Source organism: Camelus ferus, chromosome 26 (assembly GCF_009834535.1).
Source record: "Camelus ferus isolate YT-003-E chromosome 26, BCGSAC_Cfer_1.0, whole genome shotgun sequence".
NCBI classification, from domain to species: Eukaryota; Metazoa; Chordata; class Mammalia; order Artiodactyla; family Camelidae; genus Camelus; species Camelus ferus.
This window is the reverse complement of record NC_045721.1, coordinates 16,611,122-16,683,210: the sequence shown is the minus strand read 5'-3', so window position 1 is coordinate 16,683,210 and position 72,089 is coordinate 16,611,122.

Genomic DNA, 72,089 nt, shown 5'->3' with positions numbered 1-72,089 from the left:
AATTCTAGATTTCTGTTTCAACTTAAATAAAAGTATGTGGAAATATTAATTAAAAAAACTGTTTGCAAAGCAACGCTACATAAATCTCATTCTGAGAGCAGCACTAAAAACCTGGTTATTTAAAGCTTCTGTACCTGGGAGAGTTGAGAGGAAGAGAAATTTTATTATGAACTTAGAAAAGTTCAGTGAATTAATAATACCAATCACCAAGAAGGGATTTATACGTTGAGGATAAACTTCAGTCAAAAGAGAAATGACTTGCAGTTTCAGCTGGATTTTAGTAAGGAAACAAAAGATTGAAAACAATTGTGTGAGTTCCCTTATCTTGTATGCATAGTGAAACAGAACTAATATTCTTAGAGAGTTTTCTGTTGTATCTCAGAAATAATAAAAAGTATTGAAAGGATTTCATGAAGTGAATTTGAAAAATTATGAAATAAACCATATCTTATTGGTTGAGAACCTCGACTGCAAGAAATAGCCAGGACTGGTGGTTCTGGCCACATGGTGAGTTTAGCAAAAACTCTTACCTGTCTCTGAAATTTTGGGATCAGTAAACTTACTAAATTATACTTTTTGTCTTATTTTTTAACCCAGCTATTGTTTTCTCTCTTGTGCATGACTGATAATAGCAACTTTAAATTTATAGTCTTTTGTTTTGTTTTTTTTACAGTTTCTGCAGGTATTTTTCTGATGTCTAGCGATTTTTTCCCGTTGCAGACAGGTTCTCCACGACTTAACGGTTGCACAGCAGGCGGGATATATAGATTCCAACCTTTGCTTCATAAGCAGGAAATTACTATTCTTAGGTTCAGGGATTTTTTTCCCCCCTTAAAAATAAGAACTTGTTTTGTCAGCTAGAAGAGCCCTGCTCCAAAGCACCAGGGTTCAGTGTGAATGTTCAGACCTGTGAGTGAATTCTTAAGTCTACAGTTTTGTCAAAATTTAGAGAAAGCGCCTGAAGAATAACCATTCCCCCTTTTTTTTTAACTCCGCTCAGTTCGTTGGAACTGAAGTAGTCCCAATAATATTATCACACTGGTTTCCCACTGACCATTTTTATGTGAGTTTGGTAAGCACATGAAGAAATAATTGTTTATCCAAAGAAGCTTCAAACTATGACACAAGAATAATCACCCACTTTAAGGGTAGGGGTGGCTTTTAGTTTTGAACCTAAGCATTTATGCTATTTTACGAAGGAAAATAGGGGTGACTATTGATACTGAAAATGTTCTGTAAGTTTTGTAATTAAATCCAAAGAGTATTTTAAATTGATGAAGTAAAATAATGTGAAATTCCTTATTTTGAATTTAATTTGATTTGCAGATGTTAAAATTTCATTGGGTAGTGTTTTATCCCCCACATTATAAAATCTAATTTAAGCTTTCCACCCACCTCTCCCCAAGCTTTGGGTGTAAAGCATCAAGATTCATCTGATTTATTTTCCTATTTACCCATTATATTCTCCTCATTTGTGACTTCACATTATTCACATGATTTTAGGATTTTCAGAAAATGTCAAATGTTACCCATCCTCATAGTAAATATTCTGTACAGATGATCACTCATGCATTGTTTCAGGTGTAAATGATCTTTCAGGGCTGACTGGTTGGTTTAAAAGTTTTCACAAATGAAAGCTTCTAAAAAAACCCTATAGAATCTATCCTCTTTATTGAGACGGTTTTTTCCACATTGTGAAAATCTTTTCTCTAGGGCCTGTACTTTCATCAGGAGGGTAGAGAGTCTGCAGGGACTGGTGGAAACTGTAGGTTTTGTCTGTTCAGCCTTATTTCCCATCCTCCTCTTTCTACTCCTTCCCTATTCTTAGTGATCCAGGTGGCGATGTCAGTCAGAATGGCCTGGCCCCACTTCATGGGTAAGCATGTGGCCAAGTCTAGCTATTGGAGTGCCAAGGATTGATTCAGGAATGTGTACGTGACTCAGGAAAAATAAATTAGTGCCATTTCAGAGGTTGATATTCGGCTTTGATGGGTGGAGGATGTCTAGTTCTACTGTAATTGCTAAGCAGGGCCGAAGTGCATCTGGGGCTGAGGGATGTCATCTTGTCCGACACACATACAGTAAAATCCTGTCTAGGGTACAGCAGGTGGAGATGAGCATCGCTGAAGGATGGGGAAGGAGAGAGGAGAGCTCTTCAGGAACATTACTTTTTTGACCTGTGGATTCACCTCTGCTTAAAGATACATCCTTTTCTAACTTCCCAGCCGCCAAGTCACCACATACCTCCTTTCCATAAGCCAGTTTGAGTTGGGTTACGTTCCTGTCCGACCAAAAAGTCTCTTGACTAATAATGCGGTCCCTACTGCAGCGCTTCTGTCAAGACGAGTGTAATTCTGCTTAAGCTCTTTCCCTATCCTTCTTTCTCTCTCTCTTCTATATAGTCTGCCAACAACCAGATAGGATATGTTGATGTTTTTGTGCTAATATAAACAAATTCACCAGAACACAAAGAGTGACTTCACGGCGCAGTTCAAACACAGATTCCCCACTGAGAAACCACGGAGATGTTTGTAGTTACTCGTGGCCTAGTGTAAAAACTTTGGACATAATGCTTTCATTTACAGCTACCGTTGTGTGGAGCTGAGAGCATCCTGGGGGTTAACCTGTAGGACAATGTAAAGAGGAGCATATATTCTTTCAAGGCACTTGTAGCTGTCATTTTATTTTTTGAGAGTTATGAATGGCAGTATTGTTGCAAACAGCTGTACCGTGAAGGCATTTAAGCCAGTTATTACTGCCTGTGGTGTCTGAACTCAAAACGTTGCAAACACTGAAATTATGATTTACAGAGTTGAAAAATGTAAGCTTTGAAAGATCTCGCTGTGTGCCTGGCTCCATCTTTTCATATTATCAGACAGATTCTTTTGATCAGTCTAAAGCTGAGTGCTTGTAATCTCAATTAATTCAAAGGAGATGGCCAGAATACATCATACCACGTGTAATAACATTAATTTGGAAAGCAGTATGGTAGCACGTTCATTATTTTTAATATATTTACTTATTTCTCAATATGTTAAACCCATATTATGTGGAACATGATGTAAAGGTTTAGAATATAGTAAAATAATTTCTAAATGTGTGTATCTGAGATGACAATAAATTTGGTTGAACTGAACTGAAATATATTTTGGAATTGGGAAAAATATAATTTTATGTTTCTTAGAAGAACTCTTTGATTTATTGCTAATAACTCATTTCCTTTCAGTAAAATGACTGTCTTTAATACCTTAAGATCTATTATGACACTTAGTTCAGTGGACTAATCTTTGCTAACGTTCTTCCTCTTATCTTACCCAGTCTCCTTGTCACCTACATCATACTCTCCCTTTGGTTAAGATTGATATAAGAATTCAATAATTGGTGGCTTTTAGTGCTTCATGACTTAGGATAGTAAATAATGCCCCATGTCACATCTTCTTAGGACTTGGGCCAATTAAGAGCTACTTCTAAAATATTTGCCAAAGAGTAGCCAATCAAAAATTTCCCAATCAGTTTACAGTTTAACAGAAGACAAGGTTTCTATTCAATTTGTGTGCAGAGCATTGTCTGGATATTATTGGGTCATTTAATCAATCTAATCTTTAACTTAAAAAAATTTTAAAGATCCTAGGTATTTTCTCATAGTTCATCTAGCAAAATGTTCTCATTTTACAGGTTAGGAGACTTTGAGTTGCATGTAACATAAAACTGATTCAAACAACCTTGACTGGAAATTGAAATTTGGGTGCTCACGGAACTGAATGTTCCAAGTGACAGAAGAGACTTTATCCAGGGCTCAGATTCCAAGATTAGGTGCAGAGTCCTGGCTCTCGTTCTCAGTCCTGTCTTCCTAGCTTAGGGCCCAGATCAGGGCACCTGGCCACATACTTCCTGGAACTCCCACCAAGAAACAGAGTTTGCCTCCCTTACATTTCAGACAAAATCCCCAAAGTGAGTTTTCCTGGCCCTGACTGGCCTGACTTGAGTCATGTGCTGCTCCTTTTCAGATTAATTTCTGTGATAAATGATTTAGATTTGCTAAATGGCTTAAGGCAACCAACTTCCAACCCTGGAGCTAAAGGCAGGATCAGTCCCATACCAACTGCATTGCAGGGAAATTCAGGTTGCTGTCTCAGGTAAGGGATGCTGGGGAAGCAACCAGCAAAATATAGGATGATGACATATGAGAGAATCCAAGTGTCTTGGCTCTGTAGTTGCATCTAAACCTAATTCAAAAATCCTTTTGTCTGTCCACAAAGGTCTACAAACTGCGTATGTTCATACTCTCAACACTCTGTGTTGGTGGAGGTGTTGAAACACTGTGGTTGTCTACATAGTCTTTATCAGTGTGTGGTCTGAGATACACTCTATAAAAGACACCTGAGATACCTGGGCAGAATGCAGATTCCTGGGCCCCCTCCTGGGTTTGCTGAATCAAAACCTGCAGGGGTGGGGCTCAGGAATTTGCATGTTGAATATGTCTCCTTGGCAAATGCCTTGCACTATAAGACATACAATGCATACATTGTTATGTAAGCCACAAAATGTTATGGTTAACAAACATTTCAAAACTTGTTTTTTTTTTTTTTTTTAACCATGTCTGCATCTTGGACTGCACTTGGAAATATTTTTTATATTGACCTTCCAGTTGAGATTATAGCTACTTCTGCACTATAATCTGGTCATCAGCTCCGTTAGGAGGATCATGAGGACTTGCTAAACTTAACAAGCAAGTGGGAAAATCTGCAGAAGACTGATGGGCAAAGTTGGAAAAAGATCTTTGTGCTACACTACAAAAGGAATATTGGCAGGTGTAAAAATGGTGACGTTAGTACAAGTAGGAAAGTATAAATATATTTACTATGACAAATGGCATCAAATAAACCATGCTATTACCCACTTACATTATTTGCTTTTCAGAACTCTTCTATATTGTTTTCAGAATGTGATTGATAGCTTAAGAACTTGCTCAGTCTGCAACGCTTGCATAGTAAAAGGATGTTGACAGTAGCTATTGAAAATCATATGAATACTGATTGTGACATAATAAAAAATACAACATTCACCGTGTTGCTTAGTCGGATCCTTGCTTTTGTCTGATGGCACAAATCTCAAGACAAATTTTCCACCTACTTCCTAGAAACATCCTAGAGAGGAACCCACCAGCTCCCATGGAGCTCCCACTGAAAGTCCAAGATGACTTCTGTGACCTTACTAGCAGTGTTTCTTGAAGGCTGATTGGGGTGTTGGGGGAAGATGATTGTCAGTATTGCTTTCAGACAGTAAACAGTGTTTGTGGAGGAACGGTGAAATTAAGGTTATTACCAAATCTGATTTTTTCTGTTGTACTTTTTTCAGTGCTATAGATTTGTCAGATGTGGTATTGAACCATTGTCTGTTTAGGAAGTTGATGTGATTTTTTTACATGCTGCTTGAGGAGAAAATAATATGAATAGAGCCATGAGATAAAATTCCATGAACAATAGTGATTTGAAATAAAATATCAGCAGACTGTAGTCCTTCAAGATAACAGTAGACAGTTAACTGAGTATTCACAAACACGGTGTCCTCAGTATCACTGAACATGCTAAAGTATATTCTAAGCAATTTGCATGCAGTAATTTATTTAATCTTTAGAACAACGCTAGGAGGTGGGTTTTGCTATTATACCCATTTTACAGATGAGGAAACTGAGGCATAGGGAAGTTAATCAATTTGCCTAAATTCATTCATCTAGTAATTTAGGGAATTGGAATTTGAATCCAGGCAGTCTGGATCCAGATCCTTGCTCTTAACTATCAAACTATGGAGTATGTATGTATTTTTTAATGTGTCATAATAAATTTAGAATTATATTAAAATTTCCCGATATCCTTTTATAAGGGGTTCTGTGGAGCAAAGGAGACAGCATAAATACAGTAAGCAGTATGAAGTAGTATACAGCAGTATAAAGATTTTATGACTATGGTTTCAAGCCCTGCTGATAAATATGGGATTGGGTGTAAAGAATGCTTCTGGCATGTTGCAACAAGGATGAGATCTGAAATATATGGGCCGCCATCCTCTATGATGACTTCTTAATCGACCATTAGCTTGAGAGGCCCTTAGAGTTGCTTTCCCAGCAGTGCATGGGGATTTGTTTTTCATGCAATTTTTTTGTCTGATTATTTGTGGCCATTGTTGCCAATGTGCAAAATGATACACCAGAGCTAGAAAATCATCTACGGTTGTGAAACTACACATGATCACCCTATAGATCTACGCAAGTGCCCAAAGCCTCTGCCCTGTTTTCCTAGCACTGTTTCTAGCGGAAAGGCAGATGCTGTGTGCTGACAGCAATGCAGTGTCACGTGGAGTGTTTAAAGTCTTCTTGTGTTACCTCCCAAGTGAATTTTTAATACTGATGATGAAAATAAGAAGCTCCAAATCTCATCCATTGTAGCAAACAGTTATTTGTAACTTCTATGTATTCCCTTTCAGCCTTTGTCCTTGTGTGGGTAGAATTTTCTGTTTATAATCTTGCTGTGTGTATAACTTTGGATCCTGTTTTTGACTTAACATTTCCCATACTGCTACAATTTTTATAATTGTTGTTATTTTAATGACTACATAATCAACCATTAAGTGGATTATCATATTTTATGAGGCTATGCTCTAATTGTTGAGACTGTTTAGGTTTTTACACTCATTTGCTGCTAATAAACACCACTGTGAAGCTGGGTTTGGGCCAACAGCTAAATCCTCTCCACTACTTATTTTTATAAATAAAGTTTCATTGGAACTCAGCCAAATGTACTCATTTATGTATCATTGATAGCTGTTTTTTCACAGTAAAGGCAGAGTTGAATAATCAAGACAGAAACCCCATGGCCCACAAAGCCTAAAATATTTATTATTTGGACTTTTACAGAAAAAGTTTGCCAAATCCAAATTATTACTGTACAACCCCAAATCTTTTTCTTATTTTCTATAATTTCATTAAGTTCCCAGGATTGGCATGACTTGGACCAAGTGTGTGTGACTATAACATAATCTCAAGGAGTGCTTCCAAATTGTTTTCTAAAGCTGTTGTATCGACTTACAATGCTGTCAGCAACATACATGTCCTACTTTCTTTCTTTTTTCTTTTTTTAAACATTTTCAAGGTTTCTGTCTTGTTTATTTATTTAATTTTGGGGGGGTAATTAGGTTTATTTATCTATTTATTAAATAGAGGTACTAGGGATTGAACCCATGCACTTACCACTGAGTATACCCTCCCCCTCTGTCCTGCTTCCGTTCAACTTTATAATAATTGGGTTTTATCACTTTAAGTTTTTCTTAATTGAATGATCACTAATCATACCTCATTGGTCTTTTTGTTTGCTCTTCTTCAGTATGAAAAAGGTATTTCCCTGCATATTTATTAGTTGTTTTTTTTCTCTTACGTGAAATGTCCGATCATATTTCTTATATGCTCATCTATTAGAGTGTTATTGCTTCACTTGTTAATTTGTATGAGCTTGTGGATGATTTTCTGACTTACATTAAAAGAACCAGCAATAATATGTGTTGGTTGACGGCTTACTGCACACAGATACATATAATTCATGCAAGCACTCGTTAAAGCAGATAGAGAAGCCTGCCTTATAATAATTATCAATGCCACCTTTTAAAGGTAGAGTATCTGTGTTGCTGATGTAAATAATACCGGTAGTTCCTTTATTACTCTCTAAATCTGTAAGCTGAACTCCTGTAGGGAAAATATGTCTTCTTTATGTAATGAAAATATTTGCTTATGTAGTATTAAAGTTCTTATTTGTGTATGAGTCATTAAAGTAGACACCCAACTCAGCTCTGGTTCTAAATAAAAGAGCCTTGTTACAATAATCTTTTTTCTTAAGATGCAAAATGTTGACAAGCTTGAGTCTCTCCCACTCTGGCTGCAAAAATTAATAAGAGCTATAATAAAATTATAGAAGGCAAATCTGTGACCAAATACAGGATTAGATTCCCAGACTAACAGGAAGAACAGTGTCAGGGAGAGAAGGGCAGGGAGAGTTCACTTACACTTGTTTATAATCCTAAGGAAAGTTTTTAGGCACATATCTGCTGATAATATTTTGAAGATATTAAACCAATGCACTTTAATTTCCCCTTTAATATCACGTTCCTTCCAGATTCCTACCTGTACAGTTGGGCTAGAAGGCCCGTTGCCCCACAGATTAAGAGGACAGTGACAGCTCTGCCTGGAACTGAAGATAGGATTGATCAGCGATAGTCATAAGGCTGAATTTCTTGAGTGTGCAGTGAGGTGCTAATTTTTGGTGAGAAGGGTATGCTTTTTCTAAATTTCTTTAGCTCCCATGAACATACAAATCTGACTGATTATTATATGTAAAGTGTAGCTGGAACTCAGAATTGGAGACAGAGAGAAATGAGAAATATTTCTCTTTGGACCTGAGGGCTGAAGCAGCCACATGAGAGGAAGACGCAGGGCAATGAAGGCAGGCATTATGGGGAGGGTGCAGCTAGCGGCCTTGATCAGCTCGTGTAAAAGACATAGTGCCTCGTAATTGAAGGGGGATGTGCCCAGGGCAGAGCTCCAAGTCCCCAGGCCTGTGGGGCACACATGGGACCTCAAGACGTCCTTAGATGCTGTGCAGAGGGACCAAGAGATGCTGAGAGAGCCTAAACAGAGGAAACATGGACCGCAGTGCGTGGAGATTTTCGTTTCCAAAGGCCATGACTGGAACCGAGCCGTGCTTGCCAGCTTGAGGATCAGAGGGGACCCACCGCACCTCAGCATGCACCGGTGCAGGGAGCACATCAAGCCGCTGGGTGAGCAGAGGCCGGTCAGGATCCGAGGGACTCATTTCTCAGTCCTCCACGTGCCCAGACACGCCGTGGTGTCTGTCAAGTGCGGCAGCCAGCGCAGGCTCGGGAGTCAGGCTGCACAGGCTTGAATCGTGGTTTCAGCACTTATTAGCTGCCTGACCTTGGTCAAATTAGTCATTTCCTTCATTTGTGAAGTACAAATATGGTCGTTATGACAGTTTAAATAATTTCTAAAAAAGGCTTGAAAAGGTGCCTCACACACAGTCACCCCTCAACAGTGTCGTTAATGTGGGTGCTATTGGGGAAGAACAGGGCATTTACTTAAAAGAGACTGACTCATCAGGGGACCATTTCAGCTGTAAGAGAATGACAGCATCTTTCATAATCAAGTTTATTCCACCCTATCCAGTTGAGTGCAATAAACTCAAAGTAAAGAAGGCACATTTCCTTCTGTATCTGCATGATGTACTAATTTGTGACTTGTGTACAGAAACATCGGGCCAAGAACGCTCCTTTGTCTCTTATGCACCTCGAGCCACTGTCTCCTCTTGACTCCGTAGATAAGCTTCTGGAAAGAGTTGTTCAGTCAAAATCTCCGTTTCCTCCCCTTCTCCTCTTTCTCCTTCACTTCTCAGCATTACAACCCCTCACTCCCTCTAAAGTGCTGCCCCCTGCCCCCAGCACGGCCACCGTCCTCCTGATTCAAAAGCCCAGTGAACAACGTATGAACAATTTTCTAACCTTTTCATCCTCCTGCTGTGCCCGTGTGTCTGCCCTTGGCCTCTATGACACGGCCCTTTGTTGCTTCAGCTCCTCTCTCCCTGGTGCTCTTCCTCTTCCTCTCTCGGTCTTCGAAGTGTTACCTCCACGATGCTGTGCCTGGTTCTTCGCACTCTTTGTTTTCCCTATTCTCCAACTTGTGAAGGCAAACACATCTGAGCCTTAAATCCAGACCTTGCTTTTGAGTATGGATACCATATATTAATTGCCTATGAAATGTTTCTTCTTACTGGGATGTCTCCTGGATTCCTCGAAGTCAGCATCTATCTCCAGCTGAACTCACTCTCTTCTCCATTCCTTACTCCCAGCTCTGAAGGTCTCCAACTCTATGGCAAATGATACTCAAGCCAGAACCTGGTGAGTTATCCAGAACACCTCCCTCTCTTCCATCTCCACCAATCCTGCCAGCCACCAATTCTGTGAAGTCTGCCCCCTTAGTATCTTTCTTATCAGTCCTCTTCCTCTCAGATCCTGCCTTTAAACCCTCAGGGAGTCTCACCTGGATCACTGAAAAACCCTCTAACCCTTACCCCTGTCCTGAGTCAGGCTACCCTTTCTCCCCTCAACAGAAAGATCTTTCAAAATGTAAATTAGAGCATTTCAGCTTCTTACTTAAATTCCTTTAATGGATCCCTATGCCTTGTAGTAACAGTTCTAAATTGGAGATCTCAGCTGATGAGACAAAGTTCTCTAACTTTGCCCCAGCACCACACTGATCCAGGGCTTCAGCCCTACCCTGCTGCTGGGGTTTATGCTGATTTACAACTATGACCCTTTGCATTATCTATTCCATTTTCTTAAACTGAACATTAAGTAAAGGCCCTAGCTCACCACCACATGTCTTTCAAAACTCAAATCAGTGTCACCTTACGAAGATCTTTTAAACTGCTCTCTGTTCCACACCTGCCCCCATGACCCCCATAATACATGTATTATTTAGCTGTCCAGTGTTACTCATGAAAAAATTGATCTTCATTAACTATAGTGTTTGTTTTGTTTCTCTATCTTCCCTAATACGCTATAATCTTTTTGAGGGCAGAGATTCCTAACTATTTCTTCAGTGCTTGGTAAGTGGTAGGGACAGCTGGTACTTACTGAATGGATAAACGTGTGGGTGAATGGACACGGCTTTATGCACGTGAATGGGTCTCTGAAAAAATCCAGTTATGTGATATAGAAGACTGATGATGGTCTTTACTCTTTATAACCATGGATAATCATTAGTAGTTTAAAAAGCAGTGTAGCTGAATACCAGTGCTGTTAGCACACACAAACCCTTTTCATCTAATTTACGTATACTATATATACATATATATTTATATAGTTTTTTATTTACTATATTATTATATATAGTTTTTTATTTACTATATTATTTTTTATTTACTACACATAGTTTTTATTTACTATATTATTATACATATGTAATAATTTATCATATTATAACATAATAATTTATTATATTATTATATATGATAAATATATATTACATGTATTATTTAATTAATTTTATTTCATGTTTACTATCTAGGCCTTTTTTGTAAGCTGTGTTCCTGTAAATTTAATCTTTACAGGTAAATGTTTGTGTTTTCTCTGTTATTAAGTGAATGTACAATCATCCTACATGAGTTATAGACTTTGAAAACTGTGTTTACGTGAACCCGGTATTATTGTGCAACAAATAATAACTACACAAGTTAATCTATAAATCTTAGCTAAGTAGCATAGAGCCTGGGCACATTAAGGGACATCTCTGTGTCCACTCTCTGGGACAGACATCTGGCTGCTCTGTAATTTTGTATGCCCTTTTTTGTTCTTCTCAGGCCCCAGGGATTTCATCTTTGGGAGTTGACACTTTATTATTTCCTCCTGGATTTCTTTCTGCCCTGATTGGCCATGAAATGGAACATTTTCCCCCCCTCAGTAACCCTTTCCCTGATGGCCCAATAAATAAGTCAAGAAACCTAGTTCTTTTAAAGCTGTATGGTCTTTCTTAGATCGTTTTGGAAGCTCTCTTGATTTTTGTCTGGGGAAATCATCCAGCGGGAATTTCAGTGCCCTCAAAATCTGTTTCTTACCGCTTTCTCTGCACAGAGATCTCCAGGTTGAACTTTAAAGTTCCAGGAGAAAAAAATAAATAAAACTTCCTCGTTGGGCCTTCCCTGAATTTCTTCGCGAGGCTTCAGACAGCTGCAAGCTGTGGAAGTTAACCTCCTCCACTCTTTGCAAAGACATTGCTTTTGCTCCGTGACTTGGAAGCTTAGCTGTCAAATAGGGTTCAGTTCTCTCTCTTATTCTGTTTCTGTTTTTTTTTTTAATGTATTTTCTAGGTACACTCAAATTGATTCTCAGTCAAGGGAGGCACCGCCCAGTTCCTGGGAGTACTTACAATGTACTGAGGTGTTTTTGTTGTCATGATAACTGGTAGTTGCTACTAGCATTTCGGAGGTGAAAGCCAGAAGGATAAACCTCCAGCAACACAGGCATAGTTTTACACACCAGGAAATGGTCTGGTCCCAAATGCCAGTAGTGCCTGTGTTGAGAGACGCTGAGGACACAGCTGGTTCTGCTCTTGGGTAACAAGTTGTTACTTTACTGCCTTCGGGTTAAAATCTGGTTCTAATTCCACTCAAGCTTGTATAACATTGATAAAGCTTTAGCATGTTACAAAAGTTCTCTGAAAATACTTATTTGTGTCTTGTTTTTCTCTTTATCTGTGGTATATTTTGATCAATGGCTGTTCTTAACATTAATTTAGTTGATTTTATTAATTACTTTTCTTTGATTGCTTTGTTCAAGAAACTCTTCTCTATCCTAAGATACTAGCAATATTCCCCTTTATTTTCTGCTTCAAATATTTAGAAATTAGCTTTTTGCATGTAAGTCCTTAATAAAATGAGAATTGATTTTTGTAAATGGTCTGAGGTAGAAATCTAGTTCCTTTCTTTTTTTTTCATGGAGATAACCAGTGACCCAAACGTACTTTATTTACCTTTTCCCCCGAGTAGTCTATAGTATGTCTGATATCTGTCAATATTGAGTTTCCACATGTGATATAATTCTGGCATTTGTTTTTCCTTCCATTAGTCAATGGCTTGTGTGCCAGCACCACAATTATCTCTATTACGTTAGCTTTGTAAGTCTGGATAACTAGTAAGGCAAATAATCGCCTAAGTTAGTCTTCTTTAGAAATGTCTAGTCTATTGTCAACCCTTTGTTCTTCCATATAACTTTAGAATGGGCTCGCAAAGCTTATTTAAAAAGTTTCCGATTTTGACTGGAATTGATTGTGAAAAGAATTGACATACGATATTGAGTTTTTCTCAAGACGTTGGTTAAATTACTCATTTTTCTCATTTCTGAAGTAAAAATAGGGTAGTTATGAAGTTTAAATAATTTTTGTAAAATGCTTGAAAAGATGCCTCCCACATTCACCCCTCGATGGTGTCATTAATGTGGGTGTTATAAAGGAAGAACAAGGCATTTACTTATGAGACCATTTACATAAAAAGAGACCATTTAAACTGTAAGAGAATGACAACAATTATATATATATTATACATATACACACACATACATATACACATACACACACACACTCACCTAACCACCTTCCAGATCAAGATATAGAATATTTTCAGTACCCTACCAGGCTTCTTCCTGTTTCTCGTTTAGTACTTTCCAAAAGTACAGTTTTGACACTAAGTTCATTTATATAGTTTATAAACTTCATATTAAGGGAATCTTACGGTATATGCTTTCTTTTAACATGGCCTATTTTGTTCAACATTATGTCCATGCGAGTCACTCCTGTTGTTGCATGTAGCGGTAGCTCTTTTTCACTGCTGTGCAGTAGCGTCTTGTATGCATATACCATAATTTATTTATTCATTCGATTGTTGATCAGTATTTGAGTTGTTTGCAGTTTTGGGGCTGTTATGAATAAAACTGCACAACCTTTTATATATATCTTCTAGAGGACATAAACTCTCATTTCTTTTGCATATATATTCTGGAGATGAATTGCTGATTAATAGGATGTACGTATAAACATGTGTACGTTTAGTTTTATTAGGCATTGCAAGTGCTGTTCCAAAGTTATACTGATTCACATTCACGGCAGCAATAGATGAGAGTTTAAGCTGCCTTCCCATTCTTGAATGCCAACACTTAGCATTGTGTTTATCTTTTTAATTTTAATTTTGGCCAGTCTGATATGGATGTCGTGGAAGTCCTGTATAGTTTTTAATTTGCATTCTCCTAAGAGCTGAAGATTACTGAACATCTTTTGTATTCTTATTAGTCATTTAGATACTCTCTTTTATGAATTGCCTGCTCACATCTCCTCATTTTTAAACTGGGTTGTTTGTTATTTTATTATTGATTTATAGATCTTTCTATATCACCTTTGTTCTTAAAAAGTAATTTTGTTGAGTACACAATTCTCGATTGAAATGTTTTTCTTTGCGTATTGATGATCTTAAGCCATTGTGTTCTGATGAGAAGTTAGTTATAGATCTAATTATCATTCCTATGTGGGTAATCGTATTTTTTGTTGTTGTTGTTGCTTTTAAGCTCATCTTTTTATTCTGTAGTCTCTGGATGTTGGCTTCATTTTTATTTATTTTGGTAGGCAAACAGTGTATATTGTGAGTTAGAGATTTCCCTGCTATTTATCTTAAACATTGTTCTCTTATTTTCTTTAGTCCTTCATTAAACCCATCCAGTTAGATGTATATAGACCTTCTCATTCTATTCTTTATATGTCTTAACCTCTTTTTGTATCTTTGATCTCCGTGACTCACTTATTTGCTTTCTTATTTCTAAACTCTTCTCACCCCCAGTCCACTGATCTCAATTCATCTGTCTGGTCTTCAGTCCATTTACTGAGCTTTTAATTTAACATTTTATTTATTTGTTATTTCTAAAATTCCTTTTTGAGTTTTTCCCAATATATCTGGTAATTTTGATTTTGCTTATTCTTATGATTTAAGACAGTTTAAAAAATTCTCTAATAGTCTGTTACCTGAAGACTTTAAATTTGCTATTTCTGCTGACTTCAAAATGATTTGATTGTAAACTCATGTTGTTTGATTTTAATCCAGGGTAACCTGGGAGTCTGTGCTGAGAGAGAGGATTTGTAGTTGCTTTTGCTAAGATTCAATGGGCACTACACATTTTGACTTTTTTAGAAAGCAGTCTCAAAATGTACAAGATAGATGTTTCTCTCTCTTTTTTTCAGTTAAATATTATCTAGACCCCTGTCAAATTCCATAGTTTCACCAGTCATATGTTCAGCTCTCCTACCTTGCTGCCAAGCCCAAGGCTCAGCCTCTTGGCCTCAGAGATGGAGCTGACACCTGCCCTCTGGTTACCATTGCCTTCATTTGTCCACTGCTGACTGTTCCAGTTTCCTTTCACTTTGGGAGGGGGGTTAGGTAGCCTCTTGGGGGTTTCTCACTACCAGAAGCAGAAGTTATCCTTTTTCCAGACAGATGGTGAAGAGACCATTTTCACAGTGCTCTGTGGTTCTGAGCAGTGTTCTATGGAGCCACCTTGATGGTGGCATGGTGGCAGTGGTGGTGTTGATGGTGAAGGAGATGTATGAGGTGGGAACAGAGACAAGACTCCAGGCCCGTCAGCCTTGCTTTACGGAGTATTTCAATGTGGTCTGCATATAGGATTTTATTTTATTTATTTTTATTATTTTTTTTGTCAGGGAGGCAGTTAGGTTTATTTATGTTTAGAGGGGGTGCTGGGGATTGAACCCAGGACCTGGTGCATGCTAAGCATGCACTCTACCACTTGAGCTATAACCTCCCCCCTTGCATATAGGATTTTAATGACAGAAGGGTTCCAAATCCTAAACATTTGTTCAAATCAAATGAATGACTCATTATTCCCAATTAAATGTATCCATTCTACTGAGACCTAAAAGTTCTATGTGTTGATTTAATGGCCTTTTACAAGTGTAGATTTTTAATGTCAGATAGTATAAACACACAGAAATGAGGGCAGCAAAATCCAGCAAGGGAAGAGAGAAGCAGTGCCTCACAAGAGAGACCAGACTTCAAGGGAAGATGGGACAGAGGATTGATCACTAGAGGGTAGAGGTTTTTATGTGAAAGACTGTGTTATTTTAAGAGACAATAGTAACAATAATAATATTAAAAGTGGCATAAACTGTGATGTTTCTCCATTTAACTTTGGTTCATAGGAAACTATTCATGCCTCAGATTCATTTATTCGTGATATTACTAATATGTATTAAGTGTTGCAGTTTGTTCAAACATGGTCTTGGAGCAGATCTGCCTACAGGTAAATCGTTATATTGGATTTTCATTCAGTTCACTTATATGAGTCTCTACTAAGGCAAAACACATATGCAAAAACAGTTATATCAAAGCCAATATTTATACCAAAATATCACTTTGTCTCTAAGAGCTTGCTGTAATTACAGAACAGGACTTTTGCAAGATCTGAAAACTTTGTAACATATAATGTTACACTTTTTTGGGTGTGTTTAGGAAAGCAGGGTGTTTACTATGTGCCAGATGCATTATAAAAAGTTTCTCATCCAGTTTTACTTCACCTGTACAACAATTGAGTGATTTTTATAAACTTCATTTAAAAAAATGAGGCTGAAAGAGTTTCAATAACTTGATTAAGGTCTTGTAGCTTATAAAAGATAGAATTAAGTTTGAAACGTATGTCTGTGGTTACAAAGCTTGTGCTTACGTATATATGTATGTATAGATAAATATGTATACACACGTGTATGAGTACGTACGTATACATTACTGCTTTCTGCAAAATCCACTCTTAAAATGTAGAGAGGATGTATGTTTCTTTCTTGCTTTTTCTTAGTTAAATATTGTCTCTTCCTCTATTTGGTCATAACCTCCCATGAATGTAGCTGTCATTATAGTGGTCACGATTCTGATTTCATAGGTAAATAGGACTCCTTTGCATCTTAATTTATAAAGATTTCTACTATCATTTATAATTTTTTTTTCATAGAAATCTTAAGCGATTAGTTAACATTGCTATCTAAATGAAGAAAGCAGAGAATAGTTTGTCTGAAGTTACAGTAGATACGTGGCTGAATTGACAGTCCCACGGTCCTAATCACATCACATCCTTGGGGAACTTCAAGGCCATCTTTACTTCCTACTGAGAGTATTTTCCACTAAATTGATGAAAAAAAAAATCCCAGTTTTGAAATTATTTATGTAAGGTAAACCTATCCTTTTAGATAGAACAGTGGGATTTCTAATCCTTTTTTGGTGCGGTCCTTAATAGCTCCAGAAAACCTTCTTAAGTGCATACCGTAAATACTTCTGAAATTCTTAACCTTTTTTAGGACTGTCACATATATTTTATTAATGGACTTGAGCAGCATATGGATAAACTCTGCATAATGGCCAAAGAAGCATAGTAAATTGTTTTGAAAAGCAGAATGGAACCCTGCTACTTTTGAATATCATTTTTCTTTGTCCTGTATTTTACAGTTCTCTGAACTGTATATAAAATGAGAGAAATACATTGTAATTTTGGTGAGGTCAGTACCAGGGTACATAAATATGCCTTTTGAACAAAGTTCATACTGATAGTTTTAGGTGCTCAAGGGACATGACGAAGAACTTTCTGGTCATGTCATAAAACTCAAACTGCCTCCATTTACAGCTAAAATCGTAAATTAAATACTTAAATAGTTAAATATATTGCTTAAATACAAAAGTTAAATATAAAAATTTAAATAACTAAATTAAAAAAACCCTTAAACATCATATAATTTATAAACAAATAAGAAGAATACAAGAAGTAAGGCAAGTGAAATTACTTGACCAGGAGACAAGAAGCCAATTTCTTGGTTAAACCACTTAAGCATTTGGTCCTTTTTTATCTTTTCAGAACAATGAAGAGACTGTACCCCAATAATCAGAACTTCTATGCTGATGTTTATATAGCAGGTGAAACTTTTATATAGATGTTATGGGCAGAAGTCCAATATAGCAGATCTGCTCTATTTTAAGTGGGAGTGTATGTGTGTGTGTGTCTGTAGGTTGTGTGTTTTGGGGTGGTGGTGGAGAGTCTGAGGCACTGTCCTTATAATTCCTTTTTTCCAGTGAAATCTCTGCAAAGTTTAATTTGAAAATCATTATTTAGAGAATTTCTAAAATCTGGCTGTAAGTTCCTATTATTTTATGAATTCTTGGTTAGTTAAAGAAGACACTTAAGTATTTGTACAGAGTTAACATAAGTCTAGGTAAATGTTTTTAAAATACTTTGCTTAGAAAATAGTCATTGTGATTTCTCAAGTACTGTAACATTAGGCAGTTTTTGATATTCATGTGTGTGGTATATTCAACTATAAATCAAAGAAGACTGACAAATCTTACATTTTTCTATAAGAAGTAACTTTAAAATTATAGTAGATAGGCCATGAAAATATAAATTGCTTGAGGAGTGTAAATTTAGGGTCACAATAATTATCACAATCATAGTTTATGTGACTAAGGAAAGGTATGTGGGGAAAGAGTACATTCAATTTGGAAAATAAAGATAAATGCATTTCCCAGGAAGAGACAAAGGAATAATAAGAGGAGATGGGGAAAGTTACCTGCTATGGAAATCAGGACTAATATGCCAGGAGAGTGAAACCACAAAGATTATGCTATAAAATAGTGTCAGGCAAGCTGGCTTGGCTGCTCACTGTGAAGGGTGCTGTGGTGAACATCTGCTTTCAACAAAAAGGCAAATATCATGGCACCGATAATTCTAGGCATTTTACCAACCAGTCTCTTTGCTTAAGCTAATTCCAGTTAGATGCACATTTCCAGTTTCTGCTGGAATTCTAGGTAGTTTGTTGATTTGATCAACAAGCTGATGGCATGGCAGGTCAGACTGACTTCCAGCCTCCCTGCACGTGGAGGAAGGTGGGCTACGCGGAAGGCCTGAAGGGGTCCTCTTGGATAGATTTCAAAACTACACGCAGCAGCAGGAGGCTGGCTGCAAGACTGAGCACAAATCCTGCAGGTCTGAACTTCAGTGATGTTTTAGATATTTTTAAAACATCTTAAGAGCTTTTTCAGTCTATTCAGCCAACGTTATGCAAGGATGCAATCAGACACGTGGTAGCTGATTTCAGGCTGTACTCCCACTACCCGTACAAGAAGCTCTTCTCACACAAAACAGCCTTCTCAGATGTTCCCAGCACAGTCATTCAGATGGCAGGGTGGGCCACATTTAGACAGTAGGGAAACACATCTAGGAAACTGTGCGCGGGAGAGGATGCCACGTCACAAAGCCAACACAGTACTGCCTGAGACATGAAGGTCACAATAGGGGAACCACATTTATGGTTTCTGTTGTTAATACACCTCCTGTCTCAATTCTGCTACCAAACAGTGAACTCTCGGTGTCCACTGAAAAACCGCAATAATGATATTAAGGATAACCTAACAGAACGATCAAGATTCTCTCAGACATTGAACAGCAATACAGTCAGTCATCCTGCAGCCAAGTCTACAAAACAGTCTGCAAATATCTGACCTAAAACTGACGATAAGAAGTCAAACTCACTACAAAAGAGGATCCAAAAATTCAAAGACATTTTCTTAATATGACCAACAAGCCATTCTCAAGATAAAATAGAAAGACCAGCTAACCAATAATGAGACCCTGAACTAGGGGGAGTCATCAGTATTGAGACTGGATCCCTGTGGTCTGACTCTCTTGGTCTGGAAAGTAAGAAGATAGAGGCAAGGAAATTTTCTAAGGAGCTCTGGAGCGGCGGACTGACACTTAGGCAGGAAATTGAATACATTTCCATGCAGCACGGATGAGTACAGTTTGTGAGATGCAAAGAAACAGTGGCAGATGAACCAATACGCTGTATGACAGCGAGAACCTTTGAGAAAGAATTGTCAAGTAATCCGTGAGAGAGTAAACTACGTACCAGGCTGTTTTTTCACTTATAAAATTACATAGCACTTGGCATTTGTGTAAATCAACAGAGACACTTTACTTACTATTCTAGACAGTCTAAAATATCTATGAAATTTATATTTGATGTCCTAAGGGCCCCTTCCCCTTTATTAAGTCTATATATAAACCTTTACCCCAGCTGTTCCCGGAGATACACCCTCTAAAGGATACTGCCACATCCATGGGTAGTACATTTTTCTCCTGTTAATCTCTCTACTGTCACTTAACTCAGGTCTCCCTAGGTGGACCTAATTGGTAGAGAAGTTTTTGTTTACAACAGTGAAAACCTCGCAGCTGCCACCACTGGACACAAACAATGTGGCTGGCATTGCTCATATCTCCATCACAGGACACCGCACAACACTGCTGCCTTGGAAACCAGAAGTAGCTGCAGCAACTGCTTGCCCTCTTACCATCTTACCCACTTCTGCGAGGCCCCGCTCCTTCATGTCATCACTGCTGGTCCAAAAGAAGTGGGTCTGTCTGATTGGTGGAGCCCCCATTGTGTGGATGGACCATTGTGTGCCTCCACTCCAGTTGCCAGGGCATTTTCAGTTCAGTATTAGTACTTGAGCTCTCTCTCAAAAGGTTCTGGTTACTTCTTAAAGGAAGAGATTTTTTTTTTGAATTTATTTTTACCTAAAAAAATGGAACAACCTTCCCTAACCACTATATAAGCTTTGAAATCTGCCCAAAAATTCTTCACCTGGATTCGAGAGAAGAGCAATTTTTTTTTTCTTTTGGCTGGAAATTTAGGAATGCTCATTTTGGATCATAGACCGGACACAATTTAAGGCATTCAATCTGCAACATGGCATTTAGCCCTCCACATAATTTGTGTATTAAATACCCTGCAAATTAAGTGCAAAGTTTACAAGTCACAACAAGATTGCTCTGACTGCCAAATTAGAAGCTCAGGGTGCTATGCTCAGACAATTTTTGCTTTAAACATCATTACCAATAATAATCTGTGGGATCTGAGCTCAGCTGGATGTTTGGTGGGTGATGTGTGAGGTCGCATGGAATGCAGCTGACTGCTCATCCGCTCTCAGGTAAGCAGTGCTAAGAGGTAGAAACTGGGTTTTGTGAGCTTGTCCAGTACAGGTACATGTAATTTTACTTAGCCATTTATAAGCCTGGAGACACGTAGGCTGTCTAATTAAAAATGCCCTTTTGTACCGGCTCTTTTCAGACCCAAACTGCACTTTCATACAAAGGAATGCATAAATGTACATGATAATTGACTCTAATGACAGGAAAAGAATGTGATGAAACACTTCCTGATACAATCTAGTCCCTGCTTGCAAAGAGGATCAAGACTCCTATTCAATCACTGTGATTTACAACATAAAGGGTGAAGTTCTAAAGGGTGAAGTAATTTTCTTCTAAATGTAGAATATATGTATGAAGAAGAGCAGAGGGCCTTTGTGTAATCTGGACAAGGGAAAATTATAAATGTTCTCTAGATGGAAAAGGAAAATCCCATTTGACAAGCCAACCTTCTTCACGGTCTTTTTAGTTTCTAGGTATCGAGTCAATTTTTCAGTTCCTCTTACTAGTTTGTGGTGCTGCTGATCACAGAGCAGGGAAGCTCAGTAAGCAGCACGAAAAAGACATTGTTCCTGGGCTCTCTTCCATTGTTCTTTCAGAGTATGCCTCTAGACACGCTTCCCCTGTTCTATTATGAATCCGGTACTCTTCAGAGATACGGAATGCAATTATAATGATCAAGGATCTGAGTGTTTGAAAATGAATTTTTAAAACTAAACACAGTTGTCAGGACATAATTGCAAGGCCTTCAATAAATATTCCATGCATCTTGGAGAAAGTAGAATTTACAGCGACCTCCTTGCACACAATACTGTATAATGAAAAAGCCCAGTGTGACAGATGAGTATCTGTCATCAGATGGATAGTTTATCTGATTTCTTAGAGTCATTCAACGCTGAGCATCTCACAAAAATAGCTTTAGTTCTCTTAGGAAAAGAAATTGAAAACATACACAAACAAATAAGACTCTGGAGCAATAAACAAATATTCCGTCTGATTCAAAACAAAGGATTTCTGCCATCCAAATAATCGTCAACAGAACAAATACCTTGATACTGCATTAAACAGCAAGCACCTGACAGCTTTAGTGTTTATAATGTGTATTATATAAGAAAAACAGGCAAAGTCAGGGGTTTTACACATGTTTCCTCTGTAACAATTAAAGTGGCTTTAGTAAAAGAAATGAAAATATTCTTAGCTAATTTAAAGGCTATACTTTTAAACAGTCCAAATTGTTTACTGAAACAGACTTCTGAAACCAAACTATAGGGCTAGCAGGTCATAGCTGTATCAAAATATATAATCTTTGTGACGAATGTCCATTTAAGTTAAATCTTCATTCTGTTACAAATTTAAGAATCAGATAGATAGGACTTCTAAAATGGCCATCTATGGCCTCAGAGACTCTCTGTCTTGTTCCATAACCTGCTTTTCTCACCTTTTTCACTAGAACTCTGGTGAATGAATCCTTGGCTTTAGAAGTGGGAAAGGCTGCGGGTTTTCTGGTCAACACAGCAGACTCCTGGAAGGTGGCAAACAGCGCCCACTGTGCTCAGAATGTTAGTGACATCGACAACCTACTGGGAGAGAGGTTCTCATGGCTGCGCAGAATTATGGCGGAAAGTTGGAAGGAGGGACTGTTTCTCCCCTCACGGCTACCTCCTCACCTTCCTGTCACTCCTTCTCCACTGCCCTTGTCTTTAGACTTCCACACTCCTCACCTCCTTTCCCTCTGCTGGAGGGAAGCCTCCAGTCAGGATAACTTCGCGTGAGTCAGTATCACACATCGGCCCTCACGGAGGAGAGCTTGCATTTAGATAAGGTTGTAGACGGGGAATAGCCACCAAGGAAGGCTTCACTAAGGGCGTCACTCTACCTTTCTTGACAGCTCTTACTCCCGAGCTCTTCATAACACTTTCCTTCTCCGGTTCTCATTCAGCCACTGAATTGGGCTTTTTCTGTCACCATGTAGGAGCCCCCCCTGCCCACATGTTACAGATTGGTGCCTGCTAGGGTTCTTTCACCCCCCTACTGCTCTGCTCCTTCCAACACTCTCCCTAGTGACCCCATCCATGTTCATGGTCCCAAACACCCACCTAACCTTTCTCCTGGGCTTCAGATTGACATCCGGCTCCATTCTGGAAATCTTCATACAATGGACTGAATGTTTACGTCTCCTTAAAATTCTGATGTTGAAATCCTAATCCCCGAGGCGAAGCTGTGAGGAGGTGGGGCCTTTGGGAGGTGACGAGGTCCTAAGGGCATAACCCTCACGAATGGAATTAGTGCCTCCAAGAAAGAGGTCCTCCAGAGTTCCCTCCTTTCTGCCCTGTGAGCCTACAGTGAAAAGACATTATCTTCGAACCAGGAAATCGGTTCTCACCAGACACTGAATCACAACATCTTGATTTTGGAGTTCCCAGCCTCTAGAACTGTGAGAAATAAATTTCTCTTGTTTATGAGCCACCCAGTTTATGGCATTTTGTTACAGCAGCCCAGGTGGACTAAGGCACTTCACCTAGCTGTCCTCAAATCATCTTAAACTCAACTTTCTCCAAACGGGGTTCTTCATCTTCTCTTGCACAATCCAGCTCCTTGTCTGGGAGCAACTGGTGGCTTCTGCATGGTCACATGAGAACAAACTGATTGAGAGCAGGGCTTAAATTCAAGTTTCAAATGAGAGAGGTCTTCCAGGCGAAGCCAGACGTGGCAGAGGCAAAGAGGAAGTAGGGAGAGCTCTTTGTCTTTGAGTTTGGGCTACTGGTTTCAAGTCCTGCTTGACTGCTAGGGGTGGTGGCTCTGAGTCCAGGTGGTTCTCCGGAATGACTAGAGACCTGGAGTGGTAGAGAGAAGGGGAGCCTAGCTTTTGCGGTGAGGGGAGGCACGTCAGTTAAGAGTAGCGGTTAATTGCTAGCAGTAGAAATCTGAAATAACAGTAGCTCAGACAAGAAAGAGTTTGCTTTCTCTCCAGGTGGAGCCGAATGTCTGTGGTCCAGGACTGTGATAGTGGAACCATGATGACTTCAATGCTCCAGGCTGTTCTGTTTTTAATTCCTCCATCCTCAGCTCTTAGTGCTTATCCTCAAGGTCATTCAAGGTCACCCACAGAAAAGGCTGCTGAGGCTCCATGTTTTGTTTAGAAAAGAAGGGAGAGGAACAAAGGAACTTCCCTGCAGCGACAGCTGATGCATTCTGCCAGCATCTCATTGGCTATCCCCACTGGAAAGGAAGGCTGGAAAAAAAAAATTTTTTTTTTTTTTTTGCACCTACTAATGTACAGTTTCTCTTTGTTAAGATGTCTACTGGCTATTAAGGAGGAAACTAGCAGTTTGATATACGAGGGATTCTGAAAATAAGCTTGAGCTTTTAAACACATTTAAATATTTGTGCTCTCTAGAATCATGTCACTGGGCAAAGCCCCTCCAGAGTTATCTGGAAATTTTCTTTGAGTCTAATATCTCCTCACCCACTACATCCAGTCAGTCACCAAGACCTGTACATTTTAATTCCATGAACGTAACTTGAATCCATTTCCTTCTCTTCATTCCTGCCACCAATCCCCTCGTGCAGGCCCTTCCCAGTTCCATTATTGCAACCACCTCCTAACTCTGCCTTTTTAGTCAGAGTCAGGTAATTAACAACACCAGCTATGGGGCTGGAATCCTGGCTTTCCTGGGCAGATTAAATAAGATAATATACATAAAGCACTTGCCTGGTACCTGGCTCACAGTAAGCATTCAATATATATCAGCAATTATTTCTGTCTTTCTTTTAAAAAATTAGTTTCCATGTTGAATTGGAATAATTTGTTTAAATAGCTGATTCTTTTCACTATTAAGTTTTTAAAGGTAGGATTCTGTTTTATTTATCTCTTATTTTCTAACACCTAACACAACCCCTAGCACATGGTTGCCTGTAGAATGAATGAACACAGTCCCTCTCTGAGACTTATGTACTGTGGACGCAGAGCAGACAGACTTCATGGAGCCCCACAGGTCACACATACAGGTGACTGCCTGTTATTTCTCCTTGTTGGTCCTGTTGGCAGCAGATCAAGTGTCTCTATTTCTCATATTTTTTTCTCTAATCTCAATCTTGACTCTCATTTCAGGCTCCTGATACTTCCCCTTTGAATTTTTTCCTAGTTCTTTAGGAGTCTGTATATAAATATATTAATATAAATATTAATATATTACATAAATTTTATTATGTATATTATGTAATTATATATTATAATTTACATATATATTTTATAGATGTGGCATCTTTATATAACATAAATAATATAGTATACATTTATATTTCTTTGTATATATTTAATAATATGTGTATATATTATATATCACACAGATATATCTTACTATTCAAAAAGAGGACACCTGGAAAATAGTAGTGGTAATGATGCTCATAGTTAATATTTTTAGCACTTCCATTGTGCCAGGGGCTCTTAAAAATGCTTTTTATAAATCAGTTCATTTAACTCTCACAACTCTGTGAGGCAGTCCAGTTTTTAATCCCTACTTTTCAGATGAGGAAACTGAAGCACCGAGAGGTTAGATAATCTTCCCAGGGTTCGGACTCGTAGGTGGGAGAGTCAGTGTTCACTGGGTCTTATCTGAGTTTCAGTCTCCCTGTTTTTCTTCCTCACGACTTTGATTTTTCCCCCTCGTGTTTCTAAACATTTTAAACTCTCAGTCACACAGTGTGTCCTAATTTATAAATCACTTTCACATACATGATCGTATTTGATCTTCCTAATAATTCTCTGAGGTGAGTCAGGTAGGTTTTGTTACTTCCGCTTGACAAATGAGCAAAATGACATTCATAGGCATTGTTACTTAGGGTGTTGGTTCTGGAAGTGCATTAAAGAGTATCTCGTCCAACCTGCTTATGTTGAGGAAAAGTGGAATGTCTTTCTCTTGTTCCCATGGCTAGTTGCTATGCTAACAGCCTGTCTTCACAGCCGGGGGCTGTGAGGGTTATAATTGGAACCAATTATTCAACTTCTCTGATCCACAGTTTATTCACTTATAAAATGGGGATATTATTATTTACCTCATAAGGCTGTTGTGAAAGACAAGTAAAATCAGTGTGTAACTGGCCTAACATAATTCAGATACCTCTTAAGTACTCAGCAGATGTGGGTTATTTCACTCTCTTCGGTCTTTCCTCCTTCCTTTCTAAAGTACTTGTGAGGATATAATAAGATAAACATTTTTTTCCATGTTTTGTATTATATTCCGCACCGTGGAGCTCTGAAACGGAAACCCCCCATAATCTCCTTTCTTAATCTTGTTCCTGAAGTAGGGGAAGGTCTCTTCCTTTAGTTCAAATCACCTTTTTTACTTCCCGTAATCCTGTTTGGCTCCAGGAAACCCTCCAGGCTCCATTAATCAGGTCACTTCCACTTCGCCAGGTTCCGTTTCCAGCCTAAACTCTACCGTCCATCATTTCAATCACCCTCTGGCCACTAACTTTTTTTTTAAGTCTCCTGCTCTCTTTGCTCAGCAAAACTCCAGGCTTGAATCAATCCAAGCCCTGAATTTCTCTGCCTGAGCCCTGCTGCCTCTGAGGACAGCCAGGCACTACACGTACTTGGCCTCACCTCGATGGGGCCCTCAATTTCACACGGCAATATTGTTTTCAGTTTTAGTCCCATTTCCTCAGCGGCCCTTCGCAGTTCTCACCTCATTCCTCAAACTCCTGACCTCACCACCTCACCCATCCCTCTCAGCAAAAACGGCTTTGCTTCCTACTCTGCTGGAAAAAAATCAGTCATCCTTATGAATAATCACGGACATCAGCTGAGAGCCTCTTATACGCCAGGCACCGTGCCAGGTCCTTTATTTGCATCACCTCAACTAATCTTCACCAGACCTTCCTAAGTTAGATACAGGTATTAGTGGTCCATTTCAGAGCTGAAGCAGCAGAGGTGAAGAGAGGTTGGGTAATCTGCCCACGAGGGGCCCCGCTGGGGGGTAACAGCCATGATTCAAATCCCTGTGGATTATCTCCAGAGCCCACGTTATGGCAGCAAATAAATCCTTCAGGTCTGTCTCTTCTAAACAACAAACATATCAAAATTAGGTTTAAGAAAAATTAGGTTTAATTTTTTTTCTTAGTTATTCATGCACATAATTTAAAGGTACAAACAGGTATGAAAAAAACAGTCCCTGACTTTCTTATCTTTCATTTCCTCTTTTACAGAAGCAGCTGCTTTTAGAGGACTCTTTGGGCGTTTATAGCCGTATTTCTAAACATCATGAATATGTGGCTACTTAGAGAGCTGTCCATTTTTGACCACTTTCTATTCCTGCAAGGCAGGGTGAGGATGAGCTATTTCACATGGCAAGACCTCCTCCTTCTCAACACATATACCACATTTTCTTTCTTTTCTCATTTCCTACAGGTTACATTTATTTGTATATTGTAAAATGTGAATGCCAAGCACACTAAGCAATTACTTTTTCTTTCCTGAACACTGTGGTGTAAGTCCTAACATGGAGGCCCAATGTTATGTGCTGCCTTGACATCTGCAGAAAACAGGAGGGCTTCAAATGATCAAGCACACGTTTCCCTTCCTTGCTCTGCTCCCATGGATAACATCCCTCAGCCAAGCAACCCTGCTTACCAAGGGGACCAGGTGCAACTCCTGCCTGTCTCTGAGCAATGAATTTCAGTTCCCTGCTGGCATATGACATTATTCACACAAGCCAGTCACATCCTCCCAGGAGGAACCAGGGGCCACCTCAACCTCTGGATGCTGCAAAGTCTGCCTCCCACCGCCCCTGCTGGTTCCCTCTGTTCTCGAGAGCAGCCTCTGTGTGGTCCTGCGTGGTGTGTGGCGTTCTCCTCCCCCAGGCTGTACTTGTTATTAATAAACTACTGCGATCGCATCTGCCCAGTGTCAGGTATCCTGTGTTCAGCCATCCCATAACCCTAGGCTGGGAATTCCTCCCTCACCAAAGGGACGGCTAGGAGGCAATTAAAACGCACATCTCTTGTGTTTCTTGGATTAATAATAATCTGCTTGGTTTTCCCGATCCTCTTCCCAGTTGTGTAAATGTCCTCTGAATCCCTTCAACCCTTAATGTTAATTTCCTCTTCTTGGAAAAGCCTCTTTTTGGAGCCTCCGGCCTGCTCGAGTCTGGCCTGTGGATGATTAGGCTTGCCCTGCAGCTGTCACCTTTTTGAGATCTTGCATGTCTGAAAATGTTATTCTCACACGTACTTGATCGCTTGGCCAGGTTTAGAATTCTTGGCTGGAAGTTATTTTTCCTCGGAATTTTGAAGCCATTTTCCATGTCCTTCAGTTTCCAGCATTGCTGTGGGGAAGTCCAAAACCGTTCAAACCCCTAATCCTCCATATGTGACCCGTTTTTCCTCTGGTCTATGGGAAAAATAAATCCCTCCTTCCTCCCCCAACTTCTTTTAATTTACTAATGAAATTTGCTGCTGTGGTTCTCTTTTCATTCATTGAATTTGGCACTTGCTGGGTTTTTCTGATCTGGAAACTCATGTCCTTCACTTCTGGGGAAACTTTCGTGTCTTTTTCACTGGATGATTTTCTCCATTCCATTTTCCTTTCCTATTCTCTCTTTCTGGAACTCATATTACATGGCTATTGGCTCGCTTGAATAGCTCTCTAATTTTCTTATGTTTTTCTCTTATATCCTATTTTCTGTTTGTCTAGATTTTTTCTGATCGCTAGATTTCTTCACCTTATCTTCCAGCCTTTCTATTGAGGTTTCCATTTCTATTGGTGTATTTTATATTTCAAGATTTTTTTTCCCCCAGTGGTCTTTTTTGGGTAACTGTGCTTGGATGGATTTGATAGTGGGCTTCACTAGGGGGTGGGTTGGCTGGCTATTTTGCAGACTCTCGAATGTCAGTATCTTTGGGTTTTGTTTGTTTTGTTTTGTTTTGTTTGTGTTTTTTTTTTGGTTGGTGGACCAGATTCTTCTTGGAGGGCGCATCCAAATGCATGCCTGGAGCAATAGCCCACACTGGCAGCAATCTGCAAGAGGATTCCTCCAATCCGTGAGTTTCCTGCAAATGGGGAGATGTACATTAGGCTGCTTTCTAGCTTTCCCACCGCCAGCTTTCCCAAGTCTGCTAAATCAGCTGCCACACATTCATCTGCTTTTCAGGTTTCAAAATTATATCGCTGATGCTTACATTCCTTTTGGATTTTTATACTTCTGTGTATTAATAGCGGTACTGTCATCTACGTGAGATTTGGGAAAGAGTTGAGGCTAATGCATGTGTTTACTTTTTGTCTCTTTATTTCTATTTCTACCCATCCTTTCCTGCTTTCCTCTCATTTCAGTTAACGTTTTTCCTAGTCTAAGGTTATTCCTTCACCTGACATTCAAATGCAACATCCTTCTGTCTTTTCAGAGGTATCACTCCAATCGTCATCCCTTCTCTGTTTTGTACTTTTGATCCTGTGTTGGCTCTTTCTTGTCAGCTTTAAACACACTGAGATAATTCCATCCTTAGACATTCCTTTGAACTGGTATCTTTCTCATGCTCACTCATTTCTTTTTCACGCTGCCATCCTAATTTTACTCCTTTTGCTGTCAAGCTTCTTGAAAGCATCCCATGTACTTGCTTCTCTATTTCCTTTGAGCTCATTTACAATTCTACCCATGGAAAGGGACTTGCAGTGAAATCCACAATGATTTTCATATTGTCAAACCAATCGACACTTTCCTCTCTTAAGTTTACTCTGCTGCTCTGTGGTACTCTGGACCACATTGACATTTTTTTCTTACTAGTTTTTATTTTATTATTAAAAGGAAGTTTATCCACAATAAAAGCAACACATACTCATTATATAAATTTGGAAAAATATATACATACAGGAAGGAAAAATGAAGCTCTATCTTTAAACAGACATAACTCCTGCTAAACTTAGGATGTATTCTCTTCCAAACTTTTTGCTAAGTATGCATTATTTGCTTATTGGATATATATTCACATGAAGTTGCAAATTCTGATTTTCTAATAGGCTCTACATCTGTATAGCCAATTGTCTTGAGAATCTCTTTATATGTCTTACAGAAGCCTCAAATACAACATTTTCAAAGAAATTTTTCAGAAAATTGGTTACTTTTAAATTTCCTGTCTCAGTCAATGAATGGTATCACTCCCCCAGCCAACTGGTGAAGTCCCAGCTGTGTGACATCCCTGCTTTGTCCTTCTCCCTCCTCTCTTTCCTTTAAAGAGTCACGAGGGCCTTTGAATTCTGCCTCTTTAACAATTTTCGTTTAGCTCCTTGCGGTTTCTACCTTAGCATCATCCCTTTAGGTTAGCATTTCACCTTTTTTGCTGAAATTATTGCATTACCACCTAATTAAAATTCCTGCCTCTCTTTTAAACAGTTGCTGTAAAATACTTGCCCAATCATGTCATTAACTTATTCAGAAACCCTTCAACATCTCTCTTGTTGAAGATGTTCAGAAGCACAGAGCTTTCACGTGTCTTTCAGCTGTCTTGCCTCTTTCTCTAGCTTTTGTTTGTTCCATTTCCGCATGTCTATTTCATATGGAAAAATGGGTCATGCTGTTCCTTTCCTTAAAATTACTTAATTCTCTTCTCTTTCCCCCTCTTCTTATCTAGGTAACTTCTACACATTCTTCAAAAGGATGAGCATAACTGCTTCAGAGAGGCTCGCTTTTATCTCCTAATCTAATTTAGAAGCGTCTCCTCGTGCTCTCACATTACCCTCTGAACGCACTTATCCTATCCACAATGATGATTTACTTTGCAGTTTCTTCTGCTAGAGGTCTTCAGAGTCAAGTCTATGTATTATTTAGCTTGGTATTCCTACTGTCTAATCTAGTACTTGACAAAAGATAGGCTTTCAGCGTTAAAGAACTACTTTCCCATTCAGATTTTTGTGTAGATGTTCTGTTTTCAAGGGGAGCCGTTTTTGACTTTACAATTCTTCTACGAGTGTTTGAAGAGAGAATGTTGTGTGGGTGTGAGGAAAGCGAAGGAGGAAAATAATCATCACAAAGGATTATTTCAAATTATCCTTACAGGTTTTTTATTCTCATTTTCAGGATAGGGCTAGAATTGAACCAAAGTGTGGAAGTAGAAAGAGGTGGGAAGTTCCCTTTTTCTTAAAAGTCTAATGCAACGTATTGCGAATTTTCAAAGGGAAATCATTGCGGAGTAGTATCATTGAAGTACTTTAATAGGTAATTGATTATTTGTGTTTGTATGTGCATATTCTTGCCAAATTAGATGGTATGACAATAAGAAAAACCCTATCATTTAAAATTACACGCTTTAAATACTGAATGCTGAAACTCATATCCAAGTTGTTCTACTAATAGTTGAGCAGTCATTAATTTTCCACATGAAAGTTACCTCTCTGTGTTTATGGACAAAGCTTTTTTCATTACATGATAAGCTTCATTCTTTTTTTTTTTTTTTCCTCCCTGTGGTATTTTTCTCTTAGCTCACTTAGATGATAAAGCATTTCACATTGAGACCTGTAATTTCCTCAATTGCCTTACCTCAAGATGAAGGTTATTTGGCTTCAGAAACAAGTCATCACATGTTTCTTAGTAGTTTAATGGGTCCTAATCATGATACCTCTTTACTTACTGAATTTATTTTTTAGAGCAATTTTAGGTCCACAAAAAATTAATAAGAGAAAGGTACAGAGACTTCCCATATACTCCCTGCACCCACACGTGCACAGCCTCCCACATTATCAACCTCCCTCACTGGAGTGGTACGTTTGTTACAGTTGGTGAACCTACGTTGACACATCATAATTATCCAAAGTCTGTAGTTTACATTAGGATTCACTCTTGGTGCCGCGCATCTAAACAGATATACACATGATGACATGTCTCACTCATTATAGCAGTGTACAGAGTATTTTCATTGACCTAAAACAGCCTGTGTTCCACCTGTTCATCCCTTCCTTCCCAACCCCTGGAAACCACTGATCTTTCACAGTCTCCATAGTTTTGCCTTTTCCAGGATGTGGTATATGTTGTAGTAAAACAGTATATGGCCTTTTTAGATTGGTGTCTTTTACTTAGTAATATGTACATAAGGTTCCTACAGGTCTTTTCATGACTTGGTAGCTCATTTCTTTTTAGTGCTGTCTGGATGTACCGGTTTATTTATCTACTCATCGACTGAAGGACATCTTGGGTTTCCATGTTTGGGAAATTACGAATGAGGCTGCCATAAACAACCACGTGCAGGTTTTTGTGTGAACATATGTTTTCAGTTCCTTTCGGTAGATACCAAGGAGCACTACTGCTGGAGTGTGTGGCAAGAGTATGTTTACTTTGGTAAGAAACTGCCAAACTCTCTTCTAAAGGCTGGACCATGTTGCATTCCCAGCATCAGTGAATGAGAGTTCCTGTTGCTCCACGTCTTCACCATCATTTGGTGTTGTCAGTGTTCCAGACTTTGGCCTTTCTGTAGGTGTGAATTGGTGTTTCATTGTCATCTTAATTTGCATCTCCCTAAAACATTTTTCCAGGTAGGGTCATATGATGTGAAATACAAAAGGGGTCTTAGATACCATCTAATCCAGAGATTCTCCACCAGGCAGTGGTGGGAATGAAGATGGGAATGATTTATATCAAAAGCATCTCAGAAACTTTATGGAAACATCTCTCCCTGACTTGATTTCCTCCCTCCTGAATCTGACATACATACAATGTTGGTGTGGCATGAGAACCAAATACACACACACACATGCACACACTCACACACACTTCTAGGTGATCGTATTATGCTCTACCACTCTGAAGCGAGAACTATTAATTCAGTATAGCTTTTATTCTCAAGGAAACTGAAGGTCAGTACTTCTAAGTTCCTGTGACTTGTCCTGGGTCACGGAGCTAATGAACGACGAAGCCGACCCTGGAATGTCTGTCTGCTGCTGTTGGCAGCACTTCTGCTGCTGCTGCTGCTGCTTGTGCTGCTTTCCTGATCTGCTCTCAAAACCACCTCTTCAGCTCTTAGCCTGACTTTTAGGGCCAGGGAGCTCTAAAAACTCCCCACAACATCATTCTGCTGAGAAAAGTGTCCTGCATCCCCTGCCCTCATTCTATTTCCAAAAGGCTTCCAGGACCTTAAATAGCTGGTGAAATCTTCAGAGAATTATTTCTCCAAAATAGGACCCTATCTTACAAGAGCAAGGTCTAGAGAAGGAACTGAAATAATTGTTATTTTCCATGATACCTTTGAGTTGAGGGAGGCCTTGAAAAGAAGGGGCAAATCTATCTTCAGAGGAGTATACAGTTCTGTTTGTCCAAATGCAGTTTGAGAATTAGTTGTGTGGTCCTCCCTGCCAGTTAAGTGGCCTCTAGGCTGCAAATTTTTGTTTGTCACCAGGTGCTAGAGAATATAAATTATGATTCAGAGATCTGCTGTGGCCCAGCAGGGATGTTCTGGAAGACACAGATTCTTGTGGGAGGAAGGGATTACTTTGCACTGCGAGCATAATTTTGGCATTCAGTAGTCTCCCTCCTGAAGGGAGCATCTTGAGTGTCTATTTTCTTTTTGGCAGAGAGAAGACCTAGAACTTTCCAAGTGTGCCAGCTGTACCTTTTGCTCCTTTTTTTTTCCCCCCAAACACTGTCACAAGTAAGGAAAAACACTGTCTCACACAGGTTCTGGCTACAAGAGGAAAACCAGACTAAACCAAAAACCTCACTCAAACATTTCAGAACCCCAGTGGGAGTGGTAAGTATGATCAAGGATTGCAGGCTGCGCAGCCTTCATCTGTGCACAGTAAACAAGAGGCACGTAAGTGTGGAGAAGTGCACGGGGGAGAGCACACCCTTGTAAAAGGGGAAGGCAGAAGGGAAGCAGACATGTGAAAGATGAGTGGTCAGACTACATTCAGCCTGGGACAAAAGGCACTTAGGACTGGCTTAGTCAAGTGCTGCAAATAAAAGGCAACTCTAGAGTAAACAGGGAGGGTGGGCAGGGCTAGGCTGAAAGACAACTGCATTTTCTTTGATTACTGGGGAAAGCAAAGTTTAAATCTCATACTTCGCCTGCCCCCACGCATTCACTGATACACACACCCACCATATAAATGTCTTTACTTTAGGCTAAAAATTAATAAAGCAATATGTGAGTGCATAGCAGAGAGAGTTCTAGAGTTTGCTCTAGTGATCTAGGAAAACAACAGATGGCCGAAAGTTTGCTTATCCTGCATACAAACCACAGCAAAGGCAGCAAAGCTGTCATTTGATTTTTAGGAGTTTTGGTTTGAACAACTTGGATTCAGTTCAAATGTTGTTTCAAGCTGTATGATGCATTTGAAAGTGTATTGCTAGACTTCTCCCCATTATTTTAACGTCAGGGTAGGGAGCTCTGCAGTTCTCTGGGATGATCTTGTCTGACCTTGTGAAGCGGCGAAGACTCTGAAGTGGCATCTGTTGGCCTTACCTGACGTCCTTCTCTGCCACGTCGCAGGTTTAATCAAGGCCCATCAGTTTCCTCATGGTGACTCCAGCTCATTTTCGCCTTTGCTAACAACATGCCAGAACGCTACTTTTGCATGGAAAGAAGAATGACCTGGATCTAGCCCTTTTCCGTCTAATTTAAGGTACATCCATATCATCTGAGCTTTCAAGAGAGCAAATCTTTTCTATGCTCAAAAGCCTTCAATGACTCTTCTTTATTTGTAGAATAAAATCCAAATCTGATCTGCCTCCAATCCCAGGCCCCACTGTCTGTCACCCCCTTGCCCTGTACCTTCAGAGCTTGTCTTAACACGCTCTCTTGACTGGGCCTTTGCTTCGTCTACTTCTGATTTATGAAACTCATTTTCCCGCCACATGGCTTGTTGGAAGTCTTGCCCTCTGTTTACGGCTTTCTTTGCTCGACTCTTGTCCAGAAGGACTTCCCTTACCCCTCAGCCTGTCATGAGCCTCTCGCTCCCCTGTTCTCCCACATATTAATAACTTTACTACAGCACTTTGTGTTGTACTTGTTTAAGTATCTCTCTGACCCTCCCTCTACACTGTGAGCTCCCTGAATGGGTCAGAGAGGAAAGAATATTACAGAAATGGGAGAATGACAGAATTAAGAGTGGGAATAGGCAAGATTACAATAAAGCAAAAAGATCTCTCACATACCACCACTGTGGTATCTAGCGGTGACTACAATTCATTTTAGGCATAAAATCCAACATTTGTAAGGCTTAAACAGATTTACTAAACCAAAGGTTACGCCTGCAAGCGAATGTTCCTTAACAGGTGTCAATACGCAGTGCTCAGCTATAAGCAGGGTACATCCATGAAGTATAATCAGAAGTCATCCTAAATCAAGACATTAAAAAATTACATCTGTTAAAAAGACCCCAGAAAACCCCCAAAGAATTCTATGCAGTCACTAGCTTTTAATGTCTGGAGAAAGAATGAAAGAACATAAAATCAGGTCAGGTTTAGTATAATGGACTTTAACTTCCAGATGCCCAGAATGCCTTGTCACCTGCTTAAGTTCCTTTCTTAAAACACAAGAGAAATTTGTACCCACCACTTCTCAATATTTATTTATGCAGAGGAGACATGAGTCACAAGGAGGCAGAGATGACTCCTGACTTATGAGAACATCAAGAAAATGGCTAAAAACAAGTATGTCTCAGGATGATTCAAAGTGCAATAAGGGAATTTCCAGTGATTTGGTAACAAATGTAGCAGCCCAGCTCCATTTACTTTTCCAGCAAATATTCCCTACGAACATGAAAATGACAGCTGCATAATCTGAACTGTTAATTTTTTCATGTTAGTTGATTCAACCTTTTGTGTCAAAAAAAAAGATAAAAGGAAAAGCAAGAGCTGAAGTTAAGTAATAGATCAAGTTTGTGTATAAACGACTTTGGAGACAAAATCTCCAATAGTCTGTCAATAGCCAAATATTAATATTTCTAGTCGTTAATCCTAACTGCACAGAACTGACACAATGAACAACTAGATGAGGCTATGATCTTGGTGAGATTGCTGTGTGAAAGCCAGAAGGGCAGAACCGTAGAGTTGAAAAGAATAGGAGATGTCACTCAATTCAGCGTCCAACTTTGAGCAAGAATTGCCTACAAAACTCTGATCTCAGAAACAAAATCTGTCCTGTTAAATACTTACAGCAATGAGGGGCTCACTCCCTTTGTCCTAGTTTCCTAAGGCTGCTGTGACAAATTGCCACAAATTCAGTGACTTCAAAAAACCCAGTAATTTATCATCTCATGGTTCTAGAATCTGGGAACTTGAAGGTGTTCAGAAGACCTGACTCTCTACAGAGACTCTAGGGGAGAACACATTCCTTGCCTCTTGACTTCTGGTAGTAGTTCGTTTCCTTGGCTTGTGGCCTTATCACCCCTGCCTCTGCCTCTGTGTTCACATTATCTTCTCCTCTGTGTCTCTTAAAAGAACACTTGTCACTAGATTCAGCGATCAACCAGATAATCCAGAACGAACTCCTCATTTCGAGATCTTAATGACATCTTCAAAGACCCTTTTCTAAGTAAGGTGACACACACGGGTTCTGGGCATTAGGGCATGAGCGTGTCTTTTTGGAGACTATCATTCCTCCTATCTCAGCCTCCAAGAGCAACCCATTAATGTTTGGACAGATCTTATTAGAGTGGACGTTTACTGTTTTGACTAATATCTATTTATCCTTACTATTTAGAAGTAATTCCAAGGTAGATGAGAGCTTTACCTCCTACTGCTGAGCTGAGATGGGGACGTTTCTCTAGACCCTGGACTCTGAAGCATGAGGACGTGGCATAAGCCGAGCCAGCCAGATGCCACCACTGGGCTTGGGGAACTCTTGAAGGACTGCAGCAGTGCTCAGAGTTGGAGATTATTTGTGGCTGCTGTTGTACGTTTCCAGGATGGTCCTTGTCAGAGGGTCCAATGGCAATGGTGCCCTTGGTAGAATTCTAAGAACTATGCCTTTGACAGGGCCTTTTTCCAAAAACCAACTAACAAATTTAAGTTGATTATATCTATAGATTTTTATAAAAGCTAGAGTTTTTTCATAAGTGAAATTTATGATTATTCAGGAAGTAATTTCCTCTGTTTTCTTACCCAAGCTTGCATTTTGCATCACGTTTTTGCATTTTGACCATATGCACTTGATTGCAGTCAACTTAGAACTTTACAGTAGGCTGTCTCAGTGTTTTCCCTAAATTGATTTATTTGCAAACCTTGTCTTCCCAGTAAAACTGTAAACTCCCAGAGAGTAGACATACGGTCTTAATTCTTCAATACAGTGGTTCAGAGGTGTTTAATGGGCACAACAGACTTTTAGTTTTTCCTATTAATGAGCAACCTGATAGTACATGACTTGTAAACATTTGTAATATTGCTGACGCAGAACATTTCTAATTATAAAAGTTTTATAAGCTCTTGAAAAATAAGAGTTCCCTGAACTATTCCATCTTCCAATCACACTTGACTTCAGTTTTACCAAAATTAAGGGCTTCATGTACATTCTTGGAGGAATTCTCTTTTTAAACACAAGCCTATTGTCTCTCTAAATAAATATAAACATTTATGTGCATTTGCAAGTTTTTTTTTTAATAGATATTGCCAAATTTTCCCTTGATAAGTTTGTGGGAGTTAAGAATTTGAATTTTTAAAGGCTTAAGTTTGGTGGGCAGAGGTGAGTTGCTAAACCAATGAAGAGAAGCAACTCAGCTTCCACATCTCAGTGAGGCTTGTGGTCTCCACATCTTTACAAGTGCACACCATGCAGTATGCATTTATTTAACTCTGAGTAGATTTGCTCAGAAAAGAAGACAATGCTGATGCTGATGATAGCAATGGAGGAAAAGACAGATGTCTAAAAACTGCAGGTTTGGGTCAGAAAATAAAAGTGGTTTTTTGTTTTGGGTTTTTTTTGGTAGTGAGAGAGAGAAATAGAATGTGATAATGTGTTTACAAATCTCAAAAATCTCCTGATTGGAACGGTAAGGGTCTTTTGTCTTCAAGTGAATAGAATTGAATTTAGTGAGAAAAGAGAAACATAAACATAGCATGTTGTACTATGGATCACTGATAAACTATTGACCACTAAAGTGAAATAAATATATATACATACTCAAACACCTCTGAACCGTTATACTCAGGAAATAAGGTCACAAGTCTACCTTCTGGGAATTTATAATTTTGTTGGGAATACAGGGCTTGCAAATAAATCAACTAAGAAAAAATACATATTTCATATTTATGTAAAATATATTCTTTCCTATGATTCAGCTGTGCCATGAAGTATAGAAATTTACAGCTATATTGCAAAATTTCTAATATCCATTCTGAGCCCATTTGTTTTAAAAAAATTATTTATTATTTGCATGATATTTATTGTCAAAAATGAGACAAAATTGAAATATTTAACAAATAAATGAAAAGCCCTCTGATTTTTCACCTGAGAAAATGTGTACTAACACTTTGATGTTTCTGGATTTTGTGACATGCTTTTAATGTCATAGAATATTTATCTACTTTAAATCCAGAACTTTTATGAACTTACTTTTTTAGGTTTAAAATTCTGGTGCATTGGGAAATCACTTGTTTGCTTTAGAATAAAAAAAGAATGGTTATTTAGTTTAATTTCTTTTCCAGTTAATAATCAAGTACGCTATTTACTGAATAATCTATTTTTCTTTCTATTATTTTATAATGCCGTCATTATCATATGATAAATTCCATAGATGGTCAGGTATAACTTATAACTTAATCTTTCTATTCCTGAGCTAGTATCAGATGTTCTAATTACTATAGGTTAACAGTAGTTTTTATTATCAAGAAATACTTGCTGATTTATTTAAAGAAACTTGACATAAAAGTGAATAAAGCAGAAAGCGAAGGTCTACTTTCACTCACAGTTTGGTGCATATTCTGGAATTTTTCACACAATATAGATAATGTACATGGAGTCATATTATATCTTGATCTGTAACTTTTTTCACTCAACAATTTATTGTGGGTATTTTTCAAGTCAATACAGAGAGATACACCATCTGCTTTTAACCAAATAAATCATTGGATGGCCATGCCATCATTTATTAACCCAATTTGTTATTAAAAGCATTTATGATTTTTTTCTAATTTTTACACTATTACCAGGAATATTCAAAGTTTTCCCTTTACATATCTTTGTGTGCTGTGTTTCTATAGGATAAATTCCTGGAAATGAGGTTGTGTGGTAAAATTTTAAATTGTGACAGATATTTCCAAGCTGTACTCCAAAAAAGTTAATTTGTATTTGGTAAAGGAGTGAGCAGAAGCTCACTTAGCTCTTCAATGTTCAGGAAGTTTTTAGGGGACAGAGGGATGCAGAATAGGGGTCAAGAAGATATAGAGCCTAGGAGCAGAGCTGAGAAGGAGATGGATTGAAAGCTGCAGTTTTCCACAGATTGTATAAAAAAGGAAAGATGATGTTGGGACTGAAGGTAGACCAGGCAAGGAAAAAATAGCCGATTTAATTGTCTCTCCATAGAACCCCCATTGTGGAGTCATTCAGTGAGCATTGGGAGAATAGTTACAATAGTTACTGAGGGAGAACTTCTCTAAAAAATGTTCATGTAATAACTATCTGTTAAAACATTTTGATTTTTTCCCCATAACTGTGGGATTTTTAATATCTAAAAAAAAAGGATTACTAGAAATTAAAATAGTAGTGATAAATATACCAAAGGGAAAAAACACCCACTTCTCTAAATGTCAAAGGTGAAATGTTTTTTCCAATGTGTTTAAATGAAAACAGTGTTCAGCATAAGGAAATGCTAGATTGGGGTCAAATCTTACATTATTATATAAATGATTATTTGAGAATTTTTATGGTTTGATGAGCCAATGACCATTCAACATTGTGAAATTATTTGATAGAAATATTTGAATTAAGAATCAGTCATTCAACATTGTATTCAGCAAATGGCAGATTTTAATCTTCTTTCTTTCTATTTTTTCTTTCTGGTGGTACTGGTGAGGGGGGAGTCTGCTATAATGTGTGCTCTCTCCAAGGAACCATAATCCACATGTCCATGCTGTTAGAATGTCGCATCTTACAAATGAAAGGGTCATGAGGGACTCTGAGACTTATTTTGTAAATTGTTCCATGTAGAAATTTGCCTGTCCTGGCATCAAGCCCTGGATGGGAGCCAGAGAGAGGGTTTCAAAAAGAGATTAAGGTGTCAGTGCCAGAGGCAGGAAAAAGATATTGGGCAATGTATTTGTCTGATTGTACCACACACTTCATTTCCTCCCAGTTTATGAATACCTTACAATAGGTAAAATGCCAATAGCTATTCCACTAAGGTGGAAGACTTTTGAGTGATTTATCTCATATTTTTCAAAATTTATGTAATGTCATTGGTTTTAAAGTAAATATTTTTGAAATTTTTTTTCTGTAAAGCTTCTGCAGGCAATATTAATATAAAATACTCAATATCATTTCACATATATTGAGACAGAGTAGTGTTCTTGTAGGTTAAACACTAATACTGATTGTAGACAATACTGCCAATGATTGTTAGAAATTACTTTAACAATACAGACATTTAAAAATTTGTCCAAATTCGTATGTAGAGCTTACTCAATAAATCTAAATAATACCTATAATACAATTAATTTTATTGGAAGGCTGGTCTCAGTGTTAAGAAATAAAGTTTACTTCTAATTCTTTATACACTGTGCAAGGATTATGTAAGAAGGCAGAACTTTATAATCAAGGGTCTTATCTAAGTTTAAAACTATTCTAACATAAGGCAGAGCTTTCGCCTCAAGTTTACTTTGATGGATAACGTATCTTATGGATGTTTCAGAAAACAAAGAGCTAAGATGTTAAACCTTTCAGCGTTAGATATTTTAACACTTAAGAAAAAAATTTGGCTACTTTAAAGATTAAAATTCATCTTTAGAAGGATAATAAACATTACAAGTAAACCTTGATCAATTAAGGAAGAATGAGACCATCAAGACATTCTAAATCTCTGTAGATTATGAGGACTCATGGAACTGATACGTGTCTGTGGTTGCAGGAAAACAAAGCAGTGAAAATGCAGACTCTCCGTTTTACTGCTTTATAGCTAAGTGGCTCCGGGGTGGTGTTCTCCTTCCTACCTCCAAACCCCTCCCCGACTCCCCCTTCCTTCTTTCCTTGCTTCCTCCCTCCCTCCCTCCCTTCTCCTTCCTTCATTTCCTCCTCCCTCTTCTGCAACCCCCTTCTCCATGCGGCCCACTCACTTGCCTCTTCACCCTCTCACTGGGTTAACTGCTAGTCACTGTTCAGATTGTTTAAAAGTCTGTGCCTCTGGAGAGGGTTCCCTGGTGCCTCACGTCAGGGCTGCTGGGTGGCATCCCTCCAAGGATGCCTGTTACATAACTCTGCAATCCACATGCCATGTCCACGTCGGCCTTTTTCACTTTTACGTCTGTAGGGTCCAGTACAGCATTTAGGACTAGTAGGAGCTGAACATCAAATAATAAGTAAGCAACCAAACAAATTTCTTTAACTAGAAGGCAATATAAGACCTCCGCTCATCTTTTTTACTTGTTAAATGTTTATTAAATATCTAAACATCTCCATCAGAAATTGGATAAGACTATTGAAAAGAATGAAACCATAGATTTAATCTTTTGCTAATTTTTTCTCTATCACAACTTAATCCACTTTTTTTTGCTCAATCCATAAATATAAAATGCAAAAAATATGCTTCTATGCTTTTTGTAAAAAAATTAGTACTCTATATGTTTTATTTTATGACATAGTATTTTTACTTGGCCACTGACAATGGGTGGTGGCTGGTATTTCTGAAGAACTTGTGGCCTTATCTAAGCTGAGTATATCCTGAGGTGAGTGATTATAAATGTATGTCCAAGGAGACATGACTCATATTAACATGGGTGGTAACTTGAGCTAATAAATGTGGGAGGTAGGCAGAAAGGAAAATAATGCTGTTAAGTATTTTCTTCTTGGTGTGTGAGTACGAAAGAGTTTATTGCCAAGATCCTGACGATTAGTGAGTTTAAAGGGAAATGTACAAGGTTGTAAAAACACAGTGCTGAAAAAAGTCAGTGGTTTTTCTTTACTATCTTTATTCAGTTCCGTGGCGACTAAATCATTGTAGTTGGCAAAACAGCATTTTCACATTAGTAAGAGGTTGATAGACAATAAATACATTCAACGTAAGGATGAAAATGTTAAAGGCTTTCCTCTTTAGTTAATAAATAAAACCGGAAGTGTGGCCTGGGTGCTCTGTTACCATGCAGATTTCTGCACAGTTTACCGCATAGTTAGTGCGACTAAAAGCAATTTACAAGTGATTTTCAGTGTAATGTTCAACCCAGAAAAAGTGCACGATACCCTTTGAAATGAAATATTCAGTGCTTATGTCTTAAATGGTGTAAGGCTTCAGGAACAGATACCTGAGGAGGTTTAGAATTAGCAGTGCTAGAAAACACAAGCCTTCATCTGTGAGATTAAGGCAATCAAAGACAGGTGTTAAGTTTATTTCAAAAATTGACTTCATGCACGACAGAACCCATGTTCTGTACTGTTTTTATCAGCTAGATTTGACCAAACAAAATATCTCAATCAAAATATCGCCAAATTTCTCATCTGATATTATCTTCTAAGTTTAATAAAAATAAATGATAAAACAATTTGTGTTTATCTGTGGAAAAAGGATGGGGGTACTAAAGTGATTATCTGCAATGCAGATCTCCAAACCACTTCTTAGCAGAAATATTCTTTAGCTAAAGTATTTTCTTTAAAAATAATATCCTGGAAAACTTCATCAGTTATCAAGTTCATGTGCTCTGCAGAAGACCTTATACGAAGAACATCGCATGGGAGGAAATAGTTCGGGTGTTTGATGTGAGATGAAATACATGTTTTGGCCACAGACCGACCCTCATGGGTCACATTTTTTTTTTTCTTGATTATTGCTTTCATCAGGTGATGTTCTTCAAACAATAGTACTGCGTTATCACATGTGCTTCCCAAGAAGCCCGTTTTCATCTGTTCTAACAGTGCTGATGAATTGTTTCCTTAAAAGTGTTTTGTTGTCTTTTCCCTCATATAGACCCTAAATATGTTGGCATGTGTTTTCATAAACTAGAGACACAGGACTGCTTTTTCTGTCTTGTGAGTGGTGGGAAACATGTGAGTACAGGAAAATAGGACAAAAATAGGAAGTTCAAGATATGGAGGTTGCACTTTGCATCTATCATATATCAAATCCTAGGAAGTGGAGGAAGGGTTGACCTAAGGGGTTTGAATTTGATGGGTACAAGATAGCACTGTGGTTATAAATTATGAAAGTGTCTGTCCTATAATGGGTAGTACACCATATGCTGTATGTCATGGTGGTTTAGTCTCCTCTAGTGTGGAAGACATGGTTGACTGACTCTCTAAGACTTAACCTCTCAATTTATTCATCCACAAAGTGGGAATAACAACAGTGACCTAACAGCATCATGGCGAGAAATTAACTGGGATACAAGACAGAAACATCTAATAAAGCAGATAATAGTTTATACTTCCTAAATGATAGCTATTTTAAAAATGACTATTTCTAACTATTAAGCCCTCTAAATTAGGTAAATTGGCTTTTCAGGCAAATTTCTGTGACACTGGAAGCATTTGGGAAGTTGTTGAAAAGTTAGACACCTGGTTTTGGGAAACGTAGAGGGAAGAATGTTGCAGCCAGTTTTATTCACGCTGCCAGTCTGAGCTAGATCTGAGGTTTTCTTGGTGGCTGGGACATGTTACCAGGATTTCCTCCTGCAAATGCTGAGCCTGCAGCCATAGATTATCCATCTGCTGCTTTTAATTCTGTTGGTAGAAATTGGCGTTTGCTCTAATTTATTGTCTTATTGACCACTAGAAGAGTCTTTGTGCTGGACCTGACCGGACAGGAATTACTCAGTGTGTTTCTGCTCTGTGCTCTCGTCTCTGGTCATTGTCAGTAAACGCCACATGACCTTTTGTTCCAATGACTTTGATCTGTCTTGTTCACTGCATTCAGTCAGGAAAATCTGGAGTTTTTATTTAGTTCATGTATCTGTGGCAATGACCCTGTTGAGAACACCTGCCTTTTGATTTAAAGAGTGTCTAGGAAAGAGTGTCTAAGAGTGATTTAAGTAGATCTCTAGGAACTGGAGAAACAGCGTCCAATCCTCTGATTCAGTGGTTCTCAGCATTTTTGGATCTTTCTTAGATGTGTTCTTTGTTATCTGTGAGTTCTCTACAAGTGGTTTTAAATAATATTTTGTTGTTGTTGTTTTGACGATAACCTGAAAAAATCAGTCAACGAAAGCATGTTCTGCATAATCTTGATGGTCTCTTTATAACTGAATTCTGTTCCGAGCCTGTGTGTGGGTTTGTGTATTGTTTACTAGGGCTGTTACAGCAAAGCCCCCCAGCCTGGGAGGCTTAAACAACAGAATCTTATCATCTCACAGTTCTAGAGGCTAGAAGTCCAAAATCAAGGTCCTGTCAGGGTTGGTTTCTTTTTGTGGGCTGTGAGGGAAGGATCTAGTCCAGATCTCTCTCTGTGGCTGCTTGTAGATAGCCATCTTCTCCCCAAGTCTGTTCACATCATTTTCCTTCTGGGATGTCTGTCGCTGTGTCTGAATTCCCCTTTTTAATAAGGACATCAGTCATATTGGATTAGGGACCACCTGAATGATCTCAACTTGATCACCTCTGTAAAGACCCTCTCTACAAATAAGGTCACATTCTGAGGTAGTGGGGATTAGGACTCCAACATACGAATTTTGGGGGAACATAGTTCAATCCATAATAAGCAAGTCTGTAGCAACTGGATCCAGTGTTTCTCAGAATGAGATTTTTGGATCTTTTTTTGGATGTGTTCTTTGAGATGGGTGAGTTCTCTATGAACATTTTAAAACAATGTTTTTAGTTTTGATGATAACTTAAATTAACAGAAGTATATTCTACATTATCCCTATGGCCGTTTTATGAGTAAATCCCATTTCCATGCTGGCTTCTGGGCTTGTGTTTAGAACCAGATTGGTGCCTAAAATGAGAACATCTCACTTTTGCTGGGATGCGTGCTGTGCTGGCCGCTTTTGAGACAGCAGAAAATGACAGCTACCATGTGTTTATGGGGAATTCTTTTTTCAGTTGAAGAGACAAAAGTAACTTTTCTTTGGGGATTATGATCGGCAGTTGGCAATTGGGGATTAAGATACGGCAATTATAGCCGTAATTCTTAACAGGCTAACAAGAAAATAGAAGTTGACCAAATATGTAAAAGATGCCATTACATGAGGTTTTCCAAGTTGAAGACCATGTAAGCGATGGTAAGAAGACTTGACTCATGCTCAGATGATCTTTGGATTGACGTGAATGAGTGAGACAGCATTTATTTTTTTCCATCCATGGTTTAGTGGTAAAGTTCATTTTGAAACTAGAAATTGTTTTCAGTGTTTGTAAAAATTGAAAACTAATTTCAGATTATTATTTTTTGATAGATTCCAGCAATAATTGGTTTGGATTCATATTTCATGCAGATTTCAGTAATTCCACTGTTTTCTTTATATTTATTAGAATAAAATATAAGTTAATCCTGAGACTTTTTTTCTTTAAAAATTTCCAGCACACTGTTGGAGTTTGAGAAACACTGCTTATGCCAAGATGGGAATAGACCAGTTATTTAAGGAGACCCTTCTGTCCCTTACCTAATTTTGTGATTTTTTTTTTGACATTTTTTTCTTCCTTTTTTTTTCTTTACCTTTTTTTGGTGACATCTATTTAGTTATTTTAGTTTATATTTTGGTGGGGGGAGGTAATTAGGTTTATTATTTATTTTTGAAGGCAGTACTGGGGATTGAACCCAGGACCGTGTGTATGCTAAGCATGTGCTCTACCACTTGAGCTATACTCTCCTCCTTGTGATCTTAATATAGCTGGACCTTTGGCAGTCTCTCCTCTATATGTCATATCTTTAGTGCATTGAATCATTTCTGTGATATAAATTTACTTTCTTAAAATTAAGTCTTCAACTATGATGAAAGAGTGAGAGGATAGCTCATATGCTTTGGTGGGGGTATTTAAAGGATTAAACTCAGACATTTGGGTATAAATCAAATATTAGACCTCAGACTAAGACCTGTTTCCTAGCAACTGCGAGCTGGGAAGAAGCCTGTCAAAGGTCTTCTCACCTCCTGAAATAGCCAAGGATCAGAAACACCCACCTGTGATTTTATATCATCATATAATAACTGCTGATAGCAAAGCTTGAATTAGTCTGTCTTCAATTTAGCCATAGCTATCAAATTTTCTACCAGATTTAATCCTGTAAATTTTATTATTGTCTTGTATGCTAAATTACCCAGAAGTAATTTATGCCTAATAGCATAATTTTAATGTAATTAATTGCATGGGAATTTTTAAACTCAGCAAAAAATTTTTAGTGGTTTTAATAACCTGTGACAATTTTAATGCCCTTATAATTTACATTAAATAAAAGATACATATGTCTATGAAAGTATTCATATTTTATGAGAATAGTGATCTTTTACTTTATGTTATGGTGGAATTCTTAAAATTTTTGTTAATACAACAAATTTGAGAAGTGTCTTATAGTAGACACTCATGATTTGGTTGGACTATATAGTTCTCTAAGTTTTAATCTTAGAATATTAATTGTGCCAATGAGTAAGATTCTAAATGATGGTGAAGAGTTGCCTGGGAAGAATAAGTAACTTTATGTCATAACAAGTTATATTTGTTGATAAAACATGGTAGAGCTCAAAGGGAAGGCTTTTATGGAATTCTGGCTTTAGCACTTTTTGTCAAAATAAATCAGCTAACACAGAAAAGTTGAAAACTCCCTCTGTGTAATGCATTTTCCAGGATCACTTACTTTGCTTTTCCTATTTTTCTTTTTCTTCCTTCAAACTTGCCATGGATTTTGCAGTCTGTAAATCCATATTTTTGGTACATTTATGAATAATTTAGCCCCTTTCTATAGAGGATAGGAGACTCTCATGCTTTCAGAATGTATTTGTTGAATGTCTATTACATGACATCCACATGTTAGAGGCTAGGGACATGAAGAAAAGGACCCACAGTTGATAGTCCCTGCCTCCAGGCACACAGTGTGTTGTGAGAGAGATAGGAACATAAACAGATCCATTACATACAACATTTAAAAGGGTGTTCAGAACTCTGACTACACTATTATGGGAACACCAAGGACTCTACTTCTCACTGTGCCTTGGGAAACCAGGCGACGCTTCACAGTGGATATTGCTTTTGACCTAGCTTTCTGGGATAAGAATTTAGCAAACAACAACAACAACAACAACAGAAAAAGGGTGGTGCTGGCAAATTCCATCCAAGTAGAGGCCAAAGCATACGCAGAAGCATGTGTTTTTGAAAGCCTATGATGTGTCCACAGAACTCAAAACGGCACAATAGTTATTTTGTCTTTCTCCCTATAAGGAAGAGAAAGGAGACCAAAAAGGAAGATGAGAAGAAGCATGGAGGCATAGAATGCATTCTTTGGATAATTCAGGGGGAAAAGGAGGAAATTAAGATTTTGAAAATAAGAAAAATATCTCATTTCAATCAACTGCAAGTTTTGGCCTGTATTGGTACATGGAAGACGTTAAAAAAAATCACATTTAGGAGATAATATAAAGAGAAAGAACAGAGGTAGAGATAAAGGTGACTGATGATTATGCACAGCTGAAACAAACAAAAACCTTTGATTATGAATAGTAGTAATGAATAAGATTTATTGTACACTTACTATGTAGCAGATAGTGTGTAAGTACTTTATTATCTCATTGAATCCTTACTGCTTTTTAATAAGTACTACTCATTTAAGAGGCATTATTATTCCACTTGATGGAAAGCCAATTGAGGCCCTTGGAGATTAAGTAACTTGCCTAAGTTTATATATTATTAAAGAGGTTGATGCAGGATTTGAACTCAGTCTGTCTTACCCTAGAGTCCTGAGGGCTTAATCCCCATACAAACTGCTTTTCCTGCTCACGTGTTTAACTAAGATGACTCTGTAAGTGGCAGACTCAGAATATCTGTAGCCATGGGTGATGTAGGGAGGCAGATCTTTATGCACAGAACAAATACAGGACAAAACGAAACAAAGAAACAACAGCAACCACGAAATTTTTGTTGCAGAATTTGGACACGCTGGTTCCAAGGCGACCTGACTGAAGTATTCATAAAGTAATATGACAGTGTCAAAATAAAACAAGTTGTTCTACCCTTTAGGTTTTGGTCGGAGAAGAAGAAAAGCATCAGAGTTTTATAGTGATGGATGCTCAGTGGAAAACTGTTGTGGAGACGGGGGTGCTATTAATTACGATTCATGGTAAGGATCCTTGGAGGAAATAGGAGAAAATGTGTGCAATAGTCCATGCATTGTCGTCTTTTGGGCACTGCTAGTCTCTCTCCTTCTTTTAGCAATTTTATTCTAAAAAAATGATAATTTCAATCATGTCTAGATCTCTTTGTTTATTCTCTTTCTAGGCCATCTTTTCTTTTGTCTGTTTGTCCTTGGTAAGCAATGTGTACTAAAAGAACACACTTCTTATGCCACATGTCTAAGATCTGTAGATTTCTGGAATGCCGTAGGGAGCTGTATGTAGAACAGTAAGAATGTTCTTTCTCCTGGTTGATGGAGGTGGCCAGGAAATGACTCGTAGGTGAGTGGTTTCTTCTCTACTGAAGAGGAGACCAGAGAGGAAGCCAGAGGACCTGCAACTTTGGGAAGCTGTCTTTCACTTGTGTTAGGACTTATAATCAATGTTCTGCCTAAACTTACAGGAAATACATTATATCTTATATCAGTCAGAAGCCCAATTGCCATTTAAGATGCAGATTTGGGGTGTTCATACCCAGAGTGTAAATAAGACCTTTGTGGGCACGTACAATGCAGTTTTAGAGAATCAGAGCTCCCTTTTTGTTGATGAGAGGATGTGCAGTGAGGAGTGCTCTGCCTGCTCCATCTCATTCTGCACTTGATTCAAGGTGGGCTGGGGTAAGGTAGGGAGAGGCCACATGGAAGTTGGTCATATAATACAGGGGATCATGAGGATGGTGGAGAGGAGGAAGAGAGAGCTTTGCAAATACAAAAGAGAAAGTTCAGATCCCATGAAGACTGGAACAGCCAGGCAGACCATACAATGTAATGATACAGATATGCCCCTCATAAGGATCTGCAAACATTTTATTAAAGACGAACTGTAACTTTTTCTCAGATTCCTGGTGGACCAAACAAAAAAGTTAAACGGAACAATTTACATGATTTTTACTATTTATAAGGAGGAAACACCAGCATGCCAAATGTTGAAATCACTTTTCATCACAGTTCAGATGGAAAAAAAAAAAAAAAAAGGAAGAAGGCAGAAATGGCTCAGAAAGGAAAATTAGCAAGCATAGGACCTTAATGATACCCCCTCCTTTTTTTTAAACCATCATTTCACAAAGAAATCCTCAAAAGTTATTTTTCTCAGACTTTAAAAACAATACCAAATTCCAGAGTTCTAGTAAATTTACTTTCAAAAATACTCAGAAATGTTTAAAGTTTCCTAACAACAGCTTTCTGCGTATATAATCAAATCTGACTTTTCTAGACTGTGACACTTTGGTTACATTAAAGATTCATCCATGATAAAAATATATTGGAGATAACAGATTTACAACCACGTGGTTTCTGTTTGTTAGTATTGGTGGACTGAACAAGGGCAGAACAGAGGAGGAACATATACATTTGTCAGGGGAGAGTTCTTTTCACACTGCCTGTCACAGTCCTGAAATGGAATGTAGTTAATCTCTCTCCTTTCTCAGTTTGGTAAATTTATCTTCTTAGACTCCATTCTCTGAGTTAGTTTAAGGAACTGGGCCTGATTAAGTACTGTAGTGGAAGGAGCTCAATATAGAGCCATGGCTAAAATAATAAGGAATTATATCCACAGAAAAAATTCAAACCTGAGAATTAAAAAATAACAGTAATAAAGTGCTGTGTATCACTGAGACAATGTGATTCATGATTGTTTAATAATTAAACGATCTAACTGGGGGAAGAGTTCTCAGAGGACATGCCCGGGCAAAGGGCTCTTCCTTTCACAATTCAAACAGAAAGACATCAGGAGATCCTTCAAGGCAGTTCTGGTTTCGTTTGGACCAAAATTTAGTGAATGCTCTTCTTATATTGCTCTTCATAGTGAGATGCAAAATAAAAGGCATACTTTATTGGTATTTGAAACCAGATTTCTTATGGATGTTCACTGGAAGGTTTCAAAACCATCAAGATTTAAGTGCTTCTCTTTTGTGATATAATAGAAATCTGATAGTAAAATTAACACAGATTTGTGTTGACTTACTTCATCCCATCAAGCAATCATAGAGATTGTTTACATTTTGAAAAGAAAATAATAGAAATAGACAAAATAATATACCTTGTTTTGTGGTTCAGTATAACTCACTTTTATAAAAGTCAGTGTACTGAGATATCAATCAATCCAGCAATTGCTTTTCTTTTATGGGCTCCTGTGTGGATCACTAGGGACTTCAGACTGTGAGCAACTAACAGGAAACAAGATCAGATGTGTTACATAAACCATTGGTTTTTTTTTTGTTTTTTTTTTGTTTTTGGTCCCTTACAAATTCAGGTAAAGTTGCATAATTAAAATCACACAAAGTACTCTTAAACACTTTTCGAAGGCTAATCTGCTTGGGTTTATTGGTTCAAAGTTTCCACTTACATGCACATGTACAGAGATCAAGCAGGTTAAGTCTTAACTGCTGCTAGGAATTTGATAAGAGCTCCATCAAGCTTCTCAAGCCGCGCTTTTCCTGCACTGGAAGAAATCATAAAATCTCAACTCAACGTAAACACCAGGATTAATCTATTACAAAAGATTTATGATAAGTTTACTTTCTTTTGTTATAAAGTCAAGGAAAAATGGCATGCACTGTTAATATGGCCAAGCAAGAGACACATTTTGAGGCTAAATGGAATAAGTAAATTTCTTTGAAAAATAAATGTTACTTTCATTGCTTTGTAGATTTTGAACCTTGGATTTTTAGAAAAATTTGTAAAATAGTACATGTATTTTGCTTCCAAGGTACGTATATAGGCAAACAAGACTAACTATTAGTATGAAAATTTTATTATCTTGCTAGATTTTTATACGTTTGCAAGCAAATTTGTAAATTTGTTTTCTCTGTTAGTACTTCTAAGAGCAGAGAAGCAGTAGAGTATCTTGGGAATTTCTAATCAGCATGAACTTTTCTTATGTATTTGTTTATGCTTTAGTATCATAATGATTTCAGGTCAGATTGTTCATCTTCCTTTCTTTTCACAAAATCATTTTTCTGGATTATCTTTTCATTTGAAGATGCTAAATTTTATTCTTACTAAGACAGTTTTTCTTTTCCGAGGAGTTTAGTTTTCAAAAATACTTCAGAGTTCAGTCTGGACTAGGACAAGAAGTTGCAAGCTACAGTAAAATTTCCAGTTCCTTTTATTACCTTTCCTATTGTCGCATTTTACAATCTTTACACAGCCTCAGCAAGCATTACAGGTCCTCATGGCAAAACTGCTAGTTTCTAAGAGCACATGACAATCAGTTTTCCTGTACTGAGGAGGTTATAACTCAGCCAGAAATCATTCAACCACTGAGGAGCTTCACGATGAAATGACATGCCATATGCCAAGTCTTAGGGTGAAATGCAAAGCTAGAGATGAAAGGACAGATCAAGTGCCCATCCTTTCACATTTATTTTATTCCTTACTGATGTTAATCCCCATTCATTGATCCCTCGAACAGAGGGAGAAAAAAGACTACTCCATGTCTATTCTAAAGTGTTCTAAGGGAAATTCCTTTCTGGTTTCAAAATTTAGCAGATCATTAAATGTAGGAACATGATTCACCCAAAGAAAGCATATAATTTCCGCTAAAGTCTGAAATCTCAAGTGTGTGATAAAGGAAGTCATATATTTGAAAATGATGTCCTTTTACTTTCTGCTAGGGACATGCTGGACTTCAGAATGAACAGTCAGCTTTAAGAATTAATTACTTACTATTGTTTACCCTATATTGGACTTCTAGACTTGATGACACCTATATAATAGACACCAGAAATTCTTTATTTAACTTTGGTTTCCAGGTACAATAATTTCTTTGGAGGTAAGATATTGGTATTATGAATTTTTACCTATTTTTTAGGATTGCCAGCATATAATAATTCTTTCCCATCTTAAGTACACCAAAGTATATGGAGAAAGTGTACAAAATATGGCCAAGCTAGTAGTATTTTATAATGAGGAATATTCTTATTAAGGTTATCCTCTCCCATTAGGACTATAATTCATATTAATCTTAGTCACAAGGCACTAAGAATTTTACACTATTGAGTTGGAAGTGAACTAAGTTCAGTGTGTTTATCAAAGAAAAAAATGAAGACAAAGATGAGGACAAAGATGAAGAATGGAAACAATTCAAATCCTCAAATACCTTGATTTCAATACGTGGATATTTGGGAAAATTTTTACTTTCCACAGAACTGTTTCAGTTAGTCACTAAAATAATTAAGTTGAGTTCAAATTAATGATGGTTTTTTTTTTTAATAAATCATTGGGATAAACAAATTTTTATTCAGATTTATTACTTCTACCTAGTTATTTGAATTACATGTCAAAATTTAAGTTTGTAGGCTAAAAAAATTTTAATTGTTTCCCATATAATTGCTTTCAAAAATTATTTATTTTGCTTATCAATTGAAAGTGTTTATTTGCAGCTTGTATCTGTAATCTTGTGGTTATAATATACAATAAGAAATCCAATTAACTTATTTTTCCATGTGAGAAAATCCTGGTGGTATCCCCAACCATATGGATAAAATGTCAGTGCAATTTATCTCACATACATTGCAAAAGGCAAAATAATCTTATGAATAGATTAGAAGACTTTCATTTGGTAGTTGCTGATCTGTCTTTATATTCAACATTACCTTTTCTTTAGGTTTATGGCTTGACAGATAGTTAACCAGGGAAATAGATTAGGAGATAGATTCAGCCTGAACTTTTATTTATTTTTTTGGTGTAGAAGTGTTTCATTAGGCTTTTTCATTAATGCTTGTTTCATTTTGGTAAAAGTTCTGATAAAAGCGAAAGAAGTTCAATGCCATCATTATACATAATTTCAATTTTTATTAGAATTACAGGCAGGCCTCGTGTCATTGCACTTTGCAGATACTGCATATTTTACAAATTGAAGGCAACCCTGCGTCAAGCAAGTCTGAGTACCGTTTTTCCAGCTGCATTTTCTCACTTTGCATCCTTGTCACATTTTGATAATTCTCCCAACATTTCAGACTTTGTCATTATTATTATGTTTGTCATGGTGATATGTAATCAGAGATCTTTTTTTTAAATTTAAATTTTAATTTTCAAACTTTTTTTTATTGAGTTATAGTCATTTTACAATGCTGTGTCAAATTCCAGTGTAGAGCACAATTTTTCAGTTATACATGAACATACATGTATTTATTGTCACACTTGTTTTTCATTGTGAGCTACCACAAGATCTTGTATATATTTCCTTGTGCTATACAGTATAATCTTGTTTATCTATTCTGCATATGCCTGTCAGTATCTACAAATTTTGAAATCCCAGTCTGTCCTCCCCCCCCCCCCCTTGGCAACCACAAGTTTGTATTCTATGTCTATGAGTCTGTTTCTGTTTTGTATTTATGCTCATGTTTTTTTTTAGATTCCACATATGAGTGATCTCACATGATATTTTTCTTTCTCTTTCTGGCTTACTTCACTTAGAATGGCATTCTCCAGGGCCATCCATTTTGCTGGAAATGGTGTTATGTTGTCATTTTTATGGCTGAATAGTATTCCATTGTATAAATATACCACATCTTCTTCATCCAGTCATCTGTTGATGGACATTTAGGCTGTTTCCATGTCTTGGCTATTGTGAATAGTGCTGCTATGAACATTGGGGTGCAGGTGTCATTTTGAAGTAGGGTTCCTTCTGGATACAAGCCCAGGAGTGGGATTCCTGGGTCATATGGTAAGTCTATTCCTAGTCTTTTGAAGAATCTCCATACTGTTTTCCACAGTGGCTGCACCAAACTGCATTCCCACCAGCAGTGTAGGAGGGTTCCCTTTTCTCCACAGCCTCTCCAGCATTTGTCATTTGTGGACTTTTGAATGATGGCCATTCTGACTGGTGTGAGGTGATGCCTCATTGTAGTTTTGATTTTCATTTCTCTGATAATTAGTGATATGGAGCATTTTTTCATGTGCCTATTTGATCAGAGATCTTTTTGATGTTACTACTATGACTTTCTGAAGGCTCAGATGATGATTAGCATTTTTAGCAATAAAGTATTTTTAAGTTTTTAAAAATATTTTTAATATTTCTTGACAATAAAGTATTTTTATTTAAGTGTGCAACAGCAAACTTAATAGACTCCAGTATAGTGTAAACATAACTGGGAAACCAAAACATTCATGTACCCTGTTTTTTTGCAGTATTTGTTTTACTGCGGTGGTCTGGAACTGAGCCTGCAGTATCTCCGAGGTCTGCCTGTATTGATTTCAAGAGCATAGTTTTTATTAACAGAAAGGAGTACAGGTAGTTAGGATAAATTTTGATGTGAATTTTTCATGGGGATGATTTAAAATGTGATTTTTAACTCTCTACAAGACTTTGAGCTAAATCATACATATTCTTTTCAGTTTCTCATTTTGAACAGAAAATAAGATTGGTCTTGGCTAACCCATTATTGAAAAAGTGTGTGTGTTTAATTTCTTTATAAGCTTCTAGTCTCCAGAACTGGAACACTCACTTTGTCTAGTCTAATGAGTGATTTAGTCCTGACTGGTAGAGGTAGAATATCATACTGATATTTATTTTTTGAAAGGAAATATTATGCACTGTAGAAGATGAAATTTTTGGATGTAAACTCAACTCTATTGTTCAAGACTGTTCAAGACAATAGAAAAGGGAATACAGCCTTTGGAATCCCATGTGTTTTTTGAATAATAATAGATTTAACTGTCTTTAGTATGTCACAGTACACACCAACTCATGCAGTTATGAATTATGTTTATTTCAAAACATAAAATAGGTCTCTGATCTTTCTCAGTGCTGTGAGGAGCCACCACACTAAGGCTTTAATTTTAGAGGAAGACTACGTCTGGCATAATAAAACCAGTTTTGAAGCTAGCTTAATTCTTTCCATATTATGTTGTTAAAAGAAGAGGTTTTATTGAATAGTACTTTGGTACATTAAAGAAATTTATTTCAGTCAGTGAACTCTGATTATGATTGAATTTCCCTCTTAATTCTCCACAAGAAGTCATTTACCTACTAATTAGATGAAAGAGTGATGTTTAGAGAAAACTACCATAAATTAAGTAGGGCTGACAAACAAAACAGAAGAAAACCAAAAAATTCTTGAGTTAAAACATTATTATTCAGTTTTATTAAAATAAAAATTGAAGGTTCAGAATAAAATCTAAAGATAACATGAAAGCTTGCCTTTTATTATTTTAATGAAAGTATTGAGATTTTTATCCCATTTCAAGTTTTAGGTTTATATTTCATCTTCCTCTCTTCAGAGGTGTCCTGAATTATGACTATTATTGTTGTTATTATTTTTCAGGAGTTAGATTACACCTTGTGGAATGAGGTATGTTCTAAAGAGTGTTGCTTACTTTTGGTTCTACCTGGAGATGTTGCCACAATCTGAGCCAGTGTGAGTGTGTAGGGCCCTGGGACTTGTGTGCACAGATGACATCTTTGCTTCATTGTTGTACAGTTAGAAGAAATGGAATCATGGTTGAGAAGGGAAACAAAAGTGTAAAACAGCACCAAGGCTTGAGCAAAAACTGTAGAGAGAGGATTCATGAGATCAAAGGCTAGGACGCTTTGGAACAGGATAGAAAGGAAGAATAAAATGAGTTGAGAGGACAGTGTAGAACTAAAGTCAACGGTGTCTAAAGCCTAAATGTTACAGAGGTGGATGGATGAGACAAAGCTGTCTTTAAGTTTGGAAGGTAGTCTTGCCCCTAAATATTGTCACTGCCAGGGTGACCAACTGCCTTAAAATGAGAGCATCACAACCATGTGGCAACTCATCTCACATCAACCATGGGTCCCTCTTTTAAAAAAAGGGAATAAAATTTAAATTTGTCAAAAACCCAGTGAGAGTATTAGTCTCATTTTTCCGAGTTTATAATCTGTGCCATGTTAGTGTGGTTAATATAAATAACCAGTATTTCCCAGGCATCACTGTGAAAGGAATACACGGGGTGAGGAGAGTTGACATTGGTTAGAAGGCTTTGAATTGCTTGGTGCAATAAATGGAAGTAGCTTTGGGTCTTTAAGATAGATTTAAAAAAATAACAGCATTGAAAGAGAGGGATAGAACATTCCAGTAAAAGGAAACTGAGTGAAGGGCTGGAGGTGGATGCATTCTCTTAGGCATCTACTCTGAGAAAGGAGAAGGAGGTAGGATTAACTGAGGGGAAGCCTGGCTTACTTCTTTGACACACACTCAACTACCAGGCTGGAGTATTTCAGTGTCTTCCCTGCTGGACTTGGAGGTTTAGCCCAACCCAGGTTCTGGCATCATTCTGGTTCCCAGAATTGAGGATATTCAAATAACATTTGACCAAAATAAATCAGTTGCAAAGCTGTTTCGCTGCTTCCTCTGTTTCATGGAGTTTCCAGCCTGTGACTTCAATGGGGTAACTGTGTCTGTGTTATTCCCAAGTCTGGCTCCCTATCTAACCCCTGCCAGGCTTTCTGGAGCTGTTGGTTGAGCCTCATTATCTCTAGTTTGGGTTTTAGATATCTGTTTTATACGCACAGATGATAACCACAGATGTTAGCTGAGCACTTAGGCTACTTTGACCCAGATCCAAGAAAGAAGCCGGTAACTTGTTGAATCACCTCCTCCCAGAATAGTTCAAAAGTTTCAGCAATTCTGTCTAACAAAGATAAGGCTTTGAATAAGCGACTTTCCTGTTAAAACTCTTCTTAGCAAACAACACTCGACAAATAAAATTGTAATAATCAGAGCTGAAAAAATATCCCCCAGTATCCCACTGTCTTAATGAATCGTGTTCATTTTCCCATTCCCCTTTTTAGTTTACCCATATGAACACACATCATTGTAACTTAGTTGTAACCGTAGTAGAGATCCAAATGAGTATGCCAGGTCTACTGTAAAGAGAAAATGTAAAGGTTTATATTTACCTACCCGCTCTTATCTGAATGTCTGTGAACTCCCAAAGTCCACATGTTGAAATCCTCACCCTCATTACTTTGTTATTAGGAGGTGAGGCCTTTGGGAAGGGCTTAACTCATGAGGGTGGAACACTCACGAATGGTGTTAGTGCCCTTATCAGAGGCTCTGGAGGGATCCTGAACCCCTTCCGCCCTGGGGGTATGAGAAGTATGCAGCCTGGAAGGGGACCCTCAACTGGCTGTAGTGGCATCCTGATCTCAGACTTCCAGCCTCCAAAATGGGGCGTGATGAATCTGTAGTATATAAGCTATCCAGTCAAGGGCATTTTGTTCGAGCAGCCTAAATGGACTGCGCAACATGTTGAAACAAAAGTAATTTAGCAAAGATATGCTAACACCCACTGAGCTAGCTAGTGGGTACTACAGCTCCTGGAATTTTTATTTTTAAAAGTAGAGCTGGATTTTCTTTGTGAAAAAAAGATTATTTGACTACAACTGGTAGGAAGGTTCTTGAGGAATGTGGAGATCCTCTGCTCTATGTGTTGCAAATGTACTTTGCCTGCTGCTTTGGTTCCAAACGTTACTTTAGTTTATCTTAAAATCAGCTGAGGTTTTATTCAACATCCTACTCTGCTTCCAGGTAGGGTTTTGAGAGATAAGAGAACAGTTTTGTGTTAAAGGAAACCTAGCAGTGAAACACAGTCTAGGCTGTTAGGAAAGCAGTATTTAACCCTGGAGAGCGGCGCTGTTGTTTTGTGGTTCTCATTTTTCAGGGTGTTTCTACTTGAAGTTGCATTATCTGAATTTGATGATCAGGTAACACAGCTTTCAAAGATGCACATAAAAAGTGTGCTAAAATATGGAAGAAAAATCTGATTTTGGTGGTAGAGCTCAGAGTGTGGGGGATAGGAAGTGGGGCTGGATTTAGACAAACTGGTCAATTTGGTGAAACTTGTCTTTGAATCACCTTGTCCTTTTTTCTTCTGCTACTTTCTTCTTTTTCTCATACTCACTGGTACCATGTATTCCCAAAGGTACACAGAGAGCTTCTTGATGGGTTAATTAACACAGAGGCTTTGGTAGCTTAATTACCAGCTATCTTGAAGGACATAAATTTTGTGAGGAGAAACTTAGGGGGTAATATTTAACCTAAGTGTGTGGTTCTTCAATAGCAGAATTTCAAGAGCTTCATTCTTGGAAGGGGAGATATTTGCTGGACTAAAGGCTTCTTGACCTGTGATTTTATCATATTAGAGCATAACTACTCAGTATGTATAAAGATGCCTTGAAATATATTCAAGATCTCTGGAAAAAGTATTGTGGAGATAATCTCAAGATTTAGAGATGAATGGGTAACAGGAAATCGCAAATCAGCTTTATTAAAAGAAAGGACAGTTGTGTCTGCTATGTGATTGCTCTATGCCTATCACCTCTCCTGAAGAATGACAAGGTAAAGTCAGTGATTATCAGAATCCCTCAAGGCAGATATTTCCCTAGAGGGATTTACATTGAAGTGTAGTCATTACTTTGAACAATCCTGCAATACTAGGACTTATTTGTCCTCTTAACATTATTTTATTCTTGAGCAGTGGTTTTAGCAGCTCTCTTACAACTCTCCACTGCAGAACATTCAAAATTCTGTTCTGGTAACTACGGCTAAGATTAGATAAAGTCATTGGCAACGTCCCTCAGAAGTCTCAAACTTTACTGGTGTAGAGAAGCATGACCAGCTTCTTCCTTTGTCCTTTAGGGTCATTGGGTCATGGGATATGTTTAGGTGATGCTGATTTTGGGCATATAAAGAAACAAAAAGTCTGCAGTTGGTTTTTTGACTGCTTGGCATTTGCTAAAATAGTGCATGTCTACTTGAATCAAATTTGAAGATATGTTGAAAAAATAAAAAAATAGTAATACGTATTTACTTTTATAAATGCGTTTACCAATCTACATTCATTGAAATTACATACAAACATTACTAGACTCCTTAAGCCAATATTTGAAGGTCTTATTTATTTCCTTTCCTCTCAAATATAATAGACATAAATAAAACTATATTATTTAGAAAAATTACTTATGGATTCAATTAATTAGGACCTTTTTGTCTCACTAATTTTGTTTTAAGAAGGCAGCTCTTTTCTGTGTTACTATAGCAGTTCATGTCATGAGCAAATTAAAATAAGAAATGTCCACTTTTGGAAAATCTTTTATGGTCTGAAACTGTCATAACCACAAGGGATCCATCTAGTGAAATACTCCTTTAAAAATTCAAACCATTGTATTTGGCCAAATATGAAAAATTAATTTGGATTATATATTGAGGAGCTAATAGTTGGTAAAACTTATACCCATGGACATCTAATGCTTCATTGTTAAACATGTGTGGTCTTGTTTTTTCTTGCCCTCAAAATTAAAACACTTTGTTCTTTAAGACTTTCAGAGTAAATCAGGTATTAGCTATCTCTCAATTAAATTCGTGGCAAAACTGATGAGGAGTAATTCTTGACCAGAATTTGCAGTTGTTCAAGACTGGTTTAAATGATTTTTCTTTCTTTCTATATTCTGCAGTTATATTCTTGTCCAAAGACATCCCCCTATCTTGGGAAATAATCATTAGTCTATTTATTTTCAAGGGTTAGAAACCTACAAAATCATGATTAAAGATGTGGAAATTAAATGTGTATAACAGGTGATGCTACCTTTTGGGTGACACCTCACGGCGAAGGAGTGTTTGTTTGTATTTTCTTCATCCAGACTGTAAAGTCAGCTTAATGCATCAGTGTGATGACTTGATGACAATTGCCTGACCTGAGTGAGAGGTCTGGTTTAGAAATTCTCTTTGTTCTTTGTGGCTCTGTTCTATGACACTCTGCTATTTCCTTTAAAGTGGAGGCTGGCATAATGGACTGTAGGGAGGATGACCTGGTATAACCTGACCTACACAATTGCAGGTCTTTATTCAGTTGGACCCTTTGACGTGCCTTTCTAGATGTTGCTATGTTAATGTTATATTGGAATGGAAGAATTCCATTACTTTGGGAAGCAATAGCTGCTCCAGACTTTTCTGAAACATGTTGAGCAAATGAATTTGCTACTTTTCCCTCCCTCTTTTTTTAGACACATGACTCTATTAAGCGAAATTTAATCCGTATGTTTCTGATTCCTTTACACTTAACTCATCAAAATGTTGTTTTGTAAGAGCGCTTTGAAGTCAAGGAAGCCTTTTAAGTCATTTTTTATGAGACTTTTTCAAGCCTCTTTTCTTAGGAACAGGAAGTGGCATTTAGCCAACAGTTAACAAAGTCAAACACCAAAAGGTTTAACTTGGGTTTGAATCTCTGAACCCACAAGTGTCTGAATGGATTCTTGACATGACCCATCTTTGCTGTATACATAGTGCCAATGGCCATCATAACAGTTCTAATTACCGAGATGACTCCAGGATCTTAACTGCTTGCCAACTCACAATTGCTTCTCTAATCAGTCTACTTCATGCTAAATTATGACTCATTTAACTTTAAAGAAACTACTTTATTACCCAGTCGGCCTACTGTTTTTGTGACTTTTGTGAGAACTATTTAAATTGTCACTCTCCCAAAGCTAGCTAGATAGAACTTTTAAATCCAGTCACCAGTAAAATCACCCAAGAGTTCAAGTTCATGGGACAGTGAGTGTTGATTGGCCACGAAGTCTGCCATCCACATAGACACAGAGATTATTTCAACCACTGAGTTTCTGAGCAAAGACGGTAACACGGATCCTGCGATCCTTTAGAAAATAAAATGCACATTAGAATAACAAATGAAGCATCTGGCTTCAGACGTTCTCCTTTGATTTATACTCAACAGTTGTCGTAAGTATAAACTAGCCTCCATCTCTCAGGAGATTTATAGCCCAAACAAGCACAGTACTGTCAGGGCAGTTCCCACTGCCTGGTGCCTTTACAGTGATTCTGTCCAGTAGGCTTTGCAGTCAGCCTGCCCAGTGTTCATTCTGCAACTTGCAGACTGTGCAAAGTGAACGTGCCAAGTAGCAATAGCTGATCTACAGTGGCTTTAAAGTGGCCTCAAAGGTAACCCAGAAAGGGGTGGTAGGAAATAATTCTAGAAACAGAAGAGTTTCAGTAATTAACATTGAGGTGAAGAGAGCTCAGGGAGAATACTCTGCCTCTTCTTTAGGGACGTTGTAACTCAGTGCTCTGTAGACAGTGTTTATTAGCCAGGCTAAGGAGCCCGCGGGTATGGTGCAGACAACACTTATACAGATATATTGGATAGCATACTGGCTAAGTGCATTGGGGCTCTGGAATCAAAACCTGACACCATCCATCACTGGATCTGTGATTTTGGGAAAATAGGGATAATGATAGAATCTATCACGTTGGGCTGTTGTGAGGATTAAAGATTATACAGGTGAAGTGCCTGGTAGATGCTCAGTAAACTGTGATTGTGATGTTGTTGGTGACGATGATGTCATACAGGAGCAGAGAATGGTACAAGGAGGAAGCAGTCATTTAGGTATAAGTCACACAATGAACTCCTCATGTGCTTGAATCTTACCAAAAATTCTCCTCCATGTCCATGGCTCTGAGGGACGTTTGTTTATTGATGACTCTAAAGTCATTGTCCTTTCTCTTGGCCTCTCTCAGAGCAAGGCTTCCAAGGCCACCATCAGCCTAACCTTCAGCTTCTTTTGCTGAACTCTGGGCCTTTTCTCCGACTTGCGTGCTTTCTTCGCATGGCATAACTTTGCATGTGGTGCTCCCTCCATCTTTAGTGCCCTCGCTTCTTGTCTCCCTGGCAAAGTTCTACTCATCCTTCAATGCTCAAGCACCATATCTTCTGTAAGAGCCTTGGACTCCCGTCTGCTGATTTAGATGTTCCTCTCTTTAATGCTTTTATTGCCTTTCACTCATGTCCCATTATAGCACTCATCCTGTGGTGCTGGAAATCACTTGTATGTTTATCTCTACACTCCCCCGTGAGGGCAGGGACTGCATCTTACATCTTTGGGAGCCAGCACCTAACACAGCACCTTGCACACAGTGGGATTTGACAGAAACTGGGCGAAGAAATGTGTCTAGAGAAACAACAGAAAGGTAAGGTGGGCTGAAAACAGTTTTGGTTTTATCAAGTTCCACTTTTACTATAGTAGACTCTTGACTCCACATTTCAGTTCTCCTAGTAGTCACATCTGGCATATTTGAGTGAGTTGGATGTAGTCTGCTGTGTACAGGTGAGTTTTATCTTTCTCCGTGAAAGGCATGCAACAGTGGTCTATGGCCAAAGAGTGCATGCTGTATTTCCCGTACTATACATTGAGTATCATAGCCCAGATTTCAAAGCAGCCTGATCGGGGCAGAGGTTTTCATCGTTGTTAGAGCAGTGCCTGGCAAAGAGGAGATGTCATATTTGGTGAGTGAACGTATGAAAGCAAAGGAGTAACAGTATCTGGATAATGAAGATGAAAACCCCAGTGTTCTTTGCACCTATTCAGGTAGTTGCTTCGGTTCCTTAGAGTGATTCTCCAGTCTTCAGAGTGACTCATGGTGTTTAGCATCAGCCCTATCCAATGGCAATGTCAGAGTCTTTTTTTCTCCAACCTCATCATTAACAGTACCTCTGCATTGTCCTCACAGGTTAGGGACTTGCTGAGAAACATGTATACAACCTTCAGCACCCAAACTGCATCTGCTCTATGAAAACTGCAAGTTACTAACTGTGAGTGATTGATGCACATGGCCATGAGATGGCTCAAAGCTCAGCAGATGCCCCACTGCCAAGATCTGTGTATTTTGCCTGACTTCAGAGCCATTATGTGGATTTTTATCCAGAAATGTTAAGCCTAGAATCCAGTCAGTTGCTGAGAGTAGCTTGAAACACTGTGCCCTCAGAGATCCACTGCACAAGGGATGTGACTTGAAATCTAGTTTGTTCTCTTGGACCATTTCACAACCCTCATTCTTAGCTAAGTAGGTCCTAAGGGACTTTTTTTAAGCTACAAGTCATAACCCATTAATTGGTCATAAAATGAATTTTAAAATGAAATGAATAGAACATACCAGTATATTCTGTGTAAAGTATTATTCCATGAAACTTTTGTTTTCTTTTTAAAATTATACCTCTGTGTGTGTGTCTGTGTGTGTGTGTGTGTGTGTGGTGTGGTGTGGTGTGGTGTGGTGTGTGTACTGGGTCTTGATGTAAATTTTATTTCTTACTCTGGGTTGCAGTAAAAAACAGTTTGAAAACTGCTGTCTTAGAAACTCTAAAGCAGCCTGGGGTTTGGATGTTGATCAAGGAGTCACAACCACCCTTGTAATACCAAGCAGCCAAACTGGAACGTTGCTTGGCACAAACTCATGTATGTCATGTGGCTTTGTTTTACCAGTGCCAGCTCTCAATTATTCATGGAAATGGAAGACGGGATAGCTTAGATGATTTACAAATTTTGGATTTCTCTAGTCTAATTTTACTCTTTTCTTTAATTGAGAAACATCTACTGAGTATTATGTGTCAAGAACTAGTCTAGATGCTTAGGAGACAACAATGTAAAAGTTCCTGAACTCCTGGAAATTAAGATCTTTCCAAGCAAAATGTCTTATAATTCTTTGTTATGAAGTTGTTTCATTTTCTATTCCTTTGCTCCAGCTGCTGACCTTCTCTGATAAAAAGGCTAATAAATTGAAACTGGTGAGGTGAGCAACCAAAGGAAAGAAGTGGGAGAAAAAAATGAGCCTGAAAAACACATAATTAGCCCCTTGTTACCCCAGGCAATGGGAGGAGTAATAATGTAATTTCATACACATGTTTGACTTCTAAAGCTGGCAAGAACCAAAAATCTTTAGTTCTTTCTGTGAGTCCAGAATCTCTGAGTGTTGTCCTTGCGGCTGTCGTCATCGGACATCCTGGGTTTTCTTCCTCGGAGGGGAATGAGCAGGCCCGCCATGTAATTCTGTTGCAGACTTCAAATTCTTCTCTGGGAGCAAAGCAAAAGTAGTGCGTTATTTTTCCCCCTGCTGTTTATATTTCTCTGTTTCTAGTTGCTCCATGCTGAATTATAACACTTAAGGATCGCTGAGTAAAATCTCTTCAGCATAATCTGTCATAAATATTCTCTGTTTCATCAACCATTAAATTAAGGAAAACAACATACTTGGTTTTTAAAGAGGAAAAACAAAGGACATACGCCATGGAGTCTAAAAGGCTTTCCCATAGTTTGTTTACATGGAATTTCAAAAGCTGACAATATCTTTCCTTCCTTCCTGCCCCTTGATCTAGCAAAAAGCTTCCCATGTAAGTCTGATCATACTAGTTTAAAATATTTATACAGTGTCTCATGTACTCAGATAGTCTTCTGCACTGGAATTCTACAGTATAAGGGCTTGATGGCTTCTAAGCTCTTTTTTTTTTCCCTCTCAACAAACTTAACTTGCCTTAACTATCATATAATTTAACTTTATGATCCACTTCACATTCCTGCAGGAAGTCTTCTTTTAAACATGATTATATACTTCGAGAATGGAGCTGCTAATTTTTTACCGAGTTGCATTTTTTATGGTTGTTCTCTTACTTCCTGGTAGCATATTTTGGATGACACATCCATAGCAACGGTAGCTTTATTTATAAGTAAACTGAAGAAGAAACATGGACTTTGGCTCGTCTGGGTATACAAAGCACATCCAAACAGCAGTTGTGATTATGTCCACTGGTGGTGATATGGTCCAGGGTTTATCAAGATTTCCAAAGAAAACTGTTCTGTGGGAGAAAATCTACCAGCCCTCACAACACAAAATGAAACAAACTGACATGGGAATTTCTATTCTTTTGAAACACGTTTTAAATTTAGTCCTTAAAAAAATAAGTATGAATTAGCAATAGGGTTGAACTAATGAATGATCTGAGTCTACTCACTAGTTAGTTTAACAAATGTGTATCAGGTGCTTATTATGTTAGACACTGTGGGGAGTGCAGAGATAAATAGAATGTCATCTTCAGCTTGAGGAGCGAAGTTCTGTTGGGTGGATATATGCATACATAGCAGAATGTGAGGCAATATGTGTTAAAATCTGGAATAAGTTATATTAATGTCAGATGGGCTCAGAGGAATGAGGAGTGCCTCTTTCTAGACTGGAGTGTTGGAAAGCGTATGATACGGGAGGATGAGCCTTGAAGGAGAGTAGGACTTACCTAACCGTTGGAATAGGAGGGATGGAGAGAATTCCAGGCTAAGTGAGCAGGTGAATAAATGTTGGTTTTCTATTTTGAATTGAATGTGTAGGGAGAGCATCAAAAAGGCAGGCTGGTGTTGGAATTTGGATGGTCTTGAATGCTATGGTATAGAGTTTATTTTCTGTAGAAAAGAAAATTTCATGATCATTTTAAACAGGGACATGGCATATTTTTCTTGTTTTGGTTTTATTTTTTGTTTGCTACTTGTGATATTCTTTTTTGTTTTCTTTAAAATTTGTTTGGTGTTTTGGTTTTTTTTTTTTTTTTGCTATTTTGATTTTTATTTTTGTTCATTTGAGAATGACAAGCAGTAAGTAACTAGCAGTAAGCAGTAATGTATTAGAAAGAGAGAGAGGCTAGAGGGAGCATGTCTGGTTTGGATGTGATCACAATAGTCTACAGGAAAGGGAAACTCAATACTATTGTAAGTAGGAAGGCAAAGGAGGAGCAGGAGATACCTGGGCAATCAAATGGACCAGGCTGGTAACTGATGGACGGGTAGTTGAGGACAGGTAAGATAGGAATATCAGTAGAATAGGTACAATTCCAAAGATTATGGCTTATGCACAGTTGATGTTATTATTATTATGCACAGTAGATAGTAAAATCATAATAGTTTCAATGGCTCACAGGAAAAAGAAGACTGTTTTGTGGTAGTTTTGGGGAAAAGCAGGGGAAGTGATTATTTTTGCTTTGGCCAAGGTGGATGGAAACACATATTTAGAGCAGGGCTTCTCAGATTTCCATGCACATATTAGTGATTTGGGGGACTTGTTAAAATGCAGATTCTGATTCAGTAGGTCTAAGTGGAATCTGAAATTCTATTTTTCTCCCCAGATCCCACGAAGATGCCAAAGCTGATGGTGATTCATGTATGCAAAAATCCAGAGGCTGGGAAAGAAGTTAGTTGAGACAGATTTGGAGGCCATTTTAATAGAAGTCTTAATTAAAGTCATGGGACCAGAGGCATTGACATTACAGAGTGTAGAAATAAAAAGGGAAGTGGGTGGGAGACAGAGTCCGCAGGCGTGCCTAAATAAAATGGCCAGGTGAAAAGATGAGCCGGCAAGGATATTTGGAAGGAACAGCCAAAGATGTTTTAAGAAAACAAGGGATACTTATAATCATAGCAGCCAATGGAAGAGCTTGAAAAAATAAGGTAGTTACAAGAGTCAAATGTTAAATGGTTCCAGAAGAATGAAGATCGAGATCAGGACTGGGGATTAACAAATTTTGAGTAACTTTTAAGGTAGTACTTTCTGTAGAAAGATAGAAGCATAGACTGGATGATAGACTTGAAGGTAAAGATGAAGCAAAACTAGGTGTGTATTGTATTATTTTTATACGACTAATTGGTGTATGGAAGTGTGCACATAGACATTTTCTTGAGAGTATTACTGTTTCCAAACGGGGCTTTTCTTCTTTCTTTCTTTCTTACTTTTTTTTTTTTTTTTTTTTCGGATGAGAAGATTGCAGAACGCTATAAGACAAGCGGAGGAGCCAGTGGAGAAACAAGGTGATGACTTCCAGGGAATACAGAGAGAAGTCTCAACAGGACAGGAGAAGTTAGCTTTGGTAAGGAAGAGGGACATTTATATCTGTTTCAGTTATGCATTGCTGTGTAACAAACAACCTCAAAACTTAGCATCATGAAGCAACACCATTTTATTTTTTTCCCACCGGGGTGATTCCTCTCTGTTCCACGTCATCTTAGCTGGGCCAACCTGAAGTGGCAGCAGTTTGCACCAGAGGGTCCGAAATACGAGACTCGTTTGTCTCAAATGCTAAGGGCTCTCTTTTATCCTCCAGGCCCTCTCTTTCATTTGGTCTTTCTAGTAGGACAGCATGCAGTTTTCTACATGGTAGCTCAGGGGAGAGAAAGCTGCAAGGCCTTTTACACTTAGGCACTGAAATTCCCCCAGCATCCTTGCTGGGCTGTTTATTCTTCAGGTCGAAGCAACTGTTCTGTGGGTCACAGGGCAGCTGAGAGTCAGTGCGGGAGAGGATGACACACGGACACAATGACAGAGACACGTGATACCTGGGGGCTGTTTTCTAACAACTTAACCGCACTGCTCCCAAGACAAAAAGAAAAGGAGAGAGGATTAGTGAAGATAAAGGACATTTTCAGGTGAGGAAGGAATTTGAAATAGTTTATGTTGAACGGCTTCACTTCACATCGACTGAGAGAAGCTCCTCTCTTAAAGGAGAAGTAGTCATGAAGGGGTTTCTGTGAGTCAGAAAGCGACTCCTTTTTTCTTATAATATAGGTTAAAACCATTCTGGAACTCTGAAATAAAGCTGGTGTTTGGAGTTGCAGCACAATACAAACTTCATTTGAATAGAGATTTCCTTTTTATTTGAGTATTTTTGAAATGCATGTATCATTTTCATCTTCATACATAATGTGATTTTAGTAAAAGTAATGTCAAGAACTGTGAAGGGTCTGAGAGGTACTGAAATTGCAAGCTAAGAAGTTAGCTTGCCACACTTTCATGGATGTCGATGGAAGACAGGAGACTCCCGTGTCAGAGATAAAGGACTTCCTTATTCCCAGCAGTAGCAGTATCCAGAATACTTGCATTCTCTTGGGCTGCATCCCTCAGCCCTAAGCCCCGCCGGCAAAGTGAAGAAGCTCAGGTGGCATCTGCACACTTAGCCGGTTGCATTAGGGGAGAGAAGTTCTGACCTGACAGAACTTGGCTCTTTTATAATGGCCAGTAGGCATGCTTGCTTTTTTAACGAGGGAAGTATAGTGACATAAAAGTGAAAAATAAGACCCTCCTCAACAAAACTTGACTTCTTAACCAGTGTTATTGGCCTCTTTTAAAAGGCATAGAAATTACTTGCAAAGGGCTCCTGGCATTTGACCACGTTGACAAGTATCAGAAAGATGACGCTTTCTGATGGGCTGATTCTGCCAGCATAAGGAGCAGGGATGTCCATAGAGGGAGCTGAAATAGTAGGACTACAAGCAGAGGAAAAGCTTTAGGAAAGAACAAAGCCCAATTCAAATGTTGCCACTGTACAGCAAATTGCAGAAAAATAGCCATCTTGAGAGACCATCCCAGGAGTACAAGAATCAAACGTGGCTTTCCAAGCCGGGAAGACCGCCCGAGTGCTGGTGTCATGCTGTGCCTAGGTCAGGTGGTCATCACTGTTACCTTTTCCTCACGTTGAAAGGACTTTGATTCAAACAGTGATCTTCCCTTGAATGCCTGTGCCTGTCAGACACCTGTGTGGAGAAGAAGCTCAGTCGTGTGGCAGGAAGCAAGGGCTAGGAGAGCAGGGAAAAGACCCAGAACCTGAAGGTGTGGATGAAACTGGGTGAGAAATCATACAACAGATACCATTTATTGATTGCTGTTGGCCAGGCTGAATGCCAGGGTGTGGAGAGTTTCATCAAGGTGAATTCGGTCTCTTGTCCTCAAGCTTACAGTCTGTTGCACATTAGCCAAAAACCAGGGAATTCACAGGCACTGCAGGTAAACCCAGTGCTTCAAGATGCTAGACAAGATAAGGCAAAATGTCAGAAAGAGAGCAACAGGTGTTTTACTATGGAGAGCCTCTCCACCAAGACCTCTTCCAGATGTACAGGTGCAGACATCTCTCAGTCATGCAACATATCAAGGCCTTGCATAAGGGAGCAAGGAGGACACAGAGGGATGGGGAAGTGGGCTGATCTGACTTGAGTAGAGAGGGTAGGACCAATGGCAAGGGCAGGGCCAAACATGCAGAGCATAATCTACCCACTAGTCAGCTTTTCATAGACATACCCTCCCTCCAAAGAGGGCACACTGTGTGTGCAAACACATGATGAGGGCTTGCTCCTGAAAATAAAAGGAAGAAGTCTAGAGTTTACTATTCCTTTCCTTAATCCTCTCCATTTCTCTCCTCATCACTTATATCCCACTAATATTTGAGGCTTATATCTCAGAAACTATATTTGCTGCCAGAGCAGTTAAAAACTTGGACTTTACCATTAAGAGGGTCATTCTCTGTTAAACAGAGAGCTGGGAGCCAAAGATGACAATACAGTGCATTTAAGTACTGACGGAGGCATGTTCATCGTTCATGTTCACGTTCACTGACCTGAAGGTGGAGTCTCTAATTCTAGGGGAGCAATTTTCTGGGAACATTCAAAGAGGAGGTGACATTTATGCAGAATTTTGAAGGACAATGAATAGTTTGCCAAGCGCATGGTTCCAGGGGTTTGGAGGTTGGCTTGGAGAGAGGGAAAGATAGTCCAGGCAGATAATGTACCACCAGAATGCAAAAAGGGGTAAAACGTGTAAGGAGTTCAGGGACACTATAGGACTGTTGTGTAGAAAAGACAAGATAGAGATAGGGTTGAGGCTTAAAAAAGCAGGCATGGGGCAGATGGAAAAGGCTCTGTTGCGGTGTACCTAAATTTGGGGGAACCTGCCCAGATCATGCCTTTCTTTTTCCTTTTTCTTTAGTATTTTAAAAAAAAATTCTTTGTGGGGGCGGGGGGAGGTAACTCAGTTTACTTATTATTATTGTTATTTTAAATGGCGTTACCAGGGATTGAACCCAGGACATTGTGCATGCTAAGCATTGCACTCTACCACTGAGCTGTACCCTCCCTGCCCCCACCCCAGTCATGCTTTTCTGTGAGACCTGCTCAGCATTCACAACCTTGCAAGGTGTGAGTGACATGTTTGTCTCTGGCTGTCACTGGCTATGACAACTGGGCAAGAGATGGTTTCATGACCTCAGAGGAGCTAAACCAAAGACTAGGCTGAACCCACCAAGTGACTTCTCTTCAAAAATACGAACTAAGGGTTATAGCAGTGAGTGATGGATATGGGACCAGAGGTCACCTAGAGTTGGGCTGAGGCAGCCCTCCTCTGCCATGTGCTTTCTGCAGAGTTCGCAGGTCTACGGAGAGAAGCAAGATGGTAGAACGGGTGCACAGAGAGAAGCAGAGATGTGAGATCATGTGACTTGTGAGTGAGGTTCCTGAGGTGCCCTTCCTGCCTCTGTGTGCCATGAGAAACCATTCTGTTACTTTTAGTAAATATTCTTTCTCTTTGGGAAGAGTCAACTTACGTTCTTTGCAAACAAACAACACTAAAATGCATGCCATTCTAAAGAGTTTGGATTTTATCTTGTAGGTATATAGGGACCATGAAAAATATTCATCAAGGGTTAATGTAATCAGATGTGTTTTATTGCCATAAAATAACTTAGCAGCAATATGGGGAATTGTTCAGAGAGGATCAACATCAGAAGGAAAGAGAAATGCTAGGAAGCCACGGGAATATTCTGGGCAAGAGCTGAGGAACTCCCGAACTAAGGAAAGGACGTGAGGAGGCAAATATAGAGCTAAGAAGTATCCAGAAACCCTGATTAAAGGACCCAGGAATGACTATGGTCAAGAATAAAAGGATAAAAGGATGGGTGATGAATTAGCTTGTGTGAATGACAAATTGGTAATCGTGGTGAGGACTTTAGGAGAAAACAGATTTGCAAGTGAAAAAAAAATTAGTTTCAGAGACACTGAGGAAAGTGTGAGACATTCCTGCTGAGGTATAAGTTCTGAGGAACGTCTGGGCTGCCACACGCAGAACATATTTGGAATAAGGTGTATTAAAATCTAAAGCAGAACTAGGAAAACAGCAGTATTCAAGGGACAGGTAGAGAAAGAGACTGAGAAAAAGGCTGAGAATAAATGAATAAAGGGTAGAAGAAAAGTCAGGAGGTCAATGATCAGAGAAAAAAAAATTGGATGGTTTCAAAAAACAGCGTCAGGGGCAGTGAAGTCAGTGAACGTAAGACTTGGATCTGGACGTGTCAAGGGCTATGACGGACTCCATCGCAAAGCACGCTGGGAGCCAAGGAACAGACTAATGGGCTGGCCAGAGGCTGGCTCGAGGAGTCGGAGGGCAGAGGTGTGCCTGCAGGGGTGAGCACGTGACCACAGGGCTGGGTCAGAGGCCAGCTTCCGTGGAAGGCTGCTGAGGATTTGTTGAACACTACACCCACTTCCTATGCCACCTGATAAGAACGCATCTGGGCTTTTTTTTTTTTTTTTTTTTTTAAACCATAGGCTTCTTTTACTCAGTTTTAACAACTTAACTATCTAGGAGCATTTAAGAAACTGCATTTTTCCAGGCTTACGAAATGCAAAAGGACGAACCTCCCACTTTGCTAATGAGAGAATCCAATTACTGTCTAACCAAAGCAATTTAACGGCTAAGTAAGATAATTTAAAGAATCTGGAAGAGTCATACGTGCAAATAAGTAATTTTATATAATAGTTATCTGCCCCTCCCAGCTGAAGTCACTACAGATCTAGCTCTGTTCAGTCTTGATAGGACCATGACCAGGTGACCTGCTCAGTGCGCTTTGCAGCCCTGGATTTGGGGTGCAGTATGTCTGTAGGGTGAGCCTTGGCCGCTCTGAGTCTCAGCCTCCTGCAGGTGGGCCCTGAGATTGTCTAACTCACATCCCTTACTGCCTCACCTCAGTGAATTTTGCTGTCTCCCTATCTAGACTTCAAGATCCCCTGCCACCTTTGCTCCTTCTGCCCTCCTGTGCTACCTGATTAGAACTTACTAGATCTTGACATTGACCCGAACCAGACCTGAATTAAGCCCGAGTTTTTCCCATCACTCTGGGACGTCAGCACTGAACCGGCAGAGTGAGTTTCCCACAGTTTTCCTCCAGCTGCCTCCACCTTCCCGCTTGGCAGCGTTCCCGAGGGCTCAGCCTGCTGGCCCTCATTCATTAAAGTGCATGATTTAAAATCACAGATAAATAGCTCTTTTAATGGAAAAAGCATTCAGTTTGCTTCTATGTTTACCCAGAGACAAAACCAAAGTTAAACTGAAGGAATGAAGTATCACATTCAAAGGAGTCAAAGCAGTGGGTACGTCTCTTGAAAACAGGACCCAAGCGTCCCTATTTTGTCAGTGACGGGAGA